This window comes from Euphorbia lathyris, chromosome 4 (assembly GCF_963576675.1).
Source record: "Euphorbia lathyris chromosome 4, ddEupLath1.1, whole genome shotgun sequence".
Classification (NCBI taxonomy): domain Eukaryota; kingdom Viridiplantae; phylum Streptophyta; class Magnoliopsida; order Malpighiales; family Euphorbiaceae; genus Euphorbia; species Euphorbia lathyris.
The window spans coordinates 95,315,717-95,387,805 of NC_088913.1; the positions used below are offsets into that span (position 1 = coordinate 95,315,717).

The 72,089-nt window shown below is 36.5% G+C and overlaps 1 long non-coding RNA gene across 2 annotated transcripts; it reads left to right on the forward strand.

The window, feature by feature from the left end:
• The first annotated feature begins 31,442 nt into the window (after window positions 1-31,442).
• On the forward strand, window positions 31,443-33,506 carry LOC136228071 (uncharacterized). Of its 2 annotated transcripts, none has more exons than XR_010688408.1 (5): window positions 31,443-31,689; window positions 31,764-31,873; window positions 31,946-32,154; window positions 32,238-32,444; window positions 32,526-33,506. It is a non-coding gene; the product is annotated as an uncharacterized lncRNA (long non-coding RNA). The 2 variants fall into 2 exon arrangements; XR_010688407.1 differs by having other exon boundaries at window positions 31,954-32,154.
• The last annotated feature ends 38,583 nt before the right edge of the window (window positions 33,507-72,089 follow it).

A 72,089-nucleotide genomic window follows, 5' to 3' on the forward strand; every position in this document is an offset into this window, starting at 1 on the left:
TAAGAACTAAGCCTTGTAGGTTTGGTGGCCCATGATTGGGCCCTACCGGGCTTGCTGGTCAAAGATTGGACCTAGTGGGCTTGGTAAAAATGGGAAATTTACATATGAATTCACTTTTAAAATTTTAATATTTTCCTGAATCCAAATTTTTAATTTTTTAGGGCCTGTTATGCTTCTCTAAATCCAAATTTCTAATTGTTTTTGACCCGTTAGATCGTCCTAAATCCAAATTTCTAATTTTTCAGCTTGTTAGATCTCACTAAATCCAAATTTCTAATTTTTTTTTGTTTTTGTCGGTTAGGCTCTCAAATCCAAATTATTAATTTTTGTGGCCTTGTAGGTCCCCTCAAATCAAAATTTTTTAATTTTTTACATGTTAGGAATCTTAAACAAAATCTAACTTAATTTTGAGAAATTGTACATTAGTACTTAAAAACTGGTTCTTGACCACTCAACACGCATATATGCAAAAAAAAAATTGAACAAATTCGATTTAATAAAAAAAAATTGCACATACACGTGTGAAATTAGCCCCCCAACCGAATAATCATGTGTTCACGACTGGTTTCTTGAGAACCCTTTCAAGAGTGAAAATCTAGGAGCCAGGTGTATGTATAAAGTTACATAGCTCTCTAATTTCCTTTCTTTTTGAGCTTGCTGTCCCAGTTTTGAACAGAAAGACTATTTTGCCCCTCTTTTATTCAATCTGATTTGAGGAAATACCTTTGCTGAATTGGACCTAAATAGACCTGCTGTGTTTGCTTGATTAAATGGGCCTGCTGTATTGAAATTTGGTCTGGCTACATGAAAATCACATTAGTATAAAAATTACAATTATTTTTTTTTGTAGGAAAAAATTACAATTATTTTATATCACAAAACTTACTTCTAAATATGTCATTGTTGTTTTATATTTCACAAAACAAAAATGATTTTAAACTCTTATTTATAAATTTTAGACTCCAGTACATAAATTGTAACCTGAAAAAAAATTAAAATTCAGTAGCCACAATGTTAAAATGTATAAAATTCAGTAGCAATTGGTGTAATGTACCCATATTAAATATTTTTGACATAATTGATGTTTAGAAAGTTTGAAGTCGCAATTAAAGTCAAAACGGTCTTTTCAATTTTTTTTGTAACGTAAAGATAAAATTGATATGCTTTAAAACATTATGTTTAAATTTGTATCATTTTGTACGTTAGACCCAAATTTACATTTCCCCGGAAACGTTAGGATTAAATTTGGTTATTATTCTTGAAAATCTATTTAAAAATAAGGGATAAGATACAAAAATACCTCTAACGTTTACATTCAGTAGCAATTTTACCCCTAACGTCTAAAATGGTACAATTCTACTCCTAACGTTGGCAGTCAATAACAATTTTACCATTAACTTTGTCAAGTTGACTCAATTTGAGAAATAATTTATCAAACTGTTTTCTCAGTAATGAATCTTGTCATCTACACTTCACATGTGAGTCATTTTATCACTCATTAGTAATAAATCATAAACATATGATTATATGTGGAAAAAATTTAAAAAAAATTAAAAAGTATACGAGTTGGATACAAAAAAAATTAAAATATTTCACCGAATTTATAAATATTAATCTCTAATTCTATTATTAAATTACAGATAATATGAAATCTTTTTTTTAACGAACTGGTATATCATTAGTGCAGAATAACGAACAAAATATTCATGCTTTATAATAATATCTGAAATTGACCCAACTTAATAACTTTAGGGGTAAAATTGTGCTTGACTTCCAATGTTATGAGTAAAATTGCATCATTTTAGACATTAGGAGTAATTTTATCCATAACGTCTAAAATGATGCAATTTTGTCTCTGACGCTGGAAGCCAATAGCAATTTTACTCTTATCGTTGTCAATTTGGGTCAATTTAAGAAATAATTTATCAAACTGTCTCAGTCATGAATCTTGTCATCAATATTTCACAATGTAAGTCATTTTTATCACTAATTAATAACATATCATAAACATATGATTAGAAGTGAATTTAAAAAAAAAAATTAAAAATATGCTGTCTTTTGTACTAGTTGGATAAAAAAAGCCAAAATATTTCGCCGAATTTATAAATATTAATCTCCAATTCTATTATTAAAGCACAAAAAATATAAAACTTTTTTTTAAACGAACTGATATGCAATGTGTACAGAATAAGGAACAAAATATCTATATTTTATAATAATGTCTGAAATTGACTAAGATTGACAACTTTAGAGATAAAACTACTCTTGACTACCAATGTTAAGGATAAAATTGCTCATTGTTATAAATATTAGAGATATTTTTATACTTATCCCAAAAAATAAGGTGCATTCACTTAATAATAAATAATCCAAATAAACTTACACTAAAGTTTTAAAACAGCTATAAAAATAGAAAATATAAAAATAAGCATTGAATTTAAATAAAATAATAAAAATAATTTATACTACTAATTATAAAGGACACCCATGACCATAAATAATATGAGGGTAAATTACACCCATGACCATTCAACTTTACCTATTTAAACATTTTGGTTACTGAACTTCAATTCTTAATGGTATGACCACATGATTTTACACTTTTTAATATTGGTGGCCACTCAACACCTCAAAACGACAGTTGGCAATCTCAAAATAAAAAATTTGAAGAGTTATTGATATTTTAAGGAATTTTAATTTTTGAAAATTTTCGATTTGAGGTCATTTAAGTATTGTTTGGTTAGGAAAGATAGAGTGAATTTTTGGAGAGAGAAGGCTTCAAAAAATGTGATTTTGGGAAAAAAAATATAGTTTCATGGTAAATATCGTTCTGAACAACTTTAATTCTTGAATATTTTCATTTTGAGGTCGTTAACGGTCATTTTGATGAGTCAGTTAAATTTGAGTGGACACCGATGTTAAAAAGTGTAAAATTCAGTGGTCATACTGTTAAGAATTGAAGTTCAGTGGTCACACTGTGAAAATATAATCTTACTGGTAACATTGACAATCAAGAGCAATTTTACCCTTAATGTTGTCGAATTTGGTAAATTTGAGAAATAATTTATCAAACTTCTTCTTGGTCATGAATTTTGTCATCTACACTTCGCATGTGAGTTATTACTAACTAGTAACAAATGATACACATTTAATTAGACGTGAAAAAATTATAAAAATATATTAAAAATTAAAATATTTCACCGAATTTATAAATATTAATCTCCAATTGTATTATTAAATCACAAAAAAATAAAATCTTTTTTTAAACGAACTAATATGTAATTGGTGCAAAATAAGGAACAAAATATATGTGTTTTACAATAACGTCTGAAATTGAGGATAAATTTCATCAATGGTGTATAACCTTTGCCCCATTTCACACTTTGGTGTACATCCTTCATTTTGTCACACTAAAATGTACGACCTTATAGCTGACCTCCCAATATGGTGTATAGCAGGTAAAAATGACCGGTCAACGCCAAGTCAACACGCCACCTCATTAGTTGACCGGTCAAAAAGTCAAAAATTGACCCTTCAAATATACAATTACTAAAATATCCTCCTTTTTTCTCTTTTAACCTTATCCTTCATCCTCTTCCTTTCATTTCTTTCTCTCTCTAACTCATCCCCATCTCTCTCTAACCTTCTGTAATCTTAAAAATGAAGAGTTACCAGTAAATGAATTATATTATACAGCTAACAATTTGAATTAATAAAAAAACCCAGAGAAATCGAAAAAACTCCATGGTCGATCATAAGATTGCTCAGAATCCTGAGCTGATCATGAACTGCGATTAACGAATCAAAATCTAGAGACCACAAAACATTATTTGATGATGACGTTGTAGCTTCAAACCACAAAGCATCTTGTACCAATTCATCTCCCAACAAAGCATTTTGTACCTTTTGTTCTATTTGTAGTTGTTTTTCTTTCATGACTTGCCCATACTGACATACATTCTCTTCTAGACTAGAGAAAGAGAAAACCCAAATTAATAAGAAAATCTAGAGAGAGAGAAAGAGAAAGAAAATGGAGGCTCCAGCAGCACAGTCCATAGAGAGGAATTTACAGGATCCAGTAGACGATGAACAAGAAAAAATCGTCAATGAATGGTAAGCTTTTTCTTTTTCTATTTTTTTCTTTTTCTGAAAATTGACTCTTTAAATTTATTGGAATATATATGCAGTTGTTTTTGCTGTTTTCATTGCTCAGAGAACTGCTTTACTTGTTATGTTGTTCATAAACACTCATTTCATAACCTTTCTTTGTTACTATGGATTTATTTATGGATCTTCAAATTCATGTTTTGCGGTTTTTATATAGATTGGAAAGGCATGCTATTTTATTACTCAAACAACTTTTATTTTCCACTCAAATTTGAGATCTATAGGTTAGAGAGAGAGAGGAGGGTGAGTTAGAGAGAAAGAAATTTAAAGAGAGATATGAGTTAGACAGTAAAAAATAAAGAGAAGAAGATGAAGTATAAGGTTAAAAGAGAGAAATGAGGATATTTTAGTAATTATATATTTGTAGGGTCAATTTTTGACTTTTTGACCGGTCAACTGATGAGCTGGCGCGTTGACTTGGCGTTGACCGTTTATTTTTACCTGCTATACACCATATTGGGAGGTCACCTATAAGGTCGTACATTTTAGTGTAACAAAATAAAGGTTTAGGCGGGCTATCAGGTTCATGAACAGGTTTAGAGGTCGTTAACGGTCATTTTGAGGAGTTAGTTAAAGTTGAGTGGTTATCAGTGTTAAAAAGTGTATACATATTGTTAAGAATTGAAACTTAATGCTCACAATATTAAAATAAGTAAAGTTCAATGGTCATGGGTGTAATTTACCCACACTAAATATTTTTTACACAATTGATGTTTAGAAAGTTAAAGTCAAACTAGTCTTATCAAATTTTCGGTAATGTAAGGTTACAATTGATTTTACTTTGAACATTATAATTAAATTTGTACCATTTCGTATGTTAGATCTAAATTTATATTTTCCCACAAATGTTAGGATTAAATTTGGTCATTATAAATCTATTAAAAAAAAATAAGAGATAAGATGCAAAATCATAACGTTTACAAACAGTAACAATTTTATCTCTAACGTCTAAAATTGTGTAATTTTACTCCAACTTTGGCAGACAATAGCAATTTTACCATTAACGTTGTCAAGTTGGGTCAATTTGAAAAATAATTCACCAAGCTGTTTTCTCAGTCATGAATTTTATCATCTGCACTTCGTATGTGAGTAATTTTATTACTAATTAGTATCAGATCATAAACATATAAACATATGATTAGACGTTAAAAAAGTTAAAAAATATCAAAAAATATATTGTCTATTGTACGGGTTTGGACAAAAAAATTCACCAAATTTATAAATATTAATCTCAAATTCTATTATTAAATCACAGAAAATATGAAATCTTCTTTTTAAACAAACTAACAAGTAATTTGTGCAGAATAAGAAATAAAATATTCGTGTTTTATAATAATGTCTGAAATTGATCCAATTTGACAAACTTATTTGTAAAATTACTTTTAGCTGCTAACGTTAAAGATAAAATTACACAATTTTAGATATTAAGGTGTTAAATTGTTTCTAATTATAAATATTAGGATTATTTTTACACTTACAAAAAAAATGCATTCACCTAATAATAATAAAAAGCCAAACAAACTTACACTAACCTTTTAAAACAGCTATAAAAAGTAGAAAATACAAAAATATGGATTTGATTTTAATAAAATAATAATAATGACACTTCACTTACCATATGGAGCACTCTGCTAGAGCATGAGTGTTCTTATTTATCCTAAGTTTTGATCTACTTTGAAGAGGAAGAGAAAAGTTTGTCTTCCTTCTTCCTCCTCATACGGTTAGATTTACTGTGTTTTTTTATTATTATTGTTTTTTTTGTTTGTGTTCATATACTTCATCTAATTTCTTTATTCGCTTGAATTGCATCAGTTTTCTATTATTCTTCCGTTTATACCTGTTTTGAATTTAGCACGAGCGGAAACGACTTATCTTGTTCGTGGATCAATGGATCTACGTGGTTGCAACAAAAGAAAGGATTTACATCCAATTGTTCAGAATGGCTTAAATGATGATGAGTGGATTGCAGATGCTTTTCTATGGATTTGGATTTATGAGAAGTATATGTTTTTCTTATTCTTTTATGTTTTTAATACCTTTTATGGTTATTTCTGCTCTTTGTAGTCATTTTAGTGCATTTATGGATCTTGTAAGGTTTTTATTCCTTATGTTTGTTTGTTGTACTTGTTGTTTGTTCATCTATTGAAAATACAACTATTTCCATAAAAAAAATGTAAGTTTTGATCATTATTCCTGAAAATCTATTTAAAAAAAAAGTATAGGATGAAAAAAAAAATCATCTCTAACATGTAAAATGGTACAATTTTACTTTTAACGTTAGCAACCAATAGTAATTTTACCCCTAACGTTGACAAGATGGATCGATTTCAGACATTATTATAAAACACAAATAGTTTATTCTTTATTCTACACCAATTATACGTAAGTTGATTTAAAAAAAAAATCATATTTTTTTATGATTTAATAATAAAATTAGAGATTAATATTTTAAAATTCTGTGAAATATTTGATACCAACTCGTAAAAATACAATATATTTTTTTTATTTTATTTTTTTATTTTTCATGTTTAAGAATATGTTTGTGATCTGTTATTAATGAGTGGTAAAATGACGTGCATATGAAGTGTATATAACAAAATTCATGACCGAGAAGACAATTTGAAGAATAATTTCTCCAATTGATCCAATTTATCAATCTTAAGGGTAAAATTGCTTTTGACTGTTAACATTAAAGGTAAAATTATACCATTTTAGATATTACGGGAAATTTTTTTCTAAAATATGAACGTTATGGGTATTTTTACATTTATCCCAACAAAATAAGATGCATTCACCTAATAATATTTCATCCAAACAAACTTACACTAACTTTTTAAAACAGCTATGGAAAAGTAGAAAATACACAAATATGGATTTGATTTTAATAAAATAATAATAATAAAATACTACTAAATAAAAATTAGGCATTTAAATTATAAATGACACTTAACTTTCTTTATAATTATAAATGATACTTAACATTCTTTATAATTATAAATCACACTTAACTTTCCTTATAATTATAAATGAAACTTAACTTGCCATATATATGAGGGTAAATTACATCTATGGTCACTGAACTTTACGATTTTAACATTGTAGCCACTGAACTTCAATACTTAAGGATATGACCACTAAACTTGATATTTTTAACATCATTGGCCACTTAACGCCTCAAAACGACCATTGACGGCCTCAAAATTCATCTTACTTTGAAACATTATGATTAAATTGGGTAAATTACACCCATGGCCACTGAACTTTACCCATTTTCACATTGTGGCAACTGAACTTCATTTCTTCCCGGTATGGCCACTGAACTTTACACTTTTTAACACCGGTGGCCACTTAACGTCTCAAAACGACCGTTGACGGCTAAAAATAAAAAATCCAAAGCGTTAATTATATTCTAAGGAACTTTAATTCTTGAAAATTTTCGTTTTGAGGTCATATGGGTGTTGTTTGGCTAGGAGAGAGAAAATGAATTTTTAGAGAGAGAAAGTTCCAAAAAATGTGATTTTTGAAAATAAAAAATGTGGTTTCATGGTAAATGTCGTTATGAACAACTTTAATTCTTGAATATTTTCATTTTGAGGTCGTTAACGATCGTTAACGGTCATTTTGAGAAGTTAGTTAAAATCGAGTGGCTACCGGTGTTAAAAAGTGTAAAGTTCAGTGGCCATACCGGAAAGAAATGAAGTTCAGTGGCCATAATGTGAAAATGGATAAAGTTCAGTGGTCATGGGTGTAATTTACCCTGATTAAATTTGTACCATTTCATACTTTAGCCCTAAATTTACACTATCCATGGCCGTCTTAAACTTTTTGGGGTCCATGTACTAAATTTTTTATCAAACCCTTAATATTTAATAAAATTTTGTATTAAGAAAATATAAAAAGAAATGAATGAATGGTAAGGTTGTAAATTTTGAATGGTTTGAATATTTAAATCACGCATACATTCAATAGAGTGAAAGAATATAAATAGATTTTATTACATTGTATTATTATTATTTTTTTAAATTTAAGCTAATATCTATATTTGACTAACTACGTCTTAAATTTTGGAGCCCTTGTAATTTTGAGGCCCTGTGCGGAATGACTCCTAACACACCCTCATCTACCCCATGTCCATGAAATATTAGAGTTAAATTTAGTCATTATTCCTAAAAATCAATTAAAAAATAAAGTGCATTCATCTAATAATAAATAATCCAAATAAACTTACACTAAAGTTTTAAAACAGCTGTGAAAAAGTAGAAAATACAAAAAATAAGGATTTGATTTTAATAAAAAAAATAATAGGATTAATTACAAAAAAGTACCATGTGGTTTAGCCGATTTGCGATGTGGTATCTATGATATTTTTTTTTTGCAAATACAACCTCGAGATTGTCACCGTTAGCAAAATCAAAGAAACAGTAGAATTTTTGTTAAATCACATGGATAATATGGAGAAGAAAAATTTTGACTTTTTTCTGACTTTTTTTATGTTGACTTCTTCTTCTTCTTTGTTGTTCTTCGTCTTCTTCCATTTCCTATTCTTCTTCCATTTCCTCTCTCTTCTTCCATTTGGAAATTCCAGAAAAAAAATAGAAGAGAAAAAGAAAAAAAATAAAAATAGAAAGAAAAAGAGAAGAGGGAAGGAAGAAGAAGAATGAGAGAGAAAGAATTTTAAAAAAAAAAATTTAAAAAATCGAATTTTCTAAATTGCTCCTATGCCACATCAGCATTCTAACAGAATTTCAGTCGTTTTCTTGATTTGTGTAACGATAACAACCTCGAGCTTGTGTTTGAAAAAAAATACCACAGATACCACATCGCAAATCGGCCAAACCACAGGATACTTATTTTTAATTAATCTTAAATAATAAAAAGATAATACTAAATAAAAATAACGCATTTAAATTATAAAAAAACACCTAACATGTCATATATAATATGATATAGAGCATTGTGCACGAACAGAGCAGGAGTGTTCTTAGACCTAAATTTACACTTTTCCTAAAATGTTAGGGTTTAATTTATTCCTGAATTTTTTTTAAGGTGTAAAAATACCTCTAACATTTACAGTCACGGGAAATTTTACTCCTAACGTCTAAAATGATACTCCTTCTGTTTCATATTACATGGCTTTTTAGAGAGTTATACAAAAATTAAGGATATTAGAAAAAAGACATTGTTGCTCCTTATTTATTGATTCCAATATTTATTTATTCTATAATAAGTCCATTATGCTAATTAATTTTCGTAAACCCGCGTTTTAAAGCAGAAAAAATGATGACTTAACGTGTAATGATCATATAAAATGACATGTAATATGAAACAAAAAAGAATCTCTAGAAAGACATATAATATGAAACGGATGTAGTATAATTTTACTCCTAAAGTTGGTATCCAAGAGCAATTTTACTTTTAACGATATCAAGTTGAGTCAATTTTGAGAAATAATTCATCAAATTGTCTTACCGGTCATGAATCTTGTCATCTACACTTCGCATATGAGTTATTTTATCACTCATTAGTAATAGAACATAAACAGATGATTAAAAAAATAAAAAACATACTATCTATTATACGAATTAGGCAAAAAAAATTAAAATATTTTACCGAATTTATAAATATTAATCTCCAATTCTATTATTAAATCACAGAAAATATAAATTTTTTTAAAACAAATTGATATACAATTGATACAGAATAAAGAACAAAATATATATACTTTATAATAATGTCTAAAATTGACTCAACTTGACAATTTTAGGGATAAAATTACTATTAACTGCCAATGTCAGGAGTAAAATTGCCCCATATAGACATTAGAAATAAAATTGCTCCTAATTATAACGTTACAAGTATTTTTTGAACTTTATCAAATAAAAAAAAGGTGCATTCACCTAAATAATAAATAATCTAAATATACTTACACTAAAGTTTTAAAACAGCTATATAAAAAGTAGAAAATATAAAAATAAGAATTTGATTTTAATAAAAATAAAGTATTTAAATTATAAATGACACTTAATTTTCCTATAATTATAAATGACACTTAAATTCCTTTAAGGTTTAAGGTGTTATTGAGCCCCTGTCCTATTCAAAATTTTATTATTTGGTCCTGATCTATCATTCGATCATATTTGGCCCCTCAACTATCCAAATTGGTGAAATTTCACCCAATTTAGATGGAAACTTGACAAAACTGTATCCCCCCTCATATGTAATGATATTTTGACATATGAGTTTGACACGTTACACGTTTTAAATTTTATTTGTCACATAAACTCTCTTATGTCAAAATAAATAATTAGATTAAAAAAGAAAAACAAATAAAAACAAATTTCTAGATTAAAATTTATCAAATTTAAGTATCAAAATATCGTCACGTGCTAATAAAATAACAATTATGTCAAATCTCCACTTAAATTGGGTGAAATTGCACCAATTGAGATAGATCAGGGGCCAAATGTGACCAAATAATAAGGCCAAATAACAAAATTTTAGATAGGTCGAGTGCCAAATAGTGGTTTAAGCCTTCCTTATAATTATAAATGGCACTTAACTTGCTATATATATGACGGTAAATTACAACCATAGCCACTGAATTTTACCAATTTTAACATTGTAACAACTAAACTTCAATTTTTAACAGTATGACTATTGAACTTTACACTTTTTAAAATCGTTGGCAACTCAATTCCTCAAAACGACTGTTGACGGTTTCAAAATTGATCTTGCTTTGAAACATTATAATTAAATTTGTATCATTTCATATAATAGACCTAAATTTATACTACCCATAAAACGTTAGGATTAAATTTAGCTATTATTCCTGAAAATCTATTAAAAACATAAGGTGCATTCACCTAATAATAAAAAATCCAAATAAACTTACCGTAAAGTTTAAAAACAGCTATGAAAAGGTAGAAAATACAAAAATAAAGATTTGATTTTAATAAAATAATAATAATAAAAATAATACTACCAAATAAAAATAAAGCATTTAAATTATAAAAAACACTTAACTTGCCTTATATAATATGATACAGAGCATCCTGTAAGAATATGAGTGTTGTTATTTATCCAGAATCTATGGTTGATGACAGGAATTCATAAAAACTGAGAGGCTATGATGTCGATGAAAACTATATTCTAGGCGCAAAAAAAAACAAACGAAAACCGTGAAAACGGAAAAAAAGGAAAAAACACAAAAAAGCACAAACGTGACAAAATGCGAAAAATACGACAACGTGAAAAAACGTTAAAAACGTATTTTTTCACAATTTCATGTTTTTTGCTTTTTTTCACGTTTTCGTGTTTTTTAACTTTTTTCACATTTTTGTGTTTTTAACATTTTCTTTTACGTTTTCATGTTTTTCGCATATTTCACATTTTTTATGTGTTGTTTCTCATTTTCATGTTTCCATATTTTTCAAGTTTTTGTGTTTTCCATATTTTTTCACGTGTTTTGTGTTTTTCGCGTTTTCACGTTTTTTGCATGTTTCGTGATTTTCGCATTTTTATGGGTTTTTTCTATATTTTTTTATTTTAGTGTTTTAATATTTTTTGTTTTTATCAAGTTTTTACTGTTTTAAAATAACTAAGAAATTAAACTTGATAGTAATTATGTCTTTTGATTTATAAAACTAGTTATTCCAACATATTTTAATTTTTTAATCAAACATGAGAATAGATATTCTTAAGGAGTAGCTATCTATTCTCTCCTATTCTATTTCTAAGCAATAACCATTCTATTCCATTATGTGAACCAAATCTATTAAAAAAATACAAAAATACCCCTGAAGTTTACAGTCACGAGCAATTTTACTCATAACGTTAGCAGTTAAGAGCAATTTTACATTTAACATTGTCAAATTGGGTCAATTTGAGAAATAATTCATCAAACTATTTTCTCGGTTATGAATCTTGACATCTTCACTTCATATGTGAGTAATTTTATCACTCATTACTAACATATCATAAACATATGATTAGACGTGAAAAAAATCAAAAATTAAAAAATATACTATCTATTGTACGAGTTAGACAAAAAAAACTTCAAAATATTTCACCAAATTTATAAATATTGATTTCGAATTCTATTATTAAACCACAGAAAATATGAAATCTTTTTTTTAAACAAACTGTTATACAATTGAGGCAGAATAATGGATAAATATATGTACTTTATAATAATTTTTGAAATTGACCAAAATTTATAAGTAAAATTACTTTTCGCTGCCAACGTTATGAGGTAAAATTGCATTCCCTTGATAATAAAAAAAATCTAACAAACTTACACTAGAGTTTTAAAACACCTCTATAAAAGTAGAAAACACAAAAATAAGGATTTGATTTTAATAAAATAATTATAAAAAGATAATACTAGTAAATAAAAATAAAGCATTTAAATTATAAAAAAACACTTCACTTACCTTATATATTAGGCATAATACCCATTTGGTTTTCTAAATTAGGGCTTCAAAGTTAATTAAGACCTTAAACTATCAAAATCATTAATTTGATTCATGAACTAATAAAAAAATCATCAATTGCGTTCCCATTCTAAACAAAACTCATCAATTGAGGCATTATTGAAAATAATTCGGGTAAACAGTTTCAAACCCTCTTCCACAAGCTCATGTTAAACCAACACAGAGATTATTACCGTCTATATCAAAAAGTCACAGTTTCTGATTTTAGGACAAGATAAGGACTCAATTGATGCTTTTTGCTTAGTTCAAGGTCCTAATTGATGATTTTGATAGTTTATGGTCCTATTTGATTTTGAAACTTTAGTTTAGGGACTCAAATGGATGTAATGCCTATATAATATGATACAGAGCATTGTGCAAGAGAGGGGTATTCTTATTTATCCCCTTTTACTGTAAATTTGGTCATTATTCCTGAAATTCTAAAAATCAGTGAATGATAACCGCAACTTAAAATGATGGAAATCGGGACAAAATTAAAGATCATAAATTCATAATAAGTATGTGAATCAGAAAATATAACTCACACAATAGTTGGCAACAAGGATGATCAATTATTTCCTCAAATAACTCATGAAACTGTCTTTTCGATAATGAAATTTGTCGTCTACATTTCGTACGTGGGTCATTTTATCACTCGTTAGTAATAGATCGTGAACATATTATTAGACGTGAAAAAAATTAAAAAAAAAAATACCATCTATTGTACAAATTTGACAAAAAAAAATTCAAAACATTTCACCAAATTTATAAATATTTATTTCCAATTCTATTATTAAATTACAAAAAATATGATTTTTTTTTAAAAAACGAACTGACATAAAATTAGTGCAAAATAATGAACAAAATATTTGTGTTTTATAATAAAGTCTCAAATTAACGCAATTTGCCAATATTAAGGGTAAAATTGCTCTTGACTGTCAACATCAAGAGAAAAATTACACCATTTTAGATATTAAAGATAAAATTGCTCCGGCTGTAAACATTAGGAGTATTTTTGCACTTTTTTCTTAAAAACAAAAAAAGGTACATTCACCTAATAATAAATAATCCAAATAAACTTAGAGTAAAGTTTTAAAACAGCTATATAAAAAGTAGAAAATACCAAAATAAGGATTTGGTTTTAATAAAAAAAATAATATTACCAAATAAAAAAAAAGCATTTTAATTATTGATATAACCCGGTTGAATTCTCATCGAAGCTCCACCTGTGGGGGGCACCGTTGGGTTCAGTCGGGGGACTCCGATGCTAAAGTCAGTAAATTGTATAGAATGATAAAACAAAAGCATGAAGGATGGTATCGGAATGTGCACCTCAATAGCTTGGGGTGGAAGGCTATTTATACTAGGTTAGTTGTAACCCTCGATCTTGTAACTATAAAGTCTCCGTTAATGCCTTATGAATGGTAGTTACTGAGTTCATTCAAGTATGACCGTTAGCTCATTTATGAGGCTATTACTTGCCTTTAATGATGTTGGCTTTCTCATAGGAAGACGACACCGGCATCCTTTAGGCGTATTGATGTCTGATGGCGGGTCTCCCGAGACATGGCGGTTACAATCCGCTTTATAACGTCTGACCAACTGTGGCGTATCATCGAATCTAAGGATCCACCGTGGCGTACAGCTTGCCTCGTACGCCACCTTACTAGCGTATCCCTTGGTCATAGTCGTTTGGTTAAATACTCCTTTAGTCCCTCCGTCTTATGGAACTTTATGAATTGGTCCCTTGATAATATCTGGATGTTATCAGAATCCCCCCTAAAAGTGACAATAAAGCCCTTTAGGGCTTTTGAACTTTTTCGCATGCTGTCAATAGGCGGCCTATTGATGGGTGTTTTATCCCATACCACATGTTGGTTTCTAGGTGTTACTCGAAGGCTCTGGTATCGAGAGGGATGACATCATGGTCTCCTTTTTAAACCTCTTTTTCTCTCTCTTCGTCTTTTTGAGTTCGTTTGTCTCCTTCAAGCTTTGAGGTTTTCTTCTTCCCGGAATCCTCTGATCCCTCCGTCGATCTTCCCTGTCGTCCATCTTTTCTTTTCTTACTTTGGTGTCCGTGTAAGTTCATCTGATCCTTTCTCATTTTCCTTTGACAAAAAATTCAAAACATTTCACCGAATTTATAAATATTTATTTCCAATTCTATTACTAAATTACAAAAAATATGAATTTTTTTAAACGAACTGACATAAAATTAGTGCAAAATAATGAATAAAATATTTGTGTTTTATAATAATGTCTGAAATTGACGCAATTTGCCAACGTTAAGGGTAAAATTGCTCTTAAATGTCAACATTAAGAGAAAAATTACACCATTTTAGATAATAAAGATAAAATTGCTCCGATTGTAAATATTAGGAGTATTTTTGCACTTTTTTCTTAAAAACAAAAAAAGGTACATTCACCTAATAATAAATAATCGAAATAAACTTAGAGTAAAGGTTTAAAACAGCTATATAAAAAGTAAAAAACACCAAAATAAGGATTTGATTTTAATAAAAAAAATAAAAAAATAATACTACCAAATAAAAAAAACATTTTAATTATTGATATTACCCGGTTGAATTCTCGTCGGAGCTCCACCTGTGGGGGGTGCCGTTGGGTTCGACCGGGGGGACTCCGATGCTAAAGTTAGTAAATTGTATAAAATGATAAAACAAAAGCACGAAGGATGGTATCGGAATGTGTACCTCAATAGCTTGGGGTGAAAGGCTATTTATACTAGGTTAGTTGTAATCCTCGATCTTGTAACTAGAAAGTCTCCATTAATGCCTCATTAATGGTAGTTACTGAGCTCATTCAAGTATGACCATTAGCCCATTTATGAGGCTATTACTTGCCTTTAATGATGTCAGAGAGGAAGACGACGTCGATATCCTTTGGGCGTATCGATGCCTGATGACGGGTCTCCCGAGACATGGCGGTTACAAGCCTCTTTATAACGTCTGACCATCTGTAGCGTATCACCAAATCTAAGGATCCACTGTGGCGTATAGCTTGCCTCATACGCCACCCTACTGGCGTATCACTTGGTCGTAGCCGTTTGGTTAAATACTCCTTTAGTTCCTCCTTCTTATGGAACTTTATGGATTGGTCCCTTGATAATATCTGGATGTTACCAGAATCCCCCCTAAAATTGACAATAAAGCCCTTTAAGGCTTTTGAACTTCTTCGCAAGCTGTCAATAGGCGGCCTATTGATGGGTGTTCTATCCCATACCACAGGTCGATTGCCAGGTGTTGTTGAAACACCTTTCCACATAATTTTGATTTGACAAAATTGTTTAAGTAAATACATATTCTAAACACACTAAGTTTAAATGCTTTGATTTATTCTACTAATGTGTTTGTTCAATGTTGAGTTAAAACTGTTATAAGACATAAGGATTGGAAGGCCCAAGCCCAATACGGAAGCCAAGGCCCAAGTCAAACAACTCAGTACACTCGGCCCGCATATGTCAAGACGTTGCCGTTTTGAACAAAACGCAACTCAGCAAATGGAAGGATCTAGAAGACCTTCGGGAACAACTTCAAGATGAAGCTGCTGAGTAGTCTCGACAAAGCGTACAAGACAGCAGCTGGCAAAGAAAAACTTCCCGACAAAGTGTTTCCTCTTTTAGGAAAGTTCAGACGACACAGTATGCTGTCCAGTTGACCTTACCATAAAAGGAGATACCATCTGCTGAGCTGACCGAGGACAGAAGATACACGATTGTGATTGGCTGAGAGCTCTGAGCAAGTCAGGATGATAGCGACATATAGCCGTTTCCCTCCAACGGTTATTTCGAAATTCGAAATGACCGATGCCCAGACGTCTCTATAAATAGTGCCATCACAAGCTTCATTCTACACAGAACTTGATCAAGCAGTTACGCTGACCAAATTTCTACACAAGTTCTGCAAGCAAGAAGCAAAGCAAATCTTACACTACAATTTCTTATATTTGTGTAAAAGTCTAGAGTGATTGTTAAATCGTCTAAAGTGTCTTAGCACATCTTTGTATTAGGACAAAACACTTATCATTTCTAGAGATAGAAAGGAGAGGCTGAGTACTCGGTTTTAAGTACTCAGCGAGAGATTAGGATTGAGTAGAAGTATAGAGGAAGGTACTCTTGTCATACTCAATTGCTGATATTGTAAAGGGTTTGAGGCTCTACCTTTAAAGAGCTCAGTAGAGGATTTGAAATCTCGAAACGGGTTCCGGGGACAGGACGTAGGCTTAGAAGAAGCCGAACCTGGATAAATCTGCTGAGTGAAGTATTTCTTACCTTTAACTCCTTATTTATATTGCTTGCTTTAAATAATCAAAACTGACCAAGTAAAGAGGTCAAATTGAGTTGTGCGCGTTGAACGTCTGAGCTCAGGAATAGACTCTAAGTGCTATCTCCTGACTCAAGCTAAGAAACTGACCTAGTCACCTGTTGACTAAGCCAGTATCTTGCTGTTTACTCAGCGCCGCTGTTCAAACCTTTTTCTTTAGAAAAAAAAGTCTGCCCTAATTGCGAAAAAGTTTAAATAGTTCCTAACCCCCCCCCCCCTTGGAACTATACTTGCAACCTTACAAGGGACCAACAAGTGGTATCAGAGCTTAAAAGCTCACTCTAAAAGGTCTAACAACCTTGAGCTGATCCCTACCATGGGCGAAAACAGCACTCGGTTTCTCCCTGGAAACCAAACAACTCAAATACTGCCTGAGGGGCTGTCCATTACTAGGCCTCCCCTATTCTTCGGGTCAAACTATACCTTCTGGAAGAATAGGATGAAGAACTTCATTCAGGCTACAAACATGAGTGCCTGGCTATCTATAGTCCAAGGCCCATTTGTACCTGTCGAGGTTGTGGCTGGCCAAATAGTTGTAAAAGCTTAGGCCAAATGGACAGAGGGTGATCTTAAGAAGCTCCAAAACCATGCTTCGGCTATCAATATGCTTCACTGTGCGCTCGATACTGTAGAATATAATAAAATCTCAGGTTGTGAGTCGGCACAAGAGATCTGGAGAAAGTTGGAAGTCACCTACGAGGGAACAAATAAAGTAAAAGAATTCAAGGTGAATCAGCAGATGAGACTGTACGAGCTGTTCGAGATGAACATTGATGAGGGCATTTAAGACATGAATGCAAGGTTTACCAACATCATTAATAAGCTCAAGAGACTTGGGAAAATCTTCACTGAGGAAGAACAAGTCAAAAAGATTCTCAGGAGTCTTCCTAAAGACTGACAAGCAAAGAAGACAACAGTTGAGGAAGCTCAGGATTTAACCACCTACAAATACGACGAACTCATCGGTTCATTACTGACCCATGAGATATCCATGAAAAACTTTGAGGTGAAGGAAAAATCTGAAGACAAGAAGCAGAAGTCACTTGTCATGAAAGCTGACTCCACTGACGGGAGTTCAACTGACGATGAGGAGATGGCTATGTTCACAAGGAAGATGAAAAGGCTATTCAAGAAGAGTGACAAATACTCTAAAAAGCCTTACAGAAAGTTTGATAAGTATAAGGCTGACTCAAGTGACAGCAAATACAGAAAGGACAGCTCAAAGCCCATTACATGCTTTGAGTGCCATCAAACTGGCCATATTAAGTCAAACTGCCCCACACTGAGGAAAGACAAGAAAAGTGGGAAGAAAGCAATGGTGGCTACTTGGAGCGACAGCGATGAGTCTTCATCTATAGAAACTGAGGCCACCGAGTCAGCGAAGATATGCTTCATGGCTGACGAACTTGCTGAGCCATGCGTCTCTGAGCATGCTGACCTATCAAAAGACGAGGAGCAATCAAATGAGGTAATTTCTCTTCCCCAGCTCAAAAATGATATGGTTAATGCCCTGAGTGATCTCTATACACTTGTTAAGAAGTGTAATAAGAAAGTTAGAGCACTCAGCAGGCGCTGTGATGAAGTGGAAGAGGTCAAACTGAGTGATCTCAGATTCCTTCTTCAGGACAATTCGACTCTGCATGATAACATGAAGATCATGCATGAGTATGTCTCTGAAGTCCAGTCAGTTTCAAAGAAACTGAGGAAGGACGTCACAACCATCCAGAACCAACTAAAGGTTCCAAATAAAAATAACATTCCTCTGAGAACTCAGTACCAAGGTACTCGACAGAGATGGAATCCCCAGCGAAAAGTCCAGTGTGACTTTTGTGGGAAGTTAGGACACACCACTAAGGTGTGCTGGCACGCTCAGCACTGGGGTGCTGACAAGTCAGTAAAAAATCCTAAACAGAAGGTCAGCTGTGACTTCTATGGAAAGAATGGCCATACTGTCCATGTATGTCGCCATAAAATAAAATATGATGTTATACCTGTTGCACCTAACAAGTCAGGACCCAAAAAGAATTGGGTACCTAAAAGTAACTAGTTACAATGCAGGTAAGCCTGAGATGTGCCGAGAAGTCAAAGATGTGGTATATTGACAGCGCATGCTCAAGGCATATGACGGGTGATGAAACTCAGTTCATCACGTTTGAGCTTAAACGAGGAGGGAGCGTAAGTTTTGGAGACAACAAGAAGGGTAAGATAGTAGGGTCAGGAACCATCAGAGGTAATCCTACTATTGAATCTGTCTCCCTAGTCAGCGAACTCAAATATAACTTACTCAGCGTAGCTCAACTATGTGACAATGGGAGAAAAGTTATATTTGATGCTACTGGATGTAAAATATACGAGGGTAAAACAAATGAGTTAATTTTAACTGCCCCTCGGATAGATAATATCTTTATGCTAGATTTAGAGAAAAAGTTTTCAAAAACTGTGTGCTTAGTATCAAAGGAAGAAAATTCCTGGCTATGGCACAGGAGACTTGGTCATGTAAGCATGGACCTCCTGGCCAAACTAGCGAGAAAGCAATTGGTTGAGGGACTGCCTGAACTTAAATTTCAAAAAGATCAGTTATGCCATGCTTGCCAAGCTGGAAAACAAACCAAGCAATCTTTTCATAGCAAAAATATTGTCTCAACTAAACGTCCGTTAGAGTTGCTACACTTGGATCTCTTTGGTCCAGTCCAGCCGCTGAGTCTGGGTGGAAGAAGATTTTCCTTGGTCATTGTAGATGACTTCTCTCGGTATACGTGGGTTATCTTGCTGACCAGCAAGGATGAGACCTTTGAGACATTTTCAAATTTGGTTAGAAAAATTGAAAATGAAAAAGACCTAAAATTAGCTCATATCCGTAGTGATAACGGTGGAGAATTCAAAAACCAAAAGTTTGTTGAATTCTGTGAAGCCAGCGGTATTGACCACAATTTTTCTGCTCCTAGAACACCTCAGCAAAATGGGGTTGTGGAAAGGAAGAACAGAACTCTGGTTGAAATAGCCAGGACAATGCTGGATGAGCATAGGCTTCCAAAGTATTTTTGGGGAGAAGCTGTTAACACAGCATGTTATATTCTTAATAGGGCTCTAGTTAGACCTATACTCAAGAAAACCCCCTATGAACTTTGGAAAGGACGAAAGCCCAATATTGGATACTTTCGTGCATTTGGCTGTAGATGTTTTATTTTAAATACCAAAGATAGCATAGCAAAGTTTGACTCAAAAGCTGATGAGGCTATCTTTTTGGGCTACTCAACAAACAGCAAAGCATACAGAGTTTTTAATAAACGAACTCAAGTTTTAGAAGAGTCTATACATGTAGAGTTCGACGAAACTGACCCTGCAGGTAGATACCAGCCGCTGACCGAAGATGATCCACACTCAGTAACCATCGCTGACCCAGAAACAGCTACTGAGTCATTCACGAAAAGGCTGACCAAGAGTAAGAGTGAACCTAAGATTACTTTTACTGACCCATCTACTTCTGCAGAGATTGTTGAAACAGAAACAGCACAAGACATAAATCTACCTAAAGAGATAAGGATCCCAAGAGGGCACTCAGAGAGTGCGATCCTTGATTCTGCTGGGAATACCCTGATGACGAGGAATCAACTCAGGAAGTACCTCAGCAATGTTGCCTTCGTCTCAGTACAAGAACCGAAGAATTTCACTGAAGCTGAGTACGATGAATTCTGGATGAACGCAATGCAAGAGGAGCTCGATCAATTCAGAAGAAACGATGTATGGGGGCTAGTACCTCATCCAAAGAGTCAAAAGACCATCGGAACAAGATGGGTCTTCAGGAACAAGATGGATGAACAAGGAAACGTAGTCAAGAACAAGACAAGGCTTGTAGCTCAGGGCTATAATCAGCAAGAAGGTATTGACTACGGTGAGACCTTTGCCCCAGTGGCAAGGCTAGAGGCAATTAGAATTCTATGTGCATATGCATCTTACATGAATTTTAAATTATTCCAAATGGATGTCAAAAGTGCATTTCTTAATGGAGTTATAAACGAGGAGGTTTATGTAAATCAACCTCTAGGTTTTGAGGACCCTAAGTTACCAAACCATGTTTACAAACTCAAAAAGGCTCTGTATGGCCTCAAGCAAGCACCACGTGCTTGGTATGAGAGGCTGACCAGTTTCTTGCTGACTAGAAATTACGTCAGGGGTAAAGCTGATACAACCTTATTCATTAAGAAAAAGGGTAAAGATACCCTGCTGGCCCAAATTTATGTTGATGATATAATATTTGGTGCAACTAACGAATCAATGTGCAAGGAGTTTAGCAAACAAATACAGACTGAGTTTGAAATGTCCATGATGGGAGAACTCAACTTCTTCCTCGGTCTTCAAATTAAACAAGGAAAGAATGGCATCTTCATCAATCAAGCCAAATATGCCAAGGAGATATTAAAGAAATATAACTTGGAGAATTGCAAGCCAATATCCACGCCTATGGGCACTGACACTGTCCTCTGCGCTGACGAGAATGGTAAGTCAGTAGACAGCAAATTATATCGAGGTATGATAGGCTCTCTACTTTACTTAACAGCCAGTAGACCGGACATTCAGTTTTCAGTATGCTACTGTGCTAGATATCAATCTAACCCTAAGGAATCTCATTACATTGATGTAAAAAGAATCCTTAGATACTTGCAAAGCTCAGTGAATACAGGTTTGTGGTATCCAAATACGCATGATTTTACACTCATTGGATACACTGACGCTGATTATGGACGAGATAAGCTGGAACGAAAAAGCACCTCTGGAGGATGCCACTTCTTAGGAAGCTGTCTTGTATCCTGGTTCAGCAAAAAGCAGGCGTCAGTAGCCTTGTCTACCACTGAAGCTGAGTACATTGCTGCTGGTCATTGTGTTGCTCAAGTCCTATGGATTAAGCAACAACTTGAAGACTATGGTGTTCAAACGAAGACAATTGAAGTCAAATGTGACAACAAAAGTGCAATTGATCTTTCCAAGAACCCAATTCAACACAGCAGAATGAAGCATGTCAGCATCAGACATCACTTCATTAAAGACCATGTACTCAAGGGTGAGATCAAGCTGACCTTTGTCCCAACGGACGAACAGCTTAAGGATATCTTCACGAAGCTACTGGCCCGTGAGCAGTTCAGCATACTGAGAGAAGCAATTGGTATGTTTAATCCTCTTCAGTAAATTCCTGTGCTAAATAAATATGAATGTTGAGTGAATTACTATGCTGAATGATTGATTGTTTGCTGAGTAACTCATTGAAACTGACTGAACATCAAATACTGAGTAACTTGCACACTGAGTAAATTAGTTTAAACTTAAACTTTAAAATCATCCGTAAATGCATCACTGACCACTCAGAATACCAAACGCTTGACATTCTAAATACTGAGTGTTAGATCCGTTAGCATAAATGCAAAGCACGCGTATAGCCCTAGGATGACGTATTCGCCGTATGTGTCATAAATGCCAGGATCTTTGTCGGTACACAATCCCAAGGCAAAACTGACACATGGATTCGATTAAGATCCACACCGTTCATTTCGTCTATAAATTATGGGAATTTCCCCATCTTTTATTCTTTACGCTTAATCAATTCTAAAGGCAAAGAAACTACCTTGAACTTCTTCTCTCTCAAATTCCTCTAATTTTCTCATCTTCGAAGAATGACTAAGTTATCCTTCAATGTCTCCGGTGCCGGTCACCAAAAGGCCAGCTCCGATGAACCTACTGGAAATCCCCCTACGCCGAGCAAGGGAAAAACTGGCCAAAACTCAAACTCTGGTCAAGGAAAGACTGTGAAAATCCGAACCTACTCCAAAGTGTTTGAGAACGTACGTGAATGGAAGGTTGAGCCCTCCAGATGGGTTTCGGAGCACTTCGTACAGAATGAACAGCCATTTGCCGAATGGATTTCCAATAATGAATGGACTGGGCTGTTCTCTGTCAGGGATGAAACTTATCATGACCTAGTGAGGGAGTTTTACCACAACCTCAAGGTTGCCAACGACAACGCTGACTACCTGTGCACTGAGGTAAAAGGCAAAACCATCTTCGTCGACCCTCTCTACATAGGAAATCTTCTCCAGCTCAAGACTGAGGGAGCAAGGCTGAGAAGATCAGGCGATCAGGACAAGACTAATTATGTACACAAATTCTGCAAACCTGAGGGCTACTCAGGAGAAGTCTCAGCATCATCAATGGGTCAGCACTAGAAGATGGCTCACTACTTGCTGACCTATTTTATCTACCCAAAGATAAACTGCACTACATCAGCAACAAATTTTGAGCAGTGTTTTATCTGGCACATGCTGACGTACACCCCCATCAATATGCCCGTCTTTCTCGTTGCTGGGTTCCTTCGCAGCACTGGTACAATGAGGCTTAGGTCACTCATAACTAGGATTCTCATTGACCACAAGATTGACCTCGAGGGCGAAGAATCCTACCGAGGATCTGAAATAACAGCTGCCTCGCTGAGGGCACTGAAATTTGGGCAGCCCTTGAAGAAAGGTAAAGCTGCTGTTGCTGCTGCTGATGCTGGCCAAGCTGAGGAATCTGTTGCTGAGCCTAAGAAAGGGCGAAGAACTAAGGCCCCTGCTTCCCGCAAGAGGAAATCTGCTGAGACTCCTTCACAAACCATTGAGTCTCCAGCAAAGAGGCAGAAGTCAGCTGGAAAGTCAGCTGAGAAGAGAGGCAGGCAAGATGAGCCTGGCACTGAGGAAGCTACTGAACTACCTCAGAAGAAGCAGAAGCCTTCAACACTGGCACCTCTGGACGTCATGTCAACCGATTTCATTGTACCGGGCGATTCTCATTTCACTTAATGTCAAGGTACTGATGCTGAGGAACCTGAGGTCCAGTTAGATGACCACTTCATCTCTCAAGTTGAGGAAGAACTTGATGGAGATAGTACTGAGGAGGAAGCAGAAGAAGAAGCCAGCGGTCAGGATGACGCTGAGGATTCTGAGGAATATGCCAGCGAAATTGAAGCTGAGGATGCTAACACTGGGTTAGCTGGTGGAGATGTGCAGGTTGACACTGAGTTGGCTGCGGGAGTTGAACAAGTTGAAGAGCAAGCTGACCAGACTCATACTGAGCAACAGGAATCCTCTCCTACTCACTCAGAAGAAGCTGCTCCTACTTTCACTCCACCACGTAGAAGGCGAAAGTTGGTTAAAGCCAGTGAAAAGATCGTCAGTGACCCTCCTGTGCAACTACTGACTCTTCCTGACCTTGTTCTTTCAAAAACAACTAAGGACCCTTCTACTGTTCAACTAAAATTTTTCAAACGGCCATCAACTTCCTCTACTTTAGCGCCGTTGGAAAAACAAGCCTCTGTTTCTTCTCAACAGGAACATGCCGACCATAACACTTCAACCACTTCAACCAGTCAGGTTGAACCATCCACTGTTCATGCTGTCTCCTCAAGCATGGTGCTGACTCCCCATCCTTCCGCCGTCAGCACAGACAGTGTTCGGGTTATTACTTCCACAACAAACCTCTCTGCTGATCAATCAACAATTCCTCCAACTCAAGTGCAGATTGAGCATACTCTTCCAGTCACTGACCAGGGTACTCCCTTCACTCCACTTTCTTCTGGTCACACTGATGTCCATCTGGCTGCCACTGAGTCCGGCAAAAAGCTCATTGACTCAGTGCAAACACTTATCCACGATCTTCAACATTTCGCTTCACCTGCTGCTGGATCTTTAATTCCTGAGACAACTCAGCTCTCCTAGGTCACTCAGCTTCTCAACGAAGTTAAGGGACTCAAGGATCTGCTGAATGTAGTCTTGTCCTTCCAAGCTCAGCAAGCTAAGCAGGATTCACTTGCCAAGTTGGCAGAGATACAGCTGACAACAGTTCAACATCTGAACTCTCTCCATCAGCAAGTTCAGAAGTTGTCTGCTGTGAACACTAACTACGCCACTTCCTCTGAACTCAAAATGCTCTTTGCTCAGCTTCATACTGAGCAACTTAAAACCAATGAGCAAATGGTGTCATACAGTCAGTGATCAGTAGAGCAAATCGGTGAGGCCATCAGGCTACTTAACCTAAACAAGCAAGAGATGGATACTGATGTGTTAAAGCAGAATGAGTTGCCGTCACAACAATATCCAGCGTCATCATTATGACTCAGCTCTCTTGAAGACATTCCACCAAATTTTTGCTGGCCTCTCTGAAGCCCTCCTCTGGCAAGCCAAAGCTCAAGCTTTCAGTGTAAATACTCCTTTAGTTCCTCCTTCTTATGGAACTTTATGGATTGGTCCCTTGATAATATCTGGATGTTACCAGAATCCCCCCTAAAATTGACAATAAAGCCCTTTAAGGCTTTTGAACTTCTTCGCGTGCTGTCAATAGGCGGCCTATTGATGGGTGTTCTATCCCATACCACAGGTCGATTGCCAGGTGTTGTTGAAACACCTTTCCACATAATTTTGATTTGACAAAATTGTTTAAGTAAATACATATTCTAAACACACTAAGTTTAAATGCTTTGATTTATTCTACTAATGTGTTTGTTCAATGTTGAGTTAAAACTGTTATAAGACATAAGGATTGGAAGGCCCAAGCCCAATACGGAAGCCAAGGCCCAAGTCAAACAACTTAGTACACTCGGCCCGCATATGTCAAGATGTTGCCGTTTTGAACAAAATGCAACTCAGCAAACGGAAGGATCTAGAAGACCTTCGGGAACAACTTCAAGATGAAGCTGCTGAGTAGTCTCGACAAAGCGTACAAGACAGCAGCTGGCAAAGGAAAACTTCCCGACAAAGTGTTTCCTCTTTTGGCAAAGTTCAGATGACACAGTATGCTGTCCAGTTGACCTTACCATAAAAGGAGAGACCATCTGCTGAGCTGACCGAGGACAGAAGATACACGATTGTGATTGGCTGAGAGCTCTGAGCAAGTCAGGATGATAGCGACATATAGCCGTTTTCCTCCAACGGTTATTTCGAAATTCAAAATGACTGATGCCCAGACGTCTCTATAAATAGTGCCATCACAAGCTTCATTCTACACAGAACTTGATCAAGCAGTTACGCTGACCAAATTTCTACACAAGTTCTGCAAGCAAGAAGCAAAGCAAATCTTACACTATAATTTCTTATATTTGTGTAAAAGTCTAGAGTGATTGTTAAATCGTCTAAAGTGTCTTAGCACATCTTTGTATTAGGACAAAACACTTATCATTTCTAGAGATAGAAAGGAGAGGCTGAGTACTCGGTTTTAAGTACTCAGCGAGAGATTATGATTGAGTAGAAGTATAGAGGAAGGTACTCTTGTCATACTCAATTGCTGATATTGTAAAGGGTTTGAGGCTCTACCTTTAAAGAGCTCAGTAGAGGATTTGAAATCTCGGAACGGGTTCCGGGGACAGGACGTAGGCTTAGAAGAAGCCGAACCTGGATAAATCTGCTGAGTGAAGTATTTCTTACCTTTAACTCCTTATTTATATTGCTTGCTTTAAATAATCAAAACTGACCAAGTAAAGAGGTCAAATTGAGTTGTGCGCGTTGAACGTCTGAGCTCAGGAACAGACTCTAAGTGCTATCTCCTGACTCAAGCTAAGAAACTGACCTAGTCACCTGTTGACTAAGCCAGTATCTTGCTGTTTACTCAGCGCCGCTGTTCAAACCTTTTTCTTTAGAAAAAGAAGTCTGCCCTAATTGCGAAAAAGTTTAAATAGTTCCTAACCCCCCTTGGAACTATACTTGCAACCTTACAAGGGACCAACATGTGTCACTCAAAGGCCCTGGTGCCGAGAGGGATGACATCATGGTCTCCTTTTTAAACCCCTTTTTCTCTCTCTTCGTCTTTTTGAGTTCGCCTACCTCCTTTAAGCTTTGAAGTTTTCTTATTCCCAGAATCCTCTGATCCCTCCGTCGATCTTCCCTGTCGTCCATCTTCTCTTTTCTTACTTCGGTGTCCGTGTAAGTTCCTTTGATCCTTTCTCATTTTCCTTTGACAAAAAAAAAATCAAAACATTTCACTGAATTTATAAATATTTATTTCCAATTCTATTATTAAATTACAAAAAATATGATTTTTTTTAAACGAACTGACATGAAATTAGTGCAAAATAATGAACAAAATATTTGTGTTTTATAATAATGTCTGAAATTGACGCAATTTGCCAACGTTAAGGGTAAAATTGCTTTTGACTGTCAACATTAAGAGAAAAATTACACCATTTTAGATATTAAAGATAAATTTGCCCCGACTGTAAAGATTATGAGTATTTCTGCACTTTTTTCTTAAAAACAAAAAAGGCACATTCACCTAATAATAAATAATCCAAATAAACTTAGAGTAAAGTTTTAAAACAACTATATAAAAAGTAGAAAATACCAAAATAAGGATTTGATTTTAATTAAAAAAAAAATAATACTACCAAATAAAAAAAAGCATTTTAAGTATGAAGGACACTTCACTTACCATATATAATATGTGTTAAGGAATTTCCGCAAGTGCACGGTTTTCTTATAGTAATAAAAGATATCGATCCCACGAGGAATAAAGTTTATTACTCACTATCACTTTTATCTGTTTCTTTTGCTTATAGTGAATATGAATTTTACGGGGTTAAGTTATCTGATCTAAAAATCTAAACTAAACTACAGTAAACTCATAACATTTTTTTATAAATGAATTATTTTTATAGAAATGAAATGGAATGGATGTGCTTAAAGTATGTTTTTATAAGTATTTATTATGACATTACAGGCTAAGTTAATTATAGTTTCTAATTTACTCTCTCGACATAAATCAGAGTCCTTTATAAGTTCATATATGAAGCATTAATCCTTAGTTCTCATATAGAGAATTAATTGCACTGTCATATGAAATAACAAGTATACAAGTTAACATACGACAATCATTCAATAAACCTGATCTCTCTAGTCAGTGGCGGATCCAGGATTTGAGGGAGGGGGGGAGGCAAAACTCTATGTAAATTTTTTTTTAGACAAAATAACATTAATCTACAATCAATTTACATTGAGACAAACCATCACAAAAGTGTAAAATATCACTAACCTTTAGCAGCGTCGTAGCCAAGTTCATAATCATCCTGCTCCAATAGCTTACCGACAACAATAGCTCCCTCTACTCCCACATTACCAGCATTGTGTATACTACTGTAGTCTGCAATTGAACAAATAAGCAGATAATACATGTATATATTCTGTCTATGACTATGAACTCAAAATTCTTTTTATCATACTTCCACAATCACAAATCTCTACAATTAGTACGCCATATTTGATTTTACAACACTATGTTTCATCAAATTTGTTCTTCCGTTATTCAGATTCAGTTAAATCCATGAATTCCCAAGCAAACATCATAGTTTTAGCCAAAATAACAATTCAAATATGAAATTCCTACACACATAAATCAAACAGCAAAATCAAGAACCCTTAAACGAGAATTGAGATTAATCGAATAAATAATCAAGTGAACTTACAGGGATGAAGTTGAAAAGAACTGCGTATGGCTTTGTTTTTCCTAGTATAAGGTGTAGCTAGCAGATGAAAATTAATATTCAATCAATTTGTTAACCTAAAATTAAAATTAAAGGGCAAAAGTTAAACTAACGGTTAGGAGAGGAGGGGAGTCGCTAACCTGAAATTGATTGATGAGGCATTGATGGTGGCCGGTCGGAGAAGGAGGGGCGTCACTTGCTGGAGGAGAGGAGAGGGGCGTCTGTGCTGCGTATGTTGATAGATGGAGTCGAGGAGAAGAATCGCACGATACACCTGTGCATTTGCTGCTTGTAAATTAAAAAACATAAAACAAAACGATGTCGTTTTGACTGGAACCAAAACGACGTCGTTTTGGAATTTTTTTTTCCCGGATGAAGGGGGGCAAATGCCCCCTTTGACCCCTCTAAATCCGCCCCTGTCTCTAGTGAATACCGAATGATCAATTCCTTGTAATCTTAGTTAGGATCAATCTCTCAACGTGTTTCCTAACTTAAGAATACCAATATATGAAAAGATTGAAAACATTCATATAAGAAAACTCTGTAATGGAATTTATGTAGTAATGAAGAACACTTGAATATTGATTTGATTGTAAAAATGTAATTCATAAACATCAACATAACATTAAACATAAATGTAGAGATTCAAGAAAGAAAGAATGAAGTTTAAAAGGAAGGATGATTTCTCTATCCTTTATATGTAGTCTTCTTCTTCTTCTTCCTTGATATCTCTTTTCCAAAATTCACTTGTAATTCATGAGTTGCTCTTTAATTTCTCTGTAATATTTCTCACATGTGCTTCTCTGTATCTTTCTATGTATATATGATTCTGTATATGGCTTCTTTAAATAAGGAAATGAAAGAACTCCTCTATTGGGACATGTCTTTTCAAGACACCTTTCTGGAAGGACACGTCTTTTGGGATGATAAGATGCAACTTTTGGGAGAAGATAAGTCTTTTGGAATGATGTGATCTTTAGAATCTGGGAATGAAATTATTTGGTGCAACATCTGTGACTTATGCAAAATATGGAAATTGCACGCCCGCGCAATCTGTAATTTTAGCTTTCTTCATAAGCTTGGTTCTTTTGCACTTTTAGTTGCAAGTTCATCCTAAATCTTCTTAAATACCTAAAAGGTAAAACAAAACACATAATGATGATATAATATTTGAATTTATTAATGATCACTTGGATTTATTTAATAAAACACGATATTAAGATACTTAAAATATAAACTTTTTAGGTCCATATCAATATGATACAGAGCATTGTACAAGAGCATGAGTGTTCATATTTAGATCTAAATTTACCTTTTTTCTAAAATGTTTGAAAATCTATTTAAAAAAAAGGTGCAAAAATACTTCTAACGTTTATAATCAGTAGCAATTTTACTTCTAACATCTAAAATGGTGCAATTTTACTTCTAACGTTGCCACTCAAAATCAATTTTACCTTTAACGGTGTCAATATGGGTCAATTTGATAAATAATTCATCAAGATGTCTTCTCGGTCATGAATCTTGTCATATACACTTCACATGTGAGTCATTTTATCATTAATTAGTAACATATCATAAACATATGATTAGACGTGAAAAAAATTTAAAAATAAATAAATAATATATTGTGTATTGTATGAGTTGGTAAAAAAAAATCAAAAAATTTCTCCGAATTTTGATTGATACAAATATCTCTTGATTTATCTGTCACACCATGGCTTTCGGTTTTCAAGTTGGGGTGCGTGGCCGGCTTGATCTGTCATTCGTGTTTTAGGTTTCGAGTCGTCACCAATCATCACTTGAAAATGTGTGTGTGGGCGTGATTGGTCGCCCTATCTGTTTCGATTGACTTTGTATGGTTTAGTTTTGATAAGGACGATCTTCGAATAGATCGTTTTTCTTAGTACGTGTAAGAAAGAGGTGCGGTCTCACCCTACCCCGTCCGACGTATTAGTACTATTGTGATATTATGTGTTTACTATTTGTTTGCTTTAAATTGTCGGTATAAATCATGTACTTGTATGATTTAGGGTTATTAGGTTTGTGTTTGTTTTAATTTGTAATTACGTGTACAACATACACGTACTCGTATTTATCGGATTAAAATTCCATTTTACCATTCGTATATACAATAAATAAAATGTAAATTTCAATAAAGAATATTTTAGATGTATTCTTAAATTCGAATGACATTTTCATATCCATGCGAATTAATTTGGTTAATTTTATTCATTCGAAATAACATTTCGAATTGATTTATTTTTGTTTTAAATTATGCATATAACATACACGTAATCATACTTTATTGAATTAAAATTCAATTTTATTTTACATTTGTCACATATACGATCAATAGGATTTGAATTTTAATAAGGAATATTTTGAATATTTTTTTATAATTTCAAATGACGTTTTCGCATCAACTTGAATCTAGTTGGATTTTTTTTTGAAACCTTGTTGAATTTATTAAAATTCGAGATAACATCTCAAACCGATTTATTTTGGTTTTGAAATCGCATATATTACATATACATGATGCATTTATGTTCTTTTTTATTTAACGAATTAAACGAATAATGTGTACGTAAATTTATAAAATAAAATAATTACTAAACTTAACGAAATGTGTCCATGTCACATAAAAGGACTAGATAGAATTTTATAAATGATAATTAAAATTTAAACAAATTAATTGGAGGGTAATTATAATATGGGAGGGCTTGATTGAACTTAAATTAAACTGTTTGGGCTTAATTAGAATCAGAGGGGCTGAAACTGAATGGAATAAAATAAACGGGGTCAGGTTCAAGAATTAATTAAAACGGGGGAAGTAATATGTAACTAGGAGGGACTCAATCGAAACAAACTATAACTATTGGGGATACGTTGAAATGAACGGGATTAGTAGGGGTCAATTTGAAAATATGGGTATATATTTGGATTTTTTAGGGCTGAATTCATTTTGTGTAAAAACCCTAACCCCATCTTCATCTCTCTTACCTTCCTCTCCCTGTTCAAAATCGATAGAAACCCTACCCCCATCTTCTCCATCGCCGGCCGCTCCATTTGATCCGACCATCTCTCTCTCTTCATCACTACATTTCTTTTTCTTCTTCGAAACCTTGAAGATTCTGGACTGTTGTTCTTCCACCGTCAACGGCGTGGACTCCCCCATCTTCGACGGAGACGACCGCGAGGGCGAGCAGCGTCCACCTCCGTGGTTAGCCCTTTCTCACTCTGGTTTTTTGTTTGATGCCTCCGCAATCTCATCTCTTCCTTTTGTGTTTCGTTCAGATCCGGTGGTGTGGATGAGTGACAGATCGGTTTTGGTATTCGGAGATGGAGGAAGACGGGCGGAGAACGGTGACTCTTTTCTTCTTCTTCACTTCCTCCGTTGGGTTGCGGTAAGTTCTAGATGACTTTCCGATTTTCTTGTTTTTCTGTCTTCTCTCCTATATTCTGACTTAAAAGGAAAGCAAAACAGTGTGTAAAGCGATTTTCTGGTGAACGACAAGCACGGTGGCAGGCGGAGGAGACTGGTGGTGGAGTCGATGGTGACCTTTTGTGTTTTGTTCAGATTCGGTGGTGTGGTTGAGTGACAGATCGGTTTGGATATTCGGAGGTGGAGGAAGACGGGTGGAGAACGGTGACTCTTCTCTTCTTTACTTCCTCCGTTCGGGTTGCGGTAAGTTCTAGATGACCTTCTGATTTTCTTGTTTTTCTGTCTTCTCTCCTGTATTCTGACTCACTGTTTTGCTTTCCTTTTAGGTGTAAAGCAATTTTCTGGTGAACGACAAGCACGGTGGCAGACGGCGGCGACTGGTGGTGGAGTCGATGGTGACCTTTTGTGTTTCGTTCAGATCCGATGGTGTGGATGAGTGAATGATGGGTTTGGTATTCGGAGATGGAGGAAGACGGGCAGAGAATGGTGGCTCTCTGGCTCTCCTCTTCTTCACGTCCTCCGTTCGGGTTGCTGTAAGTTCTAGATGACCTTCCGATTTTCTTGTTTTTGTCTTCTCTCCTACATTCTGACTTACTGTTTTGCTTTCCTTTTAGGTGTAAAGCGATTTTCTGGTGAACGACAAGCATGGTGGCAGACGGCGGGGACTGGTGGTGGAGTCGATGGTGACTCTGTGAGTGAACGAACGAGGGATGGTGGCAGGGGCAAAGTTGGAAAATTGAAAGGATATATATATAGAAGTCTCAGGTTATATATATATAATTTTTTTTGTGTGTTTATTTGTTTTTCTGTATATTTTGTAATTGATTTGTAATCTGTAAAAAAAAAAGTAAAATAATGGAAATGAGAGCCCGAGAGCACATTGAGGGATCGGTTAGTGTTAGTGTTAGATTGCGATTCTGGTTAGTTCGTGAGTGATCGGTGAGGTTAATTAAACAAGTATTCAGTAAAAAGAAAATTCTAACCTTAATTAAAAGGTATCTAAACGAAATGACAATAGTATTTTGAGAAGAAAAATGATGTTAAACAAAATGGTTCTTTGAGAAAAAAACAAATATAAAGCAAGTTTGATTTAGCAAAAAAAAAAAAAATTCCCGGACACGTGTAAAATCGGCCCCCCAACCAAGTAATATTGTATTCGCCACCGGTTGCCAATGTTAGGTGTAAAATTGTATCATTTAGACGTTAGGAGTAAAATATCTCATGACTGTAAAAGTTAGAGGTATTTTTGTATCTTATTCCTTATTTTTTTAATAGATTTTCAGGAATAGTGATCAAATTTAATCTTAACGTTTCAGAGGAAGTTTAAATTTAGATCTAACATATGAAATGGTAAAAAAAAAAATATTGAAGAATTCAAGTTGTTCAGACATGTGATAACATTTTTTATTTTTCAAAATCACTTTTTTGGAGCTTTTTTTCTCTAAAAATTCATACAAACCAAACAATACTCAAATGATCTAAAAATGAAAATTTTCAAAAATTAAAATTCATTGGAATATTTTTAACTCTTTGATTTTTTTAGTTTGAAGCCGTCAACAGTCGTTTTGAGGCGTTGAGTGGCTATCAGTGTTAAAGTTTAGTGGTTATACCGTTAAGAATTGAAAATCAGTAACCGTAATATTAAAATGGATAAAGTTCAGTGACCATGAGTGTAATTTATCATATTTAATGTTTTAGTAAATATTCTTAACGTTTAAAGGCGGGGTAATTTTATTTTTAATATCTAAGATGGTGTAATTTTTTTCTTAATGTTAGTAGTCAAAAGTTATTTTACCTTTAATGTTGGTAAATTGTGTCAATTTCAAATGCTATTATAAAATAGTTATTTTGTTTCTTATTCTGCACTAATCGCATATCAGTATGTTAAAAAAAATATATTTCTGTGATTTAGAATTAGAGATTAATATTTACAAATTTGGTGAAATTTATTGAATTTTTTTTGTCCAACTCGTACAATATATGAAAATCGGGACAAAATTAAAGATCATAAATTCATAATAAGTATGTGACTAAAAAAATATCAGAAAATATAACTCACAGAATTAGAAATTTGGATTTATAGAGGATTAATAGGTTAAAAAAAATTAGAAATTTAGATTTAGGGAATATCTAATAGATCCAAAATATTGAAATTTTGAATTTTGGACAAGCCTAACACGTAATGAGATATATTTAACAAAAATAAGAAATTGATTTCTTTCAAATGGTAAAGACATAATAAAGAGTTTAAAAGTGTTATGAAAATAAATAAATAAATTAATAATGCTAACATAGTTATATAATTATTGAAAAATAAAATTTAAATAAATAAATACTTTTTAAAATAAATTGAGGTTGGGAGAATTGAACTTAAAACTTTTTAAAAAAAAGTGTTTTTAACCATCTCATGTACCTTTAAACAATGCAATATTACTACATAGAATATAAACTAATATTAGGGGGTCAAAACTACTCGTAACCATGGTAGCTCCGACGGCTGGAGGGACCCTAGCCCACCCATGTTCCGCCCCTGTTGGAAACCAAGAGCAATTTTACCCTTAACATTGTGAAGTTGGGTAAATTTGAAAAATAATTCTTCAAACTGTTTTCTCGGTTATGAATCTTGTCATCTATACTTCGTATGTGGGTATTTTTATCACTCATTACTAATAGATCATAAACATATGATTAGACGTAAAAAAAATTAAAAAATATACTATCTATTGTACGAGTTGGACAAAAAAAACTTCAAAATATTTCATTGAATTTATAAAATATTAATCTACAATTCTATTATTAAATCACATAGAATACGAAATCTTTTTTTTAAACGAACTGATATATAATTGGTGCAGAATAAGAAACAAAATATTCGTGCTTTACAATAATTGATCTAACTTTAGAAAAAAATTGCACTTAGTTGCCAATCTCAGGAGTAAATTACATCATTTTGGAAGTTAATGATAAAATTGCTCCTTATTCTCTTACACTTATCCTCAAAAAATTTAAAATGCATTCACCTAATTAAAAAAAAAAATCCAAACAAACTTACTAAAACAGCTATATAAAAAAGTAGAAAATAAAAAAATAAGGATTTGATTTTAATAAAATAAAATAAAAATACTACTAAATAAAAATAAAGCATTTAAATTATAAATCACACTTAACTTTCCTTATAATTATAAATGACACTTAATTTTCCTTACATATGAGGGTAAATTACGTCTTTTGACTTATAAAACTAGTTATTGCAACATATGATTAGAGGTAGAAAAAAAAATTAAATTTTTTAAAAGTATACTATCTATTGTAAATATTTCAATGAATTTATAAATATTATTCTCGAATTCTATTATTAAATCACAGAAAATATAAAATCTGTTTTTTAAAATGAACTGTTATGCAATTGGTGCAGAATAATGAAATATCCATACTTTATAATAATGTCTGAAATTGATCCAAATTTAGAATTAAAATTATTCTTGATTGCCAACATTAAAATTAAAATTGCACCATTTTAAAAAAAATGTAAATTTTAATGTTTCCGACTTGTAATCATTCATTTTCGGGGTTCGGGTGTCACACATCAATTATTTTTATAATTTCAATTATTGTTATTCTGGTTTATGATTTTGGAGAGAGAATTTCAGTTTTTGATCAAAATTATGAGAATGTCAAAAAAGTCCAAATAGGAGCGGTGATAAGTAATTTATGGGCAGTATTTAGCAGCTCACTTTTTTTTTTATTAGGGTTAAATTTATTCCTCAAAAAAATTATTAGATGCAAAAATACATTTAACGTTTAAAGTCAGTAGCAATTTTACTCTTAACCTCTAAAATTATACATTTTTTTTGATAGAAAAATTATACAATTTTACTCCTAATATTAGTAGCGAAAAGCAATTTTACCCTTAACTTCGTCAAGTTGGGTCAATTTGAGAAATAATTCATCAAACTGCCTTCTCGATCATGAATCTTATCATCTACACTTTGCATGTAAGTTATTTTATAACTCATTAGTAACAAATTATAAACATATAACTAGACGTGAAACAAAATTTAAAAAATATATTGTTTATTGTACGAGTTTGACAAAAAAAAAATTCAAAATATTTCACCGAATTTATAAATATTAATTTACTACCTAGAAAATATGAATTTTTTTAAACGACCTGATATGCCATTGATGCAGAATAAGGAACAAAATATCCGTGCATTATAATAATGTCAAAAATTGACCCAACTTGATAAGTTGAGGGGTAAAATTGCTATTTGTTGTCAATATTACGGGTAAAATTACACTATTTTATACGTTGGAGATAAAATTGCTCCTAGTTGTAAACTTCAAAGGTATTTTTGCACTTATCCCAAAAAAAATAAAATACATTCACTTACACTTGGCATGTAAGTCATTTTATAACTCATTAGTAACAAATTATAACCATATAACTATAAAAGAGCGGCCCGGTACTCTACGCGTCCCCGCTAAGCGAGGGTCCGGGGAGGGGTCCCACCACAACGGTGTACCGGGGGCAAGCCTTCCCTTGCCAATTTTTTTTGGCAAGAGGCCGCTCCTAAGACTCGAACCCGTGACCTTCGGTCACACGACAACAACGTTTTACCCTTGCGCCAAGGCTCGCCCTCTATAAACATATAACTATACGTGAAAAAAAAAATTAAAATTTAAAAAATATGCTGTTTATTGTACGAGTTTGACAAAAAAATCAAAATATTTCACTGAATTTATAAATATTAATTTCCAATCACAGAAAATATGGATTTTTTTTAAACGACCTGATATGCCATTGATGCAGAATAAGGAACAAAATATCTGTGCTCTATAATAATGTCAAAAATTGACCCAACTTGACAAGTTTAGGGGTGAAATTGCTATTTGCTGTCAATATTAAGGGTAAAATTGCACCATTTTATACGTTGCACATAAAATTGCTCCTAGTTGTAAATTTTAGGGGCATTTTTGCACTTATCCCAAAAAAAATAAAAGACATTCACCTACGCTTCGAATGTAAGCCATTTTATAACTCATTAGTAACAAATTATAAACATATAACTATACGTGAAAAAAATAATTTAAAATTAAAAAAATATATTGTTTATTGTATGAGCTTGACAAAAAAAATCAAAATATTTCACTGAATTTATAAATATTAATTTCCAATCACAGAAAATATGATTTTTTTAAACGACCTGATATGCTATTGATGCAGAATAAAGAACAAAATATCCGTGCTTTATGATAATGTCAAAAATTGATCCAACTTGACAAGTTTAGGGATAAAATTGCTTTTTGCTGTCAATATTAAGGGTTGAATTGTACCATTTTACACGTTGGAGATAAAATTGCTCCTAATTGTAACAAAAAAAATAAAATGCATTTACTGTAAGTCATTTTATAACTCATTAGTAACACATTATAAACAAATAACTAGACGTGAAAAAAAAATTAAAAAAATTAAAAAATATACTGTTTATTGTACAAGTTTGACAAAAAAATCAAAATATTTCACTGAATTTATAAATATTAATTTCCAATCACAGAAAATATGAATTTTTTTTAAACGACCTGATATGCCATTGATGCAGAATAAAGAAAAAATATCCGTGCTTTATAATAATGTCAAAAATTAACCCAACTTGACAAATTTATGGATAAAATTGCTATTTGCTGTAAATATTAAGGGTTAAATTGCATCATTTTACACATTGGAGATAAAATTGCTCCTAATTGTAAACTTTAGAGGTATTTTGGCACTTATCCCAAAAAAAATAAAATGCATTCACCTTAAGTCATTTTTTAACTCATTAGTAACAAATTATAAACAAATAACTAGACTTCTACCAAAAAAAAAAAATAATAAACAAATAACTAGACATGAAAAAAAAAATTTAAAATTATAGGGTTTATGTTTATTGTACGAGTTTGACAAAAAAAATTCAAAATATTTCACCGAATTTATAAATATTAATTTCCCATCACAGAAAATATGATTTTTTTAAACGACCTGATATGACATTGATGCAGAATAAAAAACAAAATATCCATGCTTTATAATAATGTCAAAAATTGACCCAACTTGACAAATTTAGGGGTAAAATTGCTATTTGCTATCAATATTAAGGGTAAAATTGCACCATTCTACACGTTGGAGATAAAATTGTTTCTAATTGTAAAACTTTAGGGGTATTTTTGCACTTATCCAAAAAAAATAAACCTAATAAAAAAAATCCAAAAAACTTCCAGTAAAGTTTCAAAACAGCTGTGATAAAGAAGAAACTACCAAAACATGGATTTGATTTTAATAAAATAACAATAAAAAAATACTACCAAATATGACAAAAATAAAGGATTTAAATTATAAAAAAACACTTCACTTACCTTATATTATATGATACTTACCTTATATTATATGATACTTACCTTATTTTAGCAGCTCACTTTTTTTATTAGGGTGAAATTTATTCCTCAAAATTTATTAGAAAAGGGGATAAGATGCAAAAATACATTTAACGTTTAGAGTCAGTAGCAATTTTAATCTTAACGTCTAAAATTGCACAATTTTACTCCTAATACTGGTAGCGAAACTCAGTTTTACCCTTAACGTCGTCAAGTTGGCTCAATTTGAGAAATAATTCATCAAACTGTCTTCTCGATCATGAATCTTATCATCTACACTTCGCATGTAAGTCATTTTATAACTCATTAGTAACAAACTATAAACATATAACTAGACGTGAAAAAAATTAATTTAAAAAATATACTATTTATTGTACGAGTTTGATAAAAAAAATTCAAAATATTTCAACGAATTTATAATTATTAATTTCCAATCACAGAAAATATGATTTTTTTAAACGACCTGATATGCCATTTGTTGAAACACCTTTACACATGATTTTGATTTGACAAAATTATTTAAGTTAATCCATGATTAAGGCAATTAAATTTAAGTGTTTTGATTTAATTTTATAATGTGTTTGTTTAATGTTGAGTATTAATTATAAGTGAACAGAAATAAAAAGTATGACAGAATAAAGTCAGCATGAGGCACGGAAGCTGAGTAGAACACGACTCAACATAATAGAAGAAAAGTCCTCTTCAGAACAAACACTTGAGGACGAAGCTGATCGAAGAAGCTGAGTAGAACACGACTCAGCATAATAGAAGAAAAGTCTTCTTCAGAACAAATGCTTGAAGACGAAGCTGACCGAAGAAGCTGAGTAGAACATGACTCAGCATCACCAGAGACAAAGGTCGAAGGCAACGTCTGTTAGAGTCAAGCTGAATGTTCATCAGGACAGCGCCAATGATCTGTTTGCTAAAAGACAAGATCCGACAGAAATCTGCGCCAATTCAGAAGCTTTGGAATTACGCAAGGAGATAGTTTCGAGACGCATGGGTCAACTGGCCTCTGGCTAAAAGACGAAACTGGCGCTAGAAGACGAACCTGGCGGAAGAAGACAAGCCTGACGCCTGCTAAATTCAGACGACAGGATTGGTCTGCAAATCTGTATGCTGACCAGTGAATGACGTAAGAAGACCGTTTGAATTCAACGGATACATCCGAATTCAAATGATTGAGGCATCATGAATTCACTATAAAAGGACAAGTTCAACTCTTGGATCTTTTGCCGAAATACAAAAAGAAAAGAGCATACATACAAAGCACATTCAAACAAGAAAAGAAAATCTTACACCAAATTCCTATCTATGTGTAAAAGTCTAGATTGAATTTGTATTCATCTAAAGTGTTCTTCATCTAGAAAGAACAAATATGTATCAATTGTAAAAGTTGAGAGAGTGGTGTTGAGTACTCGGTTTTAGTACTCAACGGTAGAGAAAATCTAAGTGTTCGGTTATAGCGCTTAGTGGGGTTGAGTAGACGAATAGAGGACGGTACTCTTGCATACTCAACTGCTTTGTAAACGGTTTGTGCTCTACCTTTAAAGAGCTCAGTATTGGATTGAAAAAGCCCGGAAGTATTCTGGGGACTGGACGTAGGCGGTGAGGCCGAACCAGGATAAATCTGTTGAGTAATTTCTAACTCTTTCTCTCAATATATATATGTATGTGTTGCTTGCTTAAATTACTCTAGATATAAATTGTATAAGCTGACACTGAGTAATCAGAGTGCTGAGTTGGAAGCTGACCATTAAGTGTTAATTCCCAACTCACAAGTAAAACGGTTCTAGTCAGTCTCTGACTAAAGCTGTCTTACATCTCTCTCGGCCGTGCTGACCAAAACTGAGTTAAGTAATTTAAATAATTAATTAAGTCAGCATAATTAAGCAAAAAAGTTACATTAGTTCCTAAACCCCCCCTTGGAACTAATTACACGGGACCAACAAGTGGTATCAGAGCCCAGTAGCTCACTACTCAAAGATAAAACTATCTTGAGCTGATCCCTGTAAATGGCTAAGAACATCACTCGTTTCCTTCCTGGAAATCAAACAACACAGATACTCCCTGAGGGATTATCTATTAGTCGGCCTCCCTTGTTCTTCGGATCCAATTATACATTTTGGAAGAACAGGATGAAAAACTTCATTCAAGCCACAAACATGAGTGCATGGCTTGCAATAGTTCAAGGCCCGTTTGTGCCTTATAAAATGGTAAACAATGAGAAAGTTGTTAAGAGTGAAACTGAGTGGTTAGAAGATGACCTTAGAAAATTACAAAATAATGCTTCGGCTATCAATATGCTTCACTGTGCGTTAGATGCGGCAGAGTACAATAAAATTTCAGGTTGCGAGTCAGCACCGGAAATATGGAAGAAGATGGAATGAAGGTACAAGCAAGGTCAAGGAATCAAAGGTGAACCAACACATGAGATTATACGAGCTGTTCGAGATGAATGACAATGAGGACATCTCTGAAATGAACGCTAGATTCACCAACATCATAAATGAGCTGAAAAGACTCGGCAAGAACTTCACAGAAGAAGAGCAGGTGAAGAAAATCTTGAGAAGTCTACCCAAGAGTTGGCAAGCTAAGAAGACAGCTGTGGAAGAAGCTCAGGACCTGACCACATACAAATATGACGAGCTGATCGGATCTCTGTTGACCCATGAGATCTCAATGAAGAAATTTGAAGCTAAAGAAAAGTCAGAGGACAAGAAGCAAAAATCACTTGTCATGAAAGCTGACTCAATAGAAGCTGACTCATCAGATGATGAGGAGATGGCCATGTTCACAAGAAAGATGAAGAAGCTGTTCAGAAAGAATGACAAGAACAGCAAAAGGCCATTCAGAAGAAGCGATAAGTACAAAGCTGAGTCCAGTGACAGCAGATACAAAAAGGACAGCTCGAAGCCTGTCACATGCTTTGAATGCCATCAGACTGGGCACATTAAATCAAGCTGTCCAACTCTGAAGAAAGAAAAGAAAGGTAGCAGAAAAGCAATGGTGGCAACATGGAGTGACAGTGATGAGTCAACCTCATCAGAAGCTGATGCCACGGAGTCTGTAAACATATGTTTTATGGCAGACGAATCTGCTGACCAAGGTCGATCTGAGCAAGCTGACCTCTCAGATGACACTGACCAAGAGGACCACTCCAATGAGGTAACATCTCTTCTATTGCTCAGAAATGAAATGGTTAATGCCCTGAGTGACCTCTATACATTGACCAAAAAGTGTAATAAGAAAATTAGAGCACTCAGCAGGCGATGTGATGAGATCGAGGAAGTCAAACTGAGTGACATCCGACATCTCCTTCAGGACAATACTAGGCAAGATGAAAATTTGAAAATAATGCATAGATTTATTTCTGAAGTCCAATCAGACTCTAAGAAGCTGAGAAAGGACATCACAACTATATAGAACCAGCTGAGTACATCAGCTAAGAAAAGGTTCTATCCTCATGCTGAGTATCAAGGTACTGGTCAGCATCGACAGTACACTCAGCAAAACAGTCAGTGTGACTGTTGTGGAAAGAGAGGACACACTATAAAAGTGTGTTGGTATGCTCAGCACCATCGTGCTGACCAAAAGAGGAAATACCCTCAAAGGGTAATGTTTTGTGACTTTTGTGGAAAAGATGGCCACACCATAAGTGTATGCCATCACAAAATTAAATATGATGTTTCACCTGTTCATGCTAACAAACGAGGACCCAAAAAGAATTGGGTACCTAAAGATGAATAGTTTAAAATGCAGGTGAGCCTGAGGTGCGTGGAGAAGTCAAAGCTTTGGTATATTGACAGCGCATGCTCAAGGCATATGACTCGTGATGAAACTCAATTCATCACATTTGAGCGTAAACGAGGTGGAAGCGTAAGCTTCGGAGACAACAAAAAGGGTAAGATAGTAGGTTCAGGTACTATCGGAGGTAACCCTACTATTGAGTCAATCTCCTTAGTCAGAGGTCTCAAATATAACCTATTGAGCGTGGCTCAGCTGTGTGACAGCGGTAGAAAGGTTGTATTTGACGCCACTGAGTGTCGGATACTCAAGGGAAAAACAAACGATTTGATTTTAATTTCCCCTCGTGTTGACAATATGTACATGTTGAGTTTAGAAAAGAATTTTTTGAAAAACATATGCTTAGTGTCAAAGGAGGATAACTCCTGGCTATGGCATAGGAGACTTGGTCATGTAAGCATGGACCTCCTTGCCAAATTAGCAAGAAAGCAATTAGTTGAGGGTTTGCCCAAACTTAGATTTGAGAAAGATCAACTATGTAATGCTTGTCAGCAAGGTAAACAAACCAAAAAGTCTTTTCAAAGTAAAAATATTGTCTTAACCAAGCGTCCATTGGAATTACTACACTTGGATCTTTTCGGACCTGTCCAACCACTCAGCTTGGGAGATAAGAGATTTTCCTTGGTCATTGTGGATGATTTCTCTCGGTACACTTGGGTCATCTTGCTAAGTAGCAAGGATGAAGCTTTTGAGACGTTCTCAACACTGATCAGAAAACTTGAAAATGACAGAGATTTAAAACTAGCTCACATCCGTAGTGATAATGGCGGAGAATTCAAAAACCAACAGTTTGATGAATTCTGTGAAGTCAGCGGTATTGACCATAATTTTTCTGCTCCTAGGACTCCTCAATAAAATGGGATAGTTGAGAGGAAGAACAGAACTCTAGTTGAAATAACTAGGACAATGCTGAGTGAGAACAGGCTTCCAAAGTACTTCTGGGGTGAAGCTGTCAACACAGCATGCAATATATGTTGAAACACCTTTCCACACGATTTTGATTTGACAAAATCATTTAAGTTAATCCATGATTAAGGGACAATTAAATTTAAGTGTTTGATTTAATTGTACTAATATGTTTGTTCAATGTTGAGTATAAATATAAATATAAATAGTAAGACAGGACAAAGCCAGCATAAGATTATAGCACAAGCTGAGTAGAGTGGAACTTAGCATAACAGAAGATAAGTCATCTTCGGAACAGAAGCTTAGAGATCAAAAAGCTGAGTGGAGCGAAACTCAGTATCAAGAATAGAAGAGTCTTCGAACTAAGTCTTGCAGAACGAAGCTGACCATGGAAGCTGAGTAAAAGAGAACTCAGTATCTGGATTAACAACAAACAGAAGACAACGAATAACAAAGTCATGCCGAGTGATCTTCAGGACAGCACCAAACATCCGTTAACTAGAAGACAAGTCCGACAAGTGTCTGAACCAATAATAGGAACCTCAGAATTACGCACAAATATGATTTCGAGATACATGGGTCAAACGTCCGTTAGCTAAAAGACGAAACCTGTACAAGAAGACAAAACTGCAAGAAAAGGACAAGCCTGGCACTTGAGGAAATCAGACGACAGGATTGGCCTGCAAACCTGAAGCTGACCAGAGCCTTGTCTCCCAAAAGAGCCGTTTTGGATTCAACGGGCAAATCAAAATTCAAATGATTTGATCTTCAGATTGCAACTATAAAGAGACAAGTAAACCTCTTGGATCATTGCCGATTTACAGAAAATACAAGTGAGAAAAATACAAGCAAAAAGCACATCAAAACAAAAGAGATCTTACACCAACTTTTCTATTCTGTGTAAAAGCTAGAGTGATCTTGTAATCATCTAAAGTGTTCTTCATTCGAAAAGAAAAATTTGTATCAATTGTAAATTGAGAGTGTTGTGCTGAGTGTTTGGTTGTAAACACTCAGTGGTAGAGAAACCTAAGTGTTCGGTTATAGCACTTAGTAGGAGTTGAGTAGACGAATAGAGGAAGGTACTCTTGCATACTCAACTGCCTTGTAAACGGTTTGTGCTCTACCTTTAAAGAGCTCAGTATTGGATTTCAAAAGCCCGGAGGGACTCTGGGGACTGGACATAGGCGGAGAGGCCGAACCAGGATAAGTCGTGCTGAGTAATCTCTAACTCTCTCAATATATATATATATATATATATATATATATGTGTGTGTGTGTGTGTGTGTGTGTGTGTATGTGTTGCTTGTTATATTTACTCAGCATACAAATTGTCTAAATTGAAATTGAGTAAATAAGAGTGCTGAGTTGAAAGCTGACCACAAAAGTGTCAATTCCCAACTCATATGCTAAATAGCTCTAGTCAATATCTGGCTAAAGCTATCTTACGCTACAATCGGCCGTGCTGACCAAAGCTGAGTTATTCAACTCAAAGAAAATATATTAAGTCAGCTTAATTAAAATCGAAAAAGTTACATTAGTTCCTAACCCCCATTTGGAACTAATCACACGGGACCAACAAGTGGTATCAGAGCTAAATAGCTCACTATTCAAAGATTTAACAATCTTGAGCTGATCCCGATAAATGGCCGAGAACAGCACTCGTTTCCTTCCCGGGAACTAAACAACACAGATACTCCCAGAGGGATTATCAATTAGTCGGCCTCCCCTATTCTTTGGATCCAATTATACATTCTGGAAGAATAGGATGAAGAACTTTATACAAGCCACAAACATGAGTGCTTGGCTTGCAATAGTTCAAGACCCATATGTGCCATATAAAACTGTTAACAATGAGAAAGTTGTTAAGAGTGAAACTGAGTGGTCAGAAGATGACCTTAAAAAATTACAAAACAATGCTTCGGCTATCAATATGCTTCACTGTGCGTTAGATGCTGCAGAATACAATAAGATTTCAGGTTGCGAGTCAGCACAGGAGATTTGGAAAAAGCTTGAAGTAACCTACGAAGGTACAAGCAAGGTCAATGAGTCAAAGGTGAATCAACATATGAGATTATACGAGCTGTTCGAGATGAACGACGATGAGGAAATCTCAGGAATGAATGCCAGATTCACCAACATCATAAATGAACTAAAGAGGCTCGGCAAGAACTTCACCGAAGAAGAGTAGGTGAAGAAAATCCTAAGAAGCTTACCAAAGAGTTGGCAAGCTAAGAAAACTGTCGTGGAGGAAGCTCAAGACTTGACCACATATAAATATGACGAGCTGATCGGATCTCTGCTGACTCATGAGATCTCTATGAAAAATTTTGAAGCCAAAGAAAAGTCAGAAGACAAGAAACAAAAATCACTTGTCATAAAAGCTGACTCAACTGAAGCTGACTCATCAGATGATGAGGAAATGGCCATGTTCACGAGAAAGATGAAGAAGCTGTTCAGAAAGAATGAAAAGAACAGTAAGAGGCCATTCAGAAGAGGTGATAGGTAAAAAGCTGAGTCCAGTGACAAATACAAAAAGGACAGCTCCAAGCCTGTCACGTGCTTTGAGTGCCATCAAACTGGGCACATTAAGTCAAGCTGCCCTAATCTAAAGAAAGACAAGAAGGGAAGCAAAAAGGCGATGGTGGCCACATGGAGTGACAGTGACGACTCAACATCGTCAGAAGTTGAAGCCATTGAATCGGCAAACATATGCTTCATGGCTGATGACGCTGCTGACCATACTCAATCTAAGCATGCTGACCTCTTTGAAGAATCTGAACAGGAGGAATACTCAAATGAGGTAACATCCTTACACTTGCTTAGAAAAGAAATGATTAACGCACTGAGTGATTTATATACACTAACTAAAAAGTGTAATAAGAGATGTGTGTTGGTATAACAAGAGATGTGTGTTGGTATAACAAGCGGATTGTCCAATGTGACTTCTGCGGAAAGAAAGGACATACCACTAAGGTATGTTGGCATGCTCAGCACAATGGTGCTGACCAAAAACAAAGTCACCCCAAGAGGGTAACATTCTGTGACTTCTGTGGTAAAGCTGGCCACACAATAAAAGTATGCCGTCACAAGTTAAAATATGACTTTGCACCTGTTTATGCTAACAAACGAGGACCCAACAAGAATTGGGTACCTAAAGATGAATGATTAAAAATGCAGGTGAGCCTGAGGTGTGTGGAGAAGTCAAAACTGTGGTATATTGACAGCGCATGCTCGAGACATATGACTGGTGATGAAACTCAGTTCCTCACACTTGAACTTAAACGAGGTGGAAACGTAAGCTTTGGAGACAATAAGAAGGGTAAGATAGTAGGATCAGGTACTATCGGAGGTAATCCCACCATTGAGTCAGTCTCCTTAGTTAAGGGTCTCAAATATAACCTATTGAGCGTAGCTCAGCTTTATGATAGCGGTAGATAGGTTATATTTGATGCTACTCAGTGTCGGATACTCGAGGGTAAAATAAACAAATTGATTTTAACTGCCCCTCATGTTGACAATGTATATATGTTGAGTTTAGAAAAACAATTCTCCAAAAATATATGCTTAGTGTCTAAAGAGGATAACTCCTGGCTATGGCATAGGATACTTGGTCATGTAAGCATGGACCTCCTAGCCAAATTAGCTAGAAAGCAACTAGTTGAGGGATTGCCCAAATTGAAATTTGAAAAAGATCAATTATGTAATGCGTGTCAGCAAGGCAAACAAACGAAAAAGTCTTTTCAAAGTAAAAACATTGTCTCAACCAAGAGACCATTGGAATTACTACATTTGGACCTTTTCGGACCTGTCCAGCCACTCAGCTTGGGCGGTAAGAAATTCTCCTTAGTCATTGTAGATGATTTCTCTCGGTACACTTGGATCATCTTGCTGAGTAGCAAGGATGAAACATCTGAGATGTTCACTGTTGGTCCCTTATTTAGTTGCAAGTATAGTTCCAAGGGGGGGGGTTAGGAACTATTTAAACTTTTTTGCAATTTAGGCAGACTTCTTTCTCTAAAGAAAAAGGTTTGAACAGCGGCGCTGAGTAAACAGCAAGATACTGGCTTAGTCAACAGGTGACTAGGTCAGTTTCTCAGCTTGAGTCAGGAGATAGCACTTGGAGTCTATTCCTGAACTCAGACGTTCAACGCGCACAACTCAACTTGACCTCTTTACTTGGTCAGTTTTGATTATTTAAAGCAAGCAATATAAATTAGGAGTTAAGGTTTAGAGATACTTCACTCAGCAGATTTATCCAGGTTCGGCTTCTTCTAAGCCTACGTCCTGTCCCCGGAACACTTCCGAGATTTCGAATCCTCTACTGAGCTCTTTAAAGGTAGAGCCTCAAACCTTTTACAATATCAGCAATTGAGTATGACAAGAGTACCTTCCTCTATACTTCTACTCAATCCTAATCTCTCCGCTGAGTACTTAAAACCGAGTACTCAGCCTCTCCTTTCTATTTCTAGAAATGATAAGTGTTTTTGTCCTAATACAAAGATGTGCTAAGACACTTTAGACGATTTACAATCACTCTAGACTTTTACACAAATATGAAAATGTAGTGTAAGAAATTTGCTTTGCTTCTTGCTTGCAGAACTTGTAGAGATTTGGTCAGTGTAATGGCTTGATCAAGTTCTGTGTATTGTGAAGCTTGTGATGGCACTATTTATAGAGACGTCTGGTCATTCGGTCATTTCGAAATAACCGTTGGAGGGAAACGGCTATATGTCGTTGTCATCCTGACTTGCACAGAGCTCTCGGCCAATCATAATCGTGTATCTTCTGTCCTCGGTCAGCACAGCAGATGGTCTCTCTTTTTATGGTAAAGTCAACTGGACAGCATACTGTGTCGTCTGAACTTTGCCAAAAGAGGAAACACTTTGTCTGGAAGTTTTCCTTTGCCAGCTGCTGTCTTGTACGCTTTGTCGAGACTACTCAGCAGCTTCATCTTGAAGTTGTTCCCGAAGGTCTTCTAGATCCTTCCGATTGCTGAGTTGCGTTTTGAACAAAAACGGCAGCGTCTTGACATACGCGGGCCGAGTGTACTGAGTTGTTTGACTTGGGCCTTGGTTTCCGTATTGGACTTGGGCCTTCCAATCCTTATGACTTATAACATTTATACTCAACATTGAACAAGCACATTAGTAGAATAAATCAAAGCATTTAAACTTAGTGTGTTTACGATATGTGTTATAATTTATATTTAAACAATTTTGTCAAATCAAAATTATGTGGAAAGGTATTTCAACAAACTCCCCCATTTTGATGTTGGCAAAACTATTCAGCAAGGCACTCAGTATGAGCTCCCCCATGATAGTTGACCTTATATCATTTAGCAAACTACCCCGTAAGGTTTGCACTACTGACTTAGTTTTAATTGCATCATTTAAGAATTTAAATGAGTGAGTCTAAGGTCAGTTTTTAGGTGTGGGTCAGCTATATTACATATTCTATTTACTCAGTGTTAAGCGGAAGTTTTAGATATACAGAGCGCGTTGAGCAAATTTTTGTTCAATGAGTTCTTTATCAGAATGTTTCATAAGATCATAGTATGATGTCAAACATGTTATCAGCATATCATTTAGTCAATAAATATTATAAGTGATAAGTATGGCTGATGAAGATACAAAGTAACTCAGTACTATAAAAGCATATATCATAACTCAGTATTGAAATCAGGAAATAAAGTATGATATATATATTGAGAGAAGTCAGCAAGTACATAGACAAAAGAAGTAAACTAGACAAAATGGGTTACACAGATGTGGCTTAAGCATGCTAGTCTATCTATTTCTTTTTCTTGCCCTGTGACTGACTTCGCTCGTACTGACATCGCTCATGCTGAGCTCTGGCAGCTTGCGCTTTCTCCCCCGTTTTGTCAACTTCAGGGAGCTTGAACGCATCGGTTAAGACAGCACGAGAAAGTTCTTGTGAAAGCTCTTATAGTTTGTCAGCACTTTCGTTCACGCCATCAAAAATGGCAACTCCATCAGCTGAGACTTCTACTGGTATATGAAGATCAGCATCACTGAGCATATTTACACTGAAGGCTTGAGCTTTGGCTTGCCAGATGAGAGCTTCAGAGAGGCCAGCGAAGACTTGGTGGAATGTCTTCAGAAGTGCTGAGTCATAGTGATGTCGTTGAATATTATTATGACGGATATGGTTGAAGGATTGTTGTGCGAGGGACAGCAATTCATTCTGCTTCAACGCGTCAGTATCCATTTCTTGCTTGTTCAGGTTAAGTAGCCTGACAGCCTCACTGATTTGCTCAACTGAGCACTGACTATAGGACACCATTTGCTCATTTGTCTTGAGTTGCTCAGTATGCAGCTGAGCAAAAAGCATCTTCAGTTCTGAGGAAGTGGCGTAGTCAGTGTTCACAGCAGATAACTTCTGGACTTGCTGATGTAGCGAGTTCAGATGTTGAATTGTGGACAGTTGAATCTCTGCCAACTTGGCAAGTGAGTCTTGCTTTGCTTGCTAGGCTTGAAATGATAAGACGACATTCAGCAGGTCCTTGAGTCCCTTAACTTCGTTGAGAAGTAGAGTGACTTGGGAGAGCTGAGTTGTCTCTGGGAATGAGGATCCGGCAGTAGGTGAAGCAGACTGTTGAAGATCTTGGATGAGAGCTTGCACTGAGTCGATGAGCTTCTTGCCGGACTCAGTGGCATCCCTATGTACATCCGTATGACCAGAAGAGAAGGGTGTGAAGGGAGTACCCTGGTCAGTGACAGGATGAGTTTGCTCAATCTGCACTTGAGATGGAGGAATTGTTGTGTGATCGGCAGAGAGATTGGTTGTAGAGGTGTTAACTCGAACACTGTCTGTGCTGACGGCAGAAGGATGGGGAGTCAGCACCATGCTTGAGGAGACAGCATGAGCAGTGGTCGGTTCAACCTGACTGGTTGAAGTAGTGGAAGTATGATGCTCGGCATGTTCCTGTTGAGAAGAAACAGAGGCTTGTTTTTCCAACGGCGTTGTAGTAGAGGAAGTTGAGGGCAGTTTGAAAAATTTTAATTGGACGGTAGAAGGATCCTTTGTTGTCTTGGAGAGGACAAGTTCAGGAATAGATGGTGATTGCAAAGGGGGTTCACTGACCATTTTCTCACTGGCCTTAACCAGCTTTCGCCTTCTACGTGGTGGAGAGGTATGATGAGCAGGTTCTTCTGAGTGAGTAGGTTCTTTTTCCTCAGTATGGGTCTGGTCAGCTTGATCCACTTGCTCAACTCCAGCAGCTAACTCAGTGTCAGTCTGCACAGCTCCACCAGCTAACCCAGTGTTAGCGTCCTCAGCTTCAATTTCGCTGTCATACTCTTCAGACTCCTCAGCGTCATCCTGACCGCTGGTTTCATCGTCTTCTTCTTCTTCCTTTGTATTATCTCCATCAAGTTCTTCCTCAACTTGGGAGATGAAGTGGTCATCTAACTGGACCTCAGGTTCCTCAGTATCAGTACCTTGGCATTGAGTGAAATGAGAATCACCCGGTACAATAAAATCTGTCGGCATGACATCGAGAGGTGCCAGTGTTGAAGACTTCTACTTCTTCTGAGGTAGCTCAGCAGCTTCCTCAGTGTTAGGCTCATCTTGCCTGCTTCTCTTCTCAGCTGACTTTCCAGCTGACCTCTGCCTCTTTGCTGGAGACACAGCATTAGGTGCCTGAGCAGATTTTCTCTTGCGAGAAACTGGGGCCTTAGTTCTTCGCCCTTTCTTAGGCTCAACAATAGTCTCCTCAGTCTGATCAGCTTGGCCAACAGCAGCAGCAGCTTTTCCTTTCTTCAAGGCCTGTCCAAATTTAAGTGCCCTCAGCGAGGCAGCTGTGATTTCGGTTCCTCTAAAAGATTCCTCACCTTCGAGGTCAATCTTGTGGTCGATGAGGATCCTGGTGATGATTGATCCCAACCTCATTGTACCCGTGCTGCGCAGGAACCCAACAACTAAGAAAACTGGCATGTTGATGGGGGTGTACGTCAGCATGTGCCATATGAAGCACTGTTCAAAGTTGGTTGCTGATGTAGTGCAGTTGATCTTTGGATAAATGAAATAGCTCAGCAGGTAGTGAGCCATCTTCTGATGCTGTCCCATCGAAGATGCTGAGATCTCTCCTGAGTGACCCTCAGGTTTGCAGAAGGTATGGACGTAGTCGGTCTTGTCCTGATCTTCTGACTTTCTCAGCCTTACTCCCTCAGTTTTGAGCTGGAGGAGATTTCCTATGTACAGAGGGTTGATGAAGATGGTTTTCCCTTTTACTTCAGTGCTCAGGTAGTCGGCGGAGTCACTGGCAACCTTGAGGTTGTGGTAAAATTCCCTCACTAGGTCAGGATATGTCTCATCCCTGACCGAGAACAGCCCAGTCCATTCATTCTTGGAAATCCACTCAGCAAATGGCTGTTCGTTCTGTACAAAGTGCTCCGAAACCCATCTGGAGGGTTCTACCTTCCATTCTCGTACATTGTCGAAGACCTTTGAGTAGGTCCTGATCTTAACAGCTTTCCCTTGGCCAGAGGTTTGGCCAGTTTTACCTTGCTCGGTGTAGAAGGGTTTCGTGAAGGTTCATCGGAGCTGGACTTTTGGTGGCCGGCACCGGAGACGTTGAAGGATAGCTTAGTCATTCTTTTAAGATGGAGAGAATAGAGGTATTTGTGAGAGAGAAATTTGAGTAATTTCTTATCCTTAAGAATTTGTTAAGCGTAAAGAGTAAAAAATGGGGAAATGCCCATAATTTATAGACAAGTTGAACGGTGTGGATCTTAACCAAATCCATGTGTCAGTTTTGCCTTGGGATCATGTACCGACAAGGATCCTGGCATTTATGACACATTACGGCGAATACGTCATCCTAGGTTATACGCGTGCTTGGCATTTATGCTAACGGATTAATCACTCAGTATTTAGAATGTCAAGCGTTTGATATTCTGAGTGGTTAGTGCATTATTTAAGGATGATTTTAAGTTCAAGTTCTAAACTAATTTACTCAGTGTGCAAGTTTACTCAGTATTGTATATTCAGTCAGTTTCAATGAGATACTCAGCAAACAATAAATCATTCAGCATGTAATTCACTCAGCATTCAATATTCATTTAGCACAGGAATTTACTGAAGAGGATTAAACATACCAATTGCTTCTCTCAGTATGCTGAACTGCTCACGTGCCAGTGGCTTCGTGAAGATATCCGCAAGCTGTTCGTCCATTGGGACAAAGGTCAGCTTAATCTCACCATTGAGTACATGGTCTCTAATGAAGTGATGTCGGATGCTGACATGCTTCATTCTGCTGTGTTGTATTGGGTTTTTGGATAGATCAATTGCACTTTTGTTGTCACATTTGACCTCAATTGTCTTCGTTTGAACACCATAATCTTCAAGTTGTTGCTTGATCCACAGGACTTGAGCAACACAATGACCAGCAGCAATGTACTCAGCTTCAGTGGTGGACAAGGCTACTGACGCCTGCTTTTTTACTGAACCAGGATACAAGACAGCTTCCTAAAAAGTGGCATCCTCCAGAGGTGCTTTTACATTCCAGCTTATCTCGTCCATAGTCACCGTCAGTGTATCCGATAAGTGTAAAATCATGAGTATTTGGATACCACAAACCTACGTTCACTGAGCTTTGCAAATATCTAAGGATTCTTTTTACAGCAATGTAATGAGATTCCTTAGGGTTAGATTGATATCTAGCACAGTAGCATACTGAAAACTGAATGTCTGGTCTACTGGCTGTTAAGTAAAGTAGAGAGCCTATCATACCTCGATATAACTTACTATCTACTGACTTACCATTCTCATCAGCGCAGAGGACAATGTCAGTGCCCATAGGAGTGGATATTGGCTTGCAATTTTCCAAGTCATATTTCTTTAAGATCTCCTTGGCATATTTTGCTTGACTGATGAAGATGCCATTGTTTCCTTGTTTAATTTGAAGACCGAGGAAGAAGTTGAGTTCTCCCATCATAGACATTTCAAACTCAGTCTGCATTTGTTTGCTAAACTCCTTGCACATTGATTCGTTAGTTGCACCAAATATTATATCATCAACATAAATTTGGGCCAGCAGGGTATTTTTACCCTTTTTCTTAATGAATAAGGTTGTATCAGCTTTGCCCCTGACGTAATTTCTAGTCAGCAGGAAACTGGTCAGCCTCTCGTACCAAGCACGTGGTGCTTGCTTGAGGCCGTACAGAGCCTTTTTGAGTTTGTAAACATGGTTTGGGAACTTAGGGTCCTCAAAACCTGGAGGTTGATTTACATAAACCTCCTCGTTTATAACTCCATTAAGAAATGCACTTTTGACATCCATTTGGAATAATTTAAAATTCATGTAAGATGCATATGCACATAATATTCTAATTGCCTCCAGCCTTGCCACTGGGGCAAAGGTCTCACCGTAGTCTATACCTTCTTACTGACTGTAGCCCTGAGCTACAAGCCTTGCTTTCTTCCTGACTATGTTTCCTTGTTCGTCCATCTTGTTCCTGAAGACCCATCTTGTTCCGATGGTATTTTGACTCTTTGGATGAGGCACTAACTCCCATACATCATTTCTTCGAAATTGATCGAGTTCCTCTTGCATTGCGTTCATCCAGAATTCATCGTACTCAGCTTCAGCGAAATTCTTCGGTTCTTATACTGAGACGAAAGCAACATTGCTGAGGTACTTCCTGAGTTGATTCCTCGTCATCAGGGTATTCCCAGCAGAATCAAGGATTGCACTTTCGGAGTGCCCTCTAGGAATCCTTATTTCTTTGGGTAGATTCATGTCTTGTGCTGTTCCTGTTTCAACAATCTCTGCAGAAGTAGATGGGCCAGTAAAAGTAATCTTAGGTTCACTCTTACTCTTGGTCAGCCTTTTCGTGAATGACTCAGTAGCTGGTTCTGAGTCAGCGATGGTTACTGAGTTTGGATCATCTTCGGTCAGCGGCTGGTATCTACCTGCAGGGTCAGTTTCATCGAACTCTACATGTATTGACTCTTCTAAAACTTGAGTTCGCTTATTAAAAACTCTGTATGCTTTGCTGTTTGTTGAGTAGCCCAGAAAGATAGCTTCATCAGCTTTTGAATCAAACTTGAGTTCGCTTATTAAAAACTCTGTATACTTTGGAAGTCTATGCTCATCCAGCATTGTCCTGGCTATTTCAACCAGAGTTCTGTTCTTCCTTTCTACAACCCCATTTTGCTGAGGTGTTCTAGGAGCAGAAAAATTGTGGTCAATGCCGCTGGCTTCACAGAATTCAACAAACTTTTGGTTTTTGAATTCTCCACCGTTATCACTACGGATATGAGCTAATTTTAGGTCTTTTTCATTTTCAATTTTTCTAACCAAATTTGAAAATGTCTCAAAGGTCTCATCCTTGCTGGTCAGCAAGATAACCCACGTATACCGAGAGAAATCATCTACAATGACCAAGGAAAATCTTCTTCCACCCAGACTCAGCGGCTGGACTGGACCAAAGAGATCCAAGTGTAGTAATTCTAACGGACGTTTAGTTGAGACAATGTTTTTACTGTGAAAAGATTGTTTGGTTTGTTTTCCAGCTTGGCAAGCGTGGCATAATTGATCTTTTTGGAATTTAAGTTCAGGCAGTCCCTCAACCAATTGCTTTCTTGCTAGTTTGGCCAGGAGATCCATGCTTACATGACCAAGTCTCCTGTGCCATAGCCAGGAATTTTCTTCCTTTGTTACTAAGCACACAGTTTTTGAAAACTTTTTCTCTAAGTCTAGCATAAAGACATTATCTATCCGAGGGGCAGTTAAAATTAACTCATTAGTTTTACCCTCGTATATTTTACATCCAGTAGCATCAAATATAACTTTTCTCCCATTGTCACATAGCTGAGCTACGCTGAGTAAGTTATATTTGAGTCCGCTGATTAGGGAGACAGATTCAATAGTAGGATTACCTCCGATGGTTCCTGAGCCTACTATCTTACCCTTCTTGTTGTCTCCAAAACTTACACTCCCTCCTCGTTTACGTTCAAATGTGATGAACTGAGTTTCATCACCCGTCATATGCCTTGAGCATGCGCTGTCAATATACCACATCTTTGACTTCTCGGCACATCTCAGGCTTACCTGCATTGTAACTAGTTACTTTTAGGTACCCAATTCTTTTTGGGTCCTGACTTGTTAGGTGCAACAGGTATAGCATCATATTTTATTTTATGGCGACATACCTGGACAGTATGGCCATTCTTTCCACAGAAGTCACAACTGACCTTTTGTTTAGGGTTTTTTACTGACTTGTCAGCACCCCAGTGCTGAGCGTGCCAGCACACTTTAGTAGTGTGTCCTAACTTCCCACAAAAGTCACACTGGACTTTTCGCTGGGGATTCCATCTCTGCTGAGTACCTTGGTACTGAGTTCTCAGAGGAATGTTGTTTTTCTTAGGAACCTTTAGTTGGTTCTGGATGGTTGTGACGTCCTTCCTCAGTTTCTTTGAAACTTTCTGGACTTCAGACACATACTCATGCATGATCTTCATGTTATCATGCAGAGTCGAGTTGTCCTGAAGAAGGTATCTGAGGTCACTCAGTTTGACCTCTTCCACTTCGTCACAGCGCCTGCTGAGTGCTCTAACCTTTTTATTACACTTCTTAACAAGTGTATAGAGATCACTCAGGGCATTAACCATATCGTTTCTGAGCTGGGGAAGAGAAATTACCTCATTTGATTGCTCTTTATCATCTGATGCGATGGATGGGTCAGCATGCTCAGAGACGCATGGCTCAGCAAGTTCGTCAGCCATAAAGCATATCTTCGCTGACTCGGTGGCCTCAGTTTCTGTTGATGAAGATTCATCACTGTCACTCCAAGTAGCCACCATTGCCTTCTTCCCACTCTTCTTGTCTTTCCTCAGCGTGGGGCAGTTTGACTTAATATGGCCAGCTTGATGGCACTCAAAGCATGTAATGGGCTTTGAGCTGTCCTTTCTGTATTTGCTGTCGCTTGAGTCAACCTTATACTTATCAAACTTTTTGTAAGGCTTTTTAGAATACTTGTCGTTCTTCCTGAACAGCCTCTTCATCTTTCTTGTGAACATGGCCATCTCCTCATCATCAGTTGAACTCCCGTCAGTGGAGTCAGCCTTCATGACAAGTGACTTCTGCTTCTTGTCATCAGATTTTTCCTTCACCTCAAAGTTTTTCATGGATATCTCATGGGTCAGCAATGAACCGATGAGTTCGTCATATTTGTAGGTGGTTAAATCCTGAGCTTCCTCAACTGCTGTCTGCTTTGCTTGCCAGTCTTTTGGAAGACTCCTGAGTATCTTTTTGACTTGTTCTTCCTCAATGAAGATTTTCCCAAGTCTCTTGAGCTCATTAATGATGTTGGTGAACCTTGCGTTCATGTCTGAAATGCCCTCATCATTGTTCATCTCGAACAGCTCGTACAGTCTCATCTGCTGATTCACCTTGGATTCTTTTACTTTGTTTGTTCCCTCGTAGGTGACTTCCAGCTTCTTCCAGATCTCTTGTGCCGACTCACAACCTGAGATTTTGTTATATTCTGCAGCATCGAGCGCACAGTGAAGCATATTGATAGCCGAAGCATGGTTTTGAAGCTTCTTAAGATCATCCTCTGTCCATTTGGCCTAAGCTTTTATAACTGTTTGGCCAGCCACAACCTCAACAGGTACAAACGGCCCTTGGACTATAGATAGCCAGGCACTCATGTTTGTAGCCTGAATGAAGTTTTTCATCCTATTCTTCCAGAAGGTATAGTTTGACCCGAAGAATAGGGGAGGCCTAGTAATGGACATCCCCTCAGGCAGTATTTGAGTTGTTTGGTTTCCAGGGAGAAACCGAGTGCTGTTTTCGCCCATGGTAGGGATCAGCTCAAGGTTGTTAGACCTTTTAAAGTGAGCTTTTAGGCTCTGATACCACTTGTTGGTCCCTTGTTTAGTTGCAAGTATAGTTCCAAGGGGGGGGGGGTTAGGAACTATTTAAACTTTTTTTGCAATTTAGGCAGACTTCTTTCTCTAAAGAAAAAGGTTTGAACAGCGGCGCTGAGTAAACAGCAAGATACTGGCTTAGTCAACAGGTGACTAGGTCAGTTTCTCAGCTTGAGTCAGGAGATAGCACTTGGAGTCTATTCCTGAACTCAGACGTTCAACGCGCACAACTCAACTTGACCTCTTTACTTGGTCAGTTTTGATTATTTAAAGCAAGCAATATAAATTAGGAGTTAAGGTTTAGAGATACTTCACTCAGCAGATTTATCCAGGTTCTGCTTCTTCTAAGCCTACGTCCTGTCCCCGGAACACTTCCGAGATTTCGAATCCTCTACTGAGCTCTTTAAAGGTAGAGCCTCAAACCTTTTACAATATCAGCAATTGAGTATGACAAGAGTATACTTCTACTCAATCCTAATCTCTCCGCTGAGTACTTAAAACCGAGTACTCAGCCTCTCCTTTCTATTTCTAGAAATGATAAGTGTTTTTGTCCTAATACAAAGATGTGCTAAGATACTTTAGACGATTTACAATCACTCTAGACTTTTACACAAATATGAAAATGTAGTGTAAGAAATTTACTTTGCTTCTTGCTTGCAGAACTTGTAGAGATTTGGTCAGCGTAATGGCTTGATCAAGTTCTGTGTATTGTGAAGCTTGTGATGGCACTATTTATAGAGACGTCTGGTCATTCGGTCATTTCGAATTTCGAAATAACCGTTGGAGGGAAACGACTATATGTCGTTGTCATCCTGACTTGCACAGAGCTCTCGACCAATCATAATCGTGTATCTTCTGTCCTCGGTTAGCACAGCAGATGGTCTCTCCTTTTATGGTAAAGTCAACTGGACAGCATACTGTGTCGTCTGAACTTTGCCAAAAGAGGAAACACTTTGTCTGGAAGTTTTCCTTTGCCAGCTGCTGTCTTGTACGCTTTGTCGAGACTACTCAGCAGCTTCATCTTGAAGTTGTTCCCGAAGGTCTTCTAGATCCTTCCGATTGCTGAGTTGCGTTTTGAACAAAAACGGCAGCGTCTTGACATACGCGGGCCGAGTGTACTGAGTTGTTTGACTTGGGCCTTGGTTTCCGTATTGGGCTTGGGCCTTCCAATCCTTATGACTTATAACATTTATACTCAACATTGAACAAACACATTAGTAGAATAAATCAAAGCATTTAAACTTAGTGTGTTTAGGATATGTGTTATAATTTATATTTAAACAATTTTGTCAAATCAAAATTATGTGGAAAGGTATTTCAACATTCACCACATTGATTAAAAAGCTTGAAAATGACAAAGACCTAAAAGTAGCTCATATTAGAAGCGACAATGGTGGAGAATTCAAAAACCAACAGTTTGATGAATTCTGTGAAGCTGGTGGTATTGACCACAATTTCTCTGCTCCTAGAACGCCTCAACAAAATGGGGTTGTTGAAAGGAAGAACAGAACAATTGTCGAAATTGCTAGGACAATGCTGAGTGAAAATAGGCTTCCAAAGTATTTCTGGGGTGAAGCTGTCCACACAGCATGATACATACTCAATAGGGCTTTAGTTAGACATATTCTTAAGAAAACTCCATATGAACTTTGGAAAGGACGAAAGCCCAACATTGGCTACTTTCGTGCCTTTGGGTGTAAATGTTTTATACTCAATACAAAAGATAACCTTGCAAAATTTGATGCTAAAGCTGACGAAGCGATCTTTTTAGGGTACTCAACTAACAGTAAAGCATATAGAGTATATAATAAACGAACTCAAATTGTTGAAGAATCTGTCCATATAGAGTTCGATGAAACTGACCCTGCAGGAAAGACAACTCAGTCTGCCGAAGATGAACCAAGCTCAGCTTCCGCTGACCAAACAGGAGCTACTGAGTCATCAGTACAAGGACTGACCAAAGGTAAACACAAACCCGAAATTACCTTTGCTGACCAATCTGTTCCTACAGATATTGTAGAAACACCTACTCCATACAACTCAACATTATCCAAAGAAATAAAAATTCCAAGAGGACATTCGGAGAAGTCCATTTTTGATGCTGCTGACAACAAGCTGATGACAAGAGATCAGCTTAGAAAATACCTCAGCAACGTCGCATTCGTCTCAGTACATGAGCCAAAGAACTTTGCCGATGCTGAGCACGATGAATATTGGATCAATGCCATGAAAGAAGAGCTTGATCAATTCACAAGAAATGAGGTATGGGATTTAGTACCAAAACCTAGGAATCAAAAGACCATAGAAACTAAGTGGGTCTTTAGAAATAAACTAGATGAGCAAGGCAACGTAGTTAGAAATAAAGCCCGACTTGTAGCCCAAGGCTATAGTCAGCAGGAGGGCATAGACTACGGAGAAACTTTTGCACCCGTTGCTAGGTTAGAGGCTATACGTATACTGTGTGCATATGCTAGCTATATGAATTTTAAGTTATATCAAATGGATGTTAAAAGTGCTTTTCTTAATGGCTTTATAAACGAAGAGGTATATGTTAGTCAGCCTCCAGGGTTTGAAGATCCAAAATTTCCAAACCACGTTTATAAACTCAAGAAGGCCTTATATGGCCTAATGCAAGCACCACGTGCTTGGTATGAGAGGTTGACCAACTTCCTGCTGACCAGGAATTATGTCAGAGGCAAAGCTGACACAACATTGTTCATTAAGAAAAAGGGTAAACATACCCTGCTGGCACAAATTTATGTAGACGATATAATCTTTGGTGCTACTAACGAATCTTTGTGCAAAGAGTTTAGTAAACATATGCAAACTGAGTTCGAGATGTCCATGATGGGTGAACTCAAATTCTTCCTTGGACTTCAAATCAAGCAAGGTAAGAATATCATTTTCATTAGTCAGCCCAAGTACGCCAAAGAAATGCTAAAGAAATTCGATATGGAAGATTGTAAACCCATATCAACCCCAATGGGTACAGATACTGTCCTATGCAAAGATGAGAAAGGTAAATATGTAGATAGCAAGCTGTATCGAGGTATGATTGGCTCTCTACTTTACTTTACCGCTAGTAGACCTAACATTCAGTACTCAGTATGTTATTGTGCAAGATATCAAGCTGACCCCAGGGAATCTCACCTTGTAGCTGTAAAAATAATCTTTAGATATTTGCAGAGCTCAGTTAATGCAGGTTTATGGTATCCAACCTCAAATGACTTCACACTCATTGGATACACTGATGCTGACTATGGATGAGATAAGCTTGAACGTAAAAGTACTTCGGGAGGATGTCACTTCCTTAGAAGCTGTGTGGTATCTTGGTTCAGCAAGAAGCAGTCATCAGTTGCCCTGTCTACAACTGAAGCTGAGTACGTAGCTGCCGGAAGCTGTGTTGCATAAGCCCTATGGATTAAGCAACAACTTGAGGATTATGGAGTTAAAACAGAAACAATTGAAGTCAAATGCGACAACAAAAGCGCCATTGACCTATCTAAAAATCCAATCCAACACAGCAGAATGAAGCATGTCAGCATAAGGCATCACTTCATTAGAGATCATGTACTCAAGGGTGAGATCAAGCTGACCTACGTTCCAACAGATGAACAGCTTGCAGATATCTTTACCAAGCCTTTGGCTCATGAGCAATTCAACATACTAAGGGAAGCTATCGGTATGACTAATCCTCTTCAATAGAACTATGTGCTTAATTGAATGTTGAGTGATTACCATGTTGAGTGATATGTGTTAAATTAGTAACTTCTACATACTGAGCTTAATATGCGTTATAGAAAATCACCCTATGCTAAGTAAGACATACATGCTGAGTGATTAAGTTAGACTGAGTTACTAAAGCAGTATGAAAACTCTCTACGTAAACAAACTGTGCACTCAGTACCACAAACGTTTAGTATTCTGACAAACTGAGTAAAGCCCACTTACAACATTAAATGCTAGCACGCGAATTAAATAGCCACCTAGGATGACGTAATAAATAATGAGAAAACACATGCGCCGAATGTGTTATAAATGCCAGAATCTTTGTCGATTGATCATTTTGAGGTAAAACGGCTAGTTCAACGAATAGGATCAATTCGAACTTCTATAAATAGTGGAATAATTCTCACTTATCTCTCTTTACGCTTGGAATTTCTAGAAATCAATCTCTTTCTCTCTCAAAATCCCAAACCTCTCAAAGATTTCTAAGAATCATGTCTAAGAACTCACAAAACCTCTCCGGTGCTGGTTCCGACAAAAACCACCCCGATGAAAATCCTAACTCTCAAGAACCTGGTCAGCATGACCAAACTCCGAACAAAAGCTCCCATGCTAACTTAGCTACTTCATCGAAAAGGAAACAAAAGCAGGATAAGGGAAAGAAACCAATGGAACGTACCTACTCCCTGGTTTACAGCAGTGTAAGGGGATACAAAGTTGACCACTCCCGCTGGTTCTCAAAGGGATTTGTGGAAGCCGAGCAACCCTTCTGTGAATGGATCTCAAAGAACGGCTGGACCGAGCTGTTTTCGATTCGAGAAGCCACCTACCCTGAGTTAGTAAAGGAGTTCTACACTAACCTAAGAGTCACTGACGACAACCGGGACTACATGGTCACTAAGGTTCAAGGAAAAGATATCTTCATCAATCCTTCTTACCTTGCCTCACTGCTAAAATTAAAAAACGAAGGAGCCAAATTTAGAAAATCAGGTGACCAGGACAAAATTGATTATCCCGCTAGTTTTTGCAAACCTGCCGGGCATATCGGGGAAATCTCTAGCACATCCATGGGTCAGAATCAGAAGATGGCCCACTATATACTGACCAACTTCCTCTTCCCAAACATCAATGCTACGTCCTCAGCATCCAACTTCGAGCAGTGCTTTATATGGCACACGCTGACCTATTAGCCGATCAACATGCCGATATTTCTCATCGGTGGTTTCCAGCGAAGTACGGGTACCCTTAGATTAGGCTCTCTAATCACCAGGATCCTCAAAGACCACCAAGTTAGCTTAGTGGAAGAAATTAACGTCTGAAGGGCACAGAGATCACAACTGATGTACTGTTTGGACTTGCCTTCGATCAACCAATAGGGCCTAAGAAAGGAAAAGGAGCCGCAATTGAAGGTCAAGATCCGCAAAAAGAAAAGAAACCTGCTAACCGCACTCGGCAGGATAAAAAAAGGAAAGCTGATCTGGAAGCTAAAGACATTAACACAATTCCAAAGAAGCTGAAAATTGTGTCAAGGGGAAAGAAGGCTGAAGCTGAGCAAAGTCAGGAAGAACCTAAGTCGGCTGAGAAAAGAAAAAGGCAAGATGAGCCTGAAGAAGAAAGTGAAGAGACTCCAGATCAACCTCTGCTGAAGAAGAAGAAGAATTCTGGTTTGCAACCTATTGAAGTTGCTCCTCTTAACCTGATAGTAACTCCTGACTCCCATTTTGTGAGAAGTCAAGGCATTGATCTTGAAAGACCACCAACTGACCAAGAGGAAGAAGAACTTGAAAATCTCGAGGGACAGGTTGATGCTGAGAATGTTGATGCTGAGGAGCAAGAACATGTTGTGCAAACTAAGACAACAAATGTTGAGCAACATGAGGAAGTGGATGATGAACCAACAATAAGTTCTGAGCATGAACAGATAATCAATACTGAGCTGGTTGACGAACAAGCTGAGCTCACAGCAAAGGAACATGCTGACCTAGGGGTACATTCACTTTCTGACTCTCTTGATTCTATTCAAGCTGACCCCTCTCCTCCTAAGGCTAAGAAATTGAGAAGGCTTAAGAAAAAGGCTCAGAAGTCGCCAATCATTGATCTTTTGGGTGACTCTCCTTTGCGGGATCCCATTACTGACCTATCAGATATGCAGTTCCAATTCTTCTCAAACCCCACTGAGCCTTCTCCAACAGAACTTGAGAAAAAGCAAGCCTCTGTTACTCATCCTGAGGAACTGATAGGGGTCAAAACCCCCTATCTTTGGGTACGGTTTTAGGACGGGTTTTAGCGTTATTTTGTTAATAAGCGAGCAATTCTCGCATTTAAATGCTTTTGTGTGAGTTAGTTAGAAATTGGAAACGTTTTATTTACTTTTCGTTGTTTAGGCTCGTTTTATGATCAATTTAGGCAAATACGGCCAAAATGGCATGCACATTATAATTCCGTTATCTTTTGAAGCTAATTGATCCGTCAAAAGTCGGACCAAACGAAGCGTTTGCTCAAATAAGCGATTGGCGGGTCAATTTAGCCCTTGGACTAATGTTGTTTGGAGTTTATGTGCGTGTGCAGGTTAAAACATGATCAATTTCAGGCAAAAATCGTGTCTCGGGGACCCCCGGCAGTCGCTCGGTGAATTGAGCATCGGCGCGCAGCCCGGGCGCTGCTCGGCGAGCAGCCCAGGCACCGCCCAAGCACCATGCCTGCTCGTCGTGAGTAGCCCTGCTCACCGAGCAGCTCGCCCTGCTCGATGAGCAGACCTGCGGGAATTGGTCAAAAAGACCAATTTTGCCCCCACGATGCCACGATGGACCCCACGACTTCCTACATCAATAAGGACACGAATTAGGTAAAGAAAAGGGCCCGAGCCGCGTCTATAAATAGAGTTTTTCCAATGTAAATTAGATATCTTTCATTTTCGTAAATTATTTTAGCTTTCCCCTTGTAATTCCTCTCCATCTTCTCCATATCTTTTTCAACCTCCATTGAAGCTCCTTCAAAGCTTTTCCTCGAGGAATTATCAAGGTCTGTCCTTAAGATTAAGTCGCCGGCTGCAGAGTAAACAGGTTCCCTAAAAGGGATTTTTGTATCTTCTTTTATCTTTCTATGTTTGTACTCTTTGATACAGTTGCCGAACTTGACTTATTGTATCTTGTGACAATTATCTTCGCCTTTAATAATAATTTAGCTCTTGTTTTGTTCTATGATTATTTGTCTAATCTCTGTCTTACGCTTTATTCAATTGGTTTAACTCATTCAAAAGCCCCAAAATCTAGTAGGCACATATTGCGAGCTGAATCTGACCTAGTCAGAGCCTAGGAGATTGACGACCTCTTAGTTGATTAAGCGCCAATTTACTGAGCCTTAGACCTAGTTTTGGCCTTAGGGAATCACGCGCTAGGAACCTTAGGAGGGTAAGTAGGGTTAATCGCCTTGAATACAAGTGACTCAGATTAGGTTTTTATTCAATAGACTTGATAATCTATCTTTATTATTATCGTTCATACCATGTTCCTTCGAATAGTTTCATTAATGAAAGATCAATTAGGGGTAGAGTAACTTAGTTAGGCGTAGAATAACTTAGCTAGAATTAGATAACTTAGTTAGAATTAGATAACTTAGCTAGGATTAGCATAATTCAACCTAGGAGTAGATTAATTAAAACAAACAAACTCAAAACCCCCTAAGCCTAGATAACATCCGAGATCGAGTAGCTCGGTACTTGCAGAAATAAATCCTGTGGACGATAACCTGGACTTAAACCAGAAATTTATTACTTGATAACGACGAGGTACACTTATCCCTTAGTGAGTTCTCATCTCGAGTTAGGTGAGGGCGTATCAAGTTTTTGGCGCCGTTGCAGGGGATTTATTTCTTCTGCAATATCGAACCAAAGGTCGATTTGTTAGTTTAGGCATTCATTGTGAATATCCTTTGTTTATAATCGTTTATACTTGTTTATATATAATCCTTTATACTTTTCTTTTTGTGAATATTTGTTTCTAATTTTTATTGTTATTTCTAATGATTCTTCTTTTTTGAGAAAATGGCTAGAAACAATGGAAATAAGGAGTCTATTACGCATTTGCTTAACTTTCTATCTACTCACGAAGATCAAACTGACGATTTGTATGCCTCAATTAAAAATTTATGCATAAAAAAAGGGATCCTAGTTGATTCAACCGCGGACGAATCAATTAAAGAACCCAATTTGGTAGGTCAGGTTGATAAGGTAATATCTTTTCCCATTAACAATGAAGAACTGATCCCTAATTATGAGAAACCGAAAGTTTCAATATTAATTGAGGAATCAGTTGAAATTGAGCCTCTAGAGAAGAATCCAAAAATAGAAGAGTTCGGTTTTGCTCCATGTCCAGAAGATTTCATTCTCTTCGATCTACCTAGACAATCAAAAAGGGAGCAAACTAATTTTTTTTATAATTTATTTAAATTTGATCCTTTGTTTTTATTAAAATTCCTTGAAACTGATAATCCATTTTGCAGGTACGGATTATTTATTCAGGAATTTGAATTCCTAACGCGAGTAGAAGCATACACCTAGGCGGGAATTCTATGTCGAGCTCACCGACTATAACGTAGCGCTTCTTGGGAGGCAACCCAAGTTTTAATAAAACTTTTCAGGTTTGTTTTATTTAGATTATACATTGATCTTTTAGTTTAGTCTTTTTAGTTTTCTTTTACGTTTTTTTTAAAAGTGTTCGTTTAAAAAAAATAATAAATATATTTTTTTTATTTGTTTAGTTTTCTTTTATTTTATTTTATTTTTATTTTTTATTTTAAAGTTTTCAGGTTTAAAATAAAATTTAAAAAAAAAAGAAAAAAAAAAAAATTTTGGCCCCAGGAGGCCCAGCTCGGCGAGCAGGGCCCTGCTCGTCGCGAGCTGGGCGCTGGCGCCCAGCCCGCCGCTGGGCGCGCCCAGCACGCCGCTGGGCGCTGGCGCCCAGCACGCCGCTGGGCACTGCGCCCAGCCCGCCGCTGGGCGCTGGCGCAGCCCGCCGCTGGGCACTGCGCCCAGCCCGCTGCTCGGCCGAGATAAGCAGCGGTTCGGGATTTTTTCCCGAACGAAGCTGAAATAAATAAATAATAATAATAATAATAATAATAAAAAAAAAATTGCCACCGCAAATCGTCAAGCTTTTGGCGATTGCGCTAAAATCAATAATTTGTCTTCTCCACCCTAACTTTTTGCACTTGTACTCTATGGTTTGTGATGCAATGTTGGAACTTATTGCATATTTTTAGTGTGAGGAGGAGGGGTAGACAAACTTACAAAAATTGTATAATTTTTAAATTTTTGTTGCGTCGTGTCTAGTTTAGTTTAGCGTTTTTTTGGGTTTTATTTATGTTTTGCATGTTTAGGACCTAAAACCGTGAACCTCCTTCGAATCTAAACTTCGTTATTTGTCTTTGAGGGCTGAGAACCGAATCTAAAATTGCATGACAACTAGTTTAGGCGTAGGACACAACTCTTGTATCTGTAAAAGCATGAGCTAAAGTTTGCATTTAGACCCTACTTTTGAAGAAATGCTAAAATCATTACTTAGGTAGATAACTTAAGAATTGAAGGCATGTGACATTAAATTTGAGTTTGGGGAAAACTAGTTAACACAAAATTGAAACCCAAAGAATTGTGAGTTGAATTTGAGCCTAAGAGCGAACATCAAAAAGCTCTTTTTCTTGACATTTTTGTGTGAATGCTTTGACTTGTGGAAGATTACAGATTTTGCACCTAATACTGTGTTGAACCTACATGCAATGGTTTGAGATGATAAACGATGAATCAGCCTCATTAGAATTAACCATTTTCTTTACCTTATTTTTTTTCTTTTTCATCCACTCTAGGAAGCCCATTTGAGCCTACATTTTTGTAGTTTATAGATTTTTCTTTCGTTCTAACCTGTTTTTGCAAACCACAACTTGGTTTGCTATTTAACCCAATTTCTTTTACAAAGCTCAGTTAGAGCCTTTGTTTTCTTCTAGCGCTTTATCTTTGTTTATGGCATTTCAGTAGCAAGCCAAAAGGCTAAAAAGTGAATGAGCATCACTACCCCAAAAAAGAAAAAAAAAAGGGAAAAAGAAAGAGAAAAACAGAAAAAGAAAAAGAAAAGAAAAGAGACGAACAAAAGGGAAGAACTCCATTCCCCAGTTCTTAGAAAAAAATCAAAAAAACGTCTCGAAGAAAACATCCCAAAAAGAAAATAATAAGGGATGAATAAAAAGCTCAGTTACTTTACATTTGCTAAAGCCATTTAAACTTTGTTTTTGTAGCGCTAGAACTAATAACCCTTGTTGTACCTTTAACCCTCTAACCACATTACAACCCCGATTAGAGGCTGTTTTTGATATCATCGGAATCATATAGCATAGTAGAGGAACGCGGATGAACGTGCAAAATCAACGTAATCCTAAGCAAGAACATAAGCCGAGAGTAAACACTTTAGCCACCAAAATTGTGTGAAATGAGTGAACTACCTATGGTGAGGTGTTTTACTTAGCGATCCCCTCAAGCTCGTTTAATTGAACATGTGTCCTTTTGCTTAAAACTATGACCTATGATAATTGAAATGCGGCTTTTTGATATCGTGTCTCTACTTTGTATTTCCGAATGCATGTAATTACAGATTCTCGAAATTGTGTCAAGCACCTAGTCAAACCGGGAGGTTTTCTAGCTTGCTTGTGATTGCGGGTTTAGTTTTTTTTAGTTTACTTGGGGACAAGTAAAGTTTTAAGTGCGAGGAGGTTTGATAGGGGTCAAAAACCCCTATCTTTGGGTACGGTTTTAGGACGGGTTTTAGCGTTATTTTGTTAATAAGCGAGCAATTCTCGCATTTAAATGCTTTTGTGTGAGTTAGTTAGAAATTGGAAACATTTTATTTACTTTTCGTTGTTTAGGCTCGTTTTATGATCAATTTAGGCAAATACGGCCAAAATGGCATGCACATTATAATTCCGTTATCTTTTGAAGCTAATTGATCCGTCAAAAGTCGCACCAAACGAAGCGTTTGCTCAAATAAGCGATTGGCGGGTCAATTTAGCCCTTGGACTAATCTTGTTTGGAGTTTATGTGCGTGTGCAGGTTAAAACATGATCAATTTCAGGCAAAAATCGTGTCTCGGGGACCCCCGGCAGTCGCTCGGCGAATTGAGCATCGGCGCGCAGCCCGGGCGCTGCTCGGCGAGCAGCCCAGGCACTGCCCAGGCACCGCCCAGGCACTGCCCAGGCACTGTGCCTGCTCGCCGAGCAGGCCACCAGAGGCCTGCTCGTCGCGAGTAGCCCTGCTCGCCGAGCAGCTCGCCCTGCTCGACGAGCAGACCTGCGGGAATTGGTCAAAAAGACCAATTTCGCCCCCAAGATGCCACGATGGACCCCACGACTTCCTACATCAATAAGGACACGAATTAGGTCAAGAAAAGGGCCCGAGCCGCGTCTATAAATAGAGTTTTTCCAATGTAAATTAGATATCTTTCGTTTTCATAAATTATTTTAGCTTTCCCCTTGTAATTCCTCTGCATCTTCTCCATATCTTCTTCAACCTCCATTGAAGCTCCTTCAAAGCTTTTCCTCGAGGAATTATCAAGGTCCGTCCTTAAGATTAAGTCGCCGGCTGCAGAGTAAACAGGTTCCCTGAAAGGGATTTTTGTATCTCCTTTTATCTTTCCATGTTTGTACTCTTTGATACATTTGCCGAACTTGACTTATTGTATCTTGTGACAATTATCTTCGCCTTTAATAATAATTTAGCTCTTGTTTTGTTCTATGATTATTTGTCTAATCTCTGTCTTACGCTTTATTCAATTGGTTTAACTCATTCAAAAGCCCCAAAATCTAGTAGGCACATATTGCGAGCTGAATCTGACCTAGTCAGAGCCTAGGAGATTGACGACCTCTTAGTTGATTAAGCACCAATTTACTGAGCCTTAGACCAAGTTTCGGCCTTAGGAAATCACGCGCTAGGAACCTCAGGAGGGTAAGTAGGGTTAATCGGCTTGAATACAAGTGACTCAGATTAGGTTTTTATTCAATAGACTTGATAATCTATCTTTATTATTATCATTCATACCATGTTCCTTCGAATAGTTTCATTAATGAAAGATCAATTAGGGGTAGAGTAACTTAGTTAGGCGTAGAATAACTTAGCTAGAATTAGATAACTTAGTTAGAATTAGATAACTTAGCTAGGATTAGCATAATTCAACCTAGGAGTAGATTAATTAAAACAAACAAACTCAAAACCCCCTAAGCCTAGATAACATCCGAGATCGAGTAGCTCGGTACTTGCAGAAATAAATCCTGTGGACGATAACCTGGACTTAAACCAGAAATTTATTACTTGATAACGACGGGGTACACTTATCCCTTAGCGAGTTCTCATCTCGAGTTAGGTGAGGGCGCATCAGGAACACGCCAAGTCTCCGAAAAATTCAATTCCTGCCGAGTAAGAGCTCGAAGTCCAAGCTGCTCCAAGTACAAAGCATGCTAAGGAAAACCCTGCTCAGCTTGAGTTAACTCCTCCCTCACCAACTCAAACCAACACTGAGCAGGTCAACATCTGTGATGATCCACCTCCTTCCCATCCAATATCGCAGAATGTTGAGCAGTCAGTTCCTGCTGCAAATCAAAGTCCAGTTGTTACCCAAGCTGGCCCCTCTGCTTCCACCAAATTTCTGGCAACTGAGCCAATTCCTGAAACAACATATGCCTATCTTCATGCTACTGAGTCCGGACGTCGCATTATTGACTCCGGTCAAACCATTCTTCAGGATTTGAATACTTCTCATGCCGATGCTGCTGGGTCTGCTAATAGTGAGTCACCCCAAATCTCATCTATCACTCAACTCCTCAATGAGATCAAGGGTCTCAAAGATTTGGTAAGTGTAATGGCAACTGTCCAAACACAACAACCCAAGCAAGAATCCATTGTCAAGCTGGCCGAACTGCAGTTAATGATGGTAAATCACTTGAATTCCCTTCAAGGCCAAATTAATACTCTTTCTGTGGTCAACACGGGCTATGCTACCTCTGCTGAGTTGAATCAATATTTTACTAAGTTGAATTCTGAGTTGACCGGCACTCGCGAGCTAATCTCCTCAACTTCTCAATGTTCGGTCGAACAAATAAGCGAAGCTGTCCGTCTACTCAACTTGAGTAAAGAGGAAATGGAAACTGATCAACTCAAGACCAATGAACTGTTGCAATACTCTCGAGAAACTTACAAACATGTGCGTCACACAAACGCTCAACGTCAGTTTTATGATTCGGGTCTGCTTAAAATGTACTATTAAGCCTATGCCCAGCTGACTGACACAATCACATGGCTTGAAAAATCCCAGGAGTATATACTCAGTATGTTCAGTGCATCCATTCGCATTCCTCGCGATACCTTAGACGATGGTATACCTGTTTTTGATGGGTTAAGGGAAAGCACGAAGAGGCTTAAGGCTTATTCAGTCAGATTAACTCGTGCTGCTCTCAATGACACTTTTGTTCCTCCTCTGCCAGATGGTGGCAAAACAGGGGAGAAAGAACAAGCTGATAGAACTCAGCATGCAGGGGAAGCGTCCGGTAGTCAGCAACAAAAAGGAAAAGGCAAAATCAATACTGCTCATGTCCAAGTCAATAGGAAGAAGTAGTTTAGCTAGGTTGCTAACTTTTATTCTTGACTTGTATTGTGAATTTTGTCTTGCTGACTATCTATATATCATGCATCTTTTTATTCCAAACTGATTAATTATATGCGATGCTCACTTACGTTTTGTGCTTTATGCTGATCCGTCTTAATTAATCTTAATTGAACAAACAAACAAAAGAAAAAGAAATAAACTCAATCCACATTTGACTTGATACATTTACTCTAAAAAAGGCTTTCCTAAAAAACTAACCATGTATCAAAACTGAGTTAGAACACATTGACCACTTCTGAAAAGCTGACCTAGGCTCATCTGAATTAGATCTTGGAAGGTCTAGAATTGAACTAAGTCAGTATAAACATGCCTTAATTTTACTCAATTGAATCTTAGAAGGTTTAGAGTTAAGTTAAGTCAATAGATGCAACCCTTACGGGGGAGTAATTTCAGAAGTAATAAAAAGAATTTCAATCATGGGGAATCTCAATGCTGAGTTCCATCAATTAAATATTTTGCCAACATCAAAATGGGGGAGTTTGTTGAAACACCTTTCCACACGATTTTGATTTGACAAAATCATTTAAGTTAATCCATGATTAAGGGACAATTAAATTTAAGTGCTTTGATTTAATTGTACTAATATGTTTGTTTAATGTTGAGTATAAATATAAATATAAATAGTAAGACAGGACAAAGCCATCATAAGATTACAGCACAAGCTGAGTAGAGTGGAACTCATCATAACAGAAGATAAGTCATCTTCGGAACAGAAGCTTAGAGATCAAAAAGCTGAGTGGAGCAAAACTCAGTATCAAGAATAGAAGAGTCTTCGAACTAAGTCTTGCAAAACGAAGCTGACCATGGAAGCTGAGTAAAAGAGAACTCAGTATCTGGATTAACAACAAACAGAAGACAATGAATAACAAAGTCATGCCGAGTGATCTTCAGGACAACACCAAACATCCGTTAGCTAGAAGACAAGTCCAAGTGTCTGAACCAATAATAGGAACCTCAGAATTACGCACAAATATGATTTCGAGATGCATGGGTCAAACGTCCGTTAGCTAAAAGACGAAACCTGTATAAGAAGACAAAACTGCAAGAAAAGGACAAGCCTGGCACCTGAGGAAATCAGACGACAGGATTGGCCTGCAAACCTGAAGCTGACCAGAGCCTTGTCTCCCAAAAGATCCGTTTTAGATTCAACGGGAAAATCAAAATTCAAATGATTTGATCTTCAGATTGCAACTATAAAGAGACAAGTAAACCTCTTGGAGCATTGCCGATTTACAGAAAATACAAGTGAGAAAAATACAAGCAAAAAGCACATCAAAACAAAAGAGATCTTACACCAACTTTTCTATTCTGTGTAAAAGCTAGAGTGATCTTGTAATCGTCTAAAGTGTTCTTCATTCGAAAAGAACAATTTGTATCAATTGTAAATTGAGAGTGTTGTGCTGAGTATTTGGTTGTAAATACTCAGTGGTAGAGAAACCTAAGTGTTTGGTTATAGCACTTAGTAGGAGTTGAGTAGACGAATAAAGGAAGGTACTCTTGCATATTCAACTGCCTTGTAAACGGTTTGTGCTCTACCTTTAAAGAGCTCAGTATTGGATTTCAAAAGCCCGGAGGGACTCTGGGGACTGGACGTAGGCGGAGAGGCCGAACCAGGATAAGTCGTGTTAAGTAATCTCTAACTCTCAATATATATATATATTTGTATGTGTTGCTTGTTATATTTACTCAGCATACAAATTGTCTAAATTGATATTGAGTAAATAAGAGTGC